This window comes from Gossypium hirsutum, chromosome D12, assembly GCF_007990345.1.
Source record: "Gossypium hirsutum isolate 1008001.06 chromosome D12, Gossypium_hirsutum_v2.1, whole genome shotgun sequence".
Taxonomy (NCBI): Eukaryota; Viridiplantae; Streptophyta; class Magnoliopsida; order Malvales; family Malvaceae; genus Gossypium; species Gossypium hirsutum.
Genome location: NC_053448.1, coordinates 37,827,844 through 37,899,932, shown reverse-complemented (window position 1 = coordinate 37,899,932; position 72,089 = coordinate 37,827,844). Strand labels below are relative to the sequence as shown.

The 72,089-nt window shown below is 32.8% G+C and overlaps 3 protein-coding genes and 1 pseudogene across 4 annotated transcripts; 3 read left to right on the top strand and 1 right to left on the bottom strand.

Moving 5' to 3' along the window:
- The first annotated feature begins 15,950 nt into the window (after positions 1 to 15,950).
- LOC107945544 (CCR4-NOT transcription complex subunit 1) lies at positions 15,951 to 32,781 on the top strand. The gene is given in 53 exon segments (XM_016879598.2): positions 15,951 to 16,217; positions 16,851 to 17,061; positions 17,064 to 17,147; positions 17,256 to 17,484; positions 17,627 to 17,966; positions 18,043 to 18,156; positions 18,267 to 18,395; positions 18,476 to 18,667; positions 18,767 to 18,961; positions 19,113 to 19,250; positions 19,339 to 19,461; positions 19,559 to 19,679; positions 19,682 to 19,811; positions 20,069 to 20,172; positions 20,545 to 20,639; positions 20,761 to 20,997; positions 21,530 to 21,718; positions 21,793 to 21,874; positions 21,983 to 22,050; positions 22,153 to 22,298; positions 22,393 to 22,501; positions 22,586 to 22,732; positions 22,892 to 22,939; positions 23,017 to 23,145; positions 23,270 to 23,509; positions 23,595 to 23,735; positions 23,824 to 23,909; positions 23,998 to 24,103; positions 24,510 to 24,605; positions 24,702 to 24,854; positions 25,270 to 25,443; positions 25,551 to 25,765; positions 25,855 to 25,990; positions 26,072 to 26,197; positions 26,571 to 26,615; positions 26,804 to 26,881; positions 26,979 to 27,095; positions 27,172 to 27,298; positions 27,372 to 27,472; positions 27,565 to 27,702; positions 27,785 to 27,868; positions 28,590 to 28,736; positions 28,835 to 28,966; positions 29,063 to 29,110; positions 29,194 to 29,340; positions 29,410 to 29,471; positions 30,317 to 30,470; positions 30,560 to 30,751; positions 30,830 to 30,934; positions 31,080 to 31,217; positions 31,355 to 31,591; positions 31,686 to 31,787; positions 32,463 to 32,781. Coding segments are annotated over 53 exon segments (7,236 nt in total). The 5' UTR covers positions 15,951 to 16,118; the 3' UTR covers positions 32,613 to 32,781.
- Positions 32,782 to 32,990: 209 nt separating this feature from the next.
- On the bottom strand, positions 32,991 to 34,931 carry LOC107945546 (F-box protein At5g07670-like; annotated as a pseudogene).
- A 1,801-nt stretch (positions 34,932 to 36,732) lies between these two features.
- On the top strand, positions 36,733 to 40,268 carry LOC107945543 (transcription factor UNE10). 2 transcript variants are annotated; one of them, XM_016879597.2, is made up of 5 exons: positions 36,733 to 37,076; positions 37,174 to 37,834; positions 37,995 to 38,090; positions 38,299 to 38,364; positions 39,556 to 40,268. In XM_016879597.2, the coding sequence occupies exons 1-5, from the start codon at positions 36,970 to 36,972 to the stop codon at positions 39,964 to 39,966; spliced, it is 1,341 nt and encodes a 446-aa protein (XP_016735086.1). In that variant the 5' UTR covers positions 36,733 to 36,969; the 3' UTR covers positions 39,967 to 40,268. The 2 variants fall into 2 exon arrangements, with proteins under 2 accessions (XP_016735086.1, XP_040962562.1); XM_041106628.1 differs by lacking the exon at positions 38,299 to 38,364 and having other exon boundaries at positions 36,735 to 37,076.
- Positions 40,269 to 52,611: 12,343 nt separating this feature from the next.
- On the top strand, positions 52,612 to 54,636 carry LOC107945542 (cyclin-U2-1). Its single transcript, XM_016879596.2, has 2 exons — positions 52,612 to 53,197; positions 53,870 to 54,636. Exons 1-2 carry the CDS (start codon positions 52,764 to 52,766, stop codon positions 54,135 to 54,137), a joined length of 702 nt encoding a protein of 233 aa, XP_016735085.1. The 5' UTR covers positions 52,612 to 52,763; the 3' UTR covers positions 54,138 to 54,636.
- Positions 54,637 to 72,089: the final 17,453 nt, after the last annotated feature.

Here is a 72,089-nt window from a genome sequence, read left to right as displayed (position 1 = left end):
AATTTCTATATATTAAATTTATTATTATCTCTTTTACAATTATATAATAACATATTTAATATAAATTAAAAAAACTAATTAATCTAAACCTTAAACCTTAATTCGACCCTTGAAACCCTAAATCCCTAACTCTTAACCCATAACCCCTAATTCTTAATCCCTAAACCTTAAATCCTAACACTTAAACTATAATCCCTAAATTCATATATAATCCCTAAACCTTAAAATAGTAACTCCTAAACTTGCCTTAAATCTTAAATTAACCATATACTGTAAACCATATCAACCCTAAACTATAATAATAATTAATTAATTATTTTAAAATTAATACTATCTTATCTTTTTCAATTATATATGAAATTATTTAATATATAAATTAAAAAAATATTTAAAAATAAATTAAAAAATAATTAATCTAAACCCAAAACCCTAACTTGACCCATGAACTCATAAACCCTAAATCCCTAACTCTTAACCCCTAAACCCCTAACCACTAACCCCTAAACCTTAAATCTCAACCCTTAAACCATAATCCCTAATCCATAATCCTTAAATCCATACTCCATAAACCTTAAAACAGTAACTCCTAAACCGGCCTTAAATCTTAAATTAATCATATACCTAAAAAACTTTAAAATTATTTTAAATGATGGTATTTTAATTGTTCCATGTGTTCTATTTTCAAATTATTTCTACGTGTTATTATTTTTTCTGAATATTTTAAATATTCAATTAGAAATAAATTGAATTTTATTTAATTAATATAAATAAACCAAGTAAGATAAAATGTTTTTAGCGGCGCTTTTCCAAAAACGCCGCTAATGCTCATTTTTAGCGGTATTTTTTTAAAAACGCCACTAATGCTCAATCTTTAGTGGCGATTTCCAGAAAGCGCCGCTAATGCTTAATTTTTACCGGCGTTTTTTGTCCAAATGCCGCTAAAAGTGCCACTAAAAGCCTGTTTTGGTGTAGTGAACAAAGTCAAGCTCGATGCTATTTCACTCTTCGTCTGGACATACAAAATTTTGCAGGTTCTGAACAACAGTAGTAGCAGAATGTTGATGTAAAACCAAAATCAACATGAACCAAGTTCAAAGACCTTAGCCCTTTTCAGTTCAACTGTCCTGCTATAATTCCATACCAAGAACTAGAACATAAATTCATCCAAATAGACCAATGAACTAAACTGAAAAACAAACAAGATTGTGATAAACCCCAACATAAATAATCCAGCTACTGAAATAATGGTAATAACAAATAGGTAAATTCAATATAAAAAAAACAAGAATGAGTTGCCTATAGTTCTTCATCAGCAAGCACTAAAACAGTAATTAATCCAATAAGAAAAGGCATCGAAATTGCTGAAATTGATAGTGTAATAGTAGAAAAAGAATCTTACATTGAAATAAAAAAAAGAACAGAAAATCAATAGCTAAAGCCAAACAACTAGATTTCACAAAATTGAGAAAAAACCCAGTAGAATTTATCAATAACTCAACAATCCAAGAGCTAACAAGAGGGAAAAATTAATCAACTTATGCTTACTAAAAAAACCCTAGAGAAAACCATTATTCAATCAAGAAGATAGGGAAGCCATATTCCCATGAGGAAAAAAAATGAGGAGGATACCTGTTGATTGAAACTTGGATTGGAAATTAATTTAAGAATTCCCAGTGAAATTTTAAAAAGAACTAAAAAATTAAAAAATAACGTGATTCTATTTCAGAAACATTAGATGCCAATTTTTAACGATAGTTACATGATTCAACTAATTTGATGAATCAAGTCTTAAACTTTCTAAAACCTGAAACTAATGCATGATTCAATTTCTAGAAATGCTGAATCTTTCATCATAGACATTAAAACATAAAAGGGAAAACACATTGAAAGAAAAATGTTAGGGCAGACAATGTTTACCTTGATTGAATTGGAGAGGTTTTCTTGACGGTTTATTTGGAAATACTTGTTGGGATTTGAAGAACAGAAGTCTGTTTTTGGACTTCCCTACTCACTGCATTTGAAGAATAGAAGGGTGCGTTTGGTTCGATAAAAAAGGGTGCGTTTGGTTCAAATGAAAGTGAAACAGGAGCGGTGGAGGTCACTTTGCTGGCCTATTTAATGTTGGGAGGGAGAGTTTTGGAGGTGGATTTCGGCTTGGGAAGATGAGGGCAAAACAGGGCATAGAAATTCTAAGAATGCTAAACGGGAGCTAAACTGAACAAAGGGCAAGGAATAGAAATCGGTGAGTAAGGAGGAATACATACGTAACCGATTCAGCGCGCAATGGGCATTACAGCGAACCAAACGCCGGAATAGGTGGGGCCCACCGATTCGGCGCGTAATGCTAAACCCATTACATCGAACCAAACAAGCTATAAGAGTTTGATTGTGTTGGTATTATCTATCAATCGAATTCTAATTCAATTGTAGAACCATCAAAGCTCATTTATATTATAAAGCAACAAATATTATTTTGAGGATATTTGTGTCTTTTTATATTTTATAAATCGAGAAAAATACACGCACATAATTGGAATCATGGTGTTTGAATCAAAGATATCATAATCCTTACTAACTTAACTTAATCATTTCAACTAAAGCCATGGTTAGTTTCTATATCAATTTTTAATAAATTTATTCCATAAAATTTTCACCCACATTGTATATGTGCTATAATCTAGTAAAATTTATGTCAATATATACAATGATTTAATTTTTAAATCAATAAACTTAGAGTTAAACTGAATTACAAATTAGCAAAAATATCGATGATAATTCCCATCTAACGGTTCAAAAATCAAAACCATTAAGATAAGAAAGATATTTAAATTTCAATTCGCATCTAAAATGAGAATCAAACAATATCCTCATATGTTGGTTGGTTTTATTTCCTTATATCTTTTTGAAGATTTCTTAGCACCCATATACAAGATGATGATCGAGTAATATATTTGATCAAACAATGATACTTTTTAAGCATTTTGGTGTGATCAAATTTACCATGATTGAAAAGATATGGTATCTATTAACTTTGATTTTCAAATGTTTAGATATAACAAAATAAATTTCAAGATTCCTTTTATTAAATTTGTAAAAATCACTTCAAACATTCTTAAGCTATTTTTAAGCGATAAAACGCAAAAACAAAGTGTCAAATTAACTAATAAAATTTTACAAAATGTTTTAAAGCTTTTTCATGTCATTGAAAATGTTTATAAACATTTTTAACTAAGTTTGGAGCAAAATATTGAAACAGATGAGAGCATCATCGAAACATACCTGGTTGTACTGTTACATGCTGGGTTGTCTTGGTCCATACCCTGGAGTTATATTGCAACAATGAAGTCAATATGCCCCTTAAACTTTCTTGAAGAATTGTATCAAAACATAACTTAGAGATATCAGAGCACCTCTGGTTGTATCGGGTACATGACCTTTTCTTCTGATACATCTGCCCTTCAACGATTATATTTTTAAAGAAATGTACTATTATACAAGGCCATGTATTGGTACTGTTGGATTTGGTGCCTTAAGTGTAACATTTTCATGAATATACACTTGTATTTTTTTTGAACAGGTTGGTTAATAAAATAGATTCATTAATTAAATTAATATACTTTGTATAAAATTGTCCCCAAATGGTTTTTGCACACAAAGCAAAATGAAAGCAAATGTTGCTCATTGGTTGTCTAATGTTTAACTAATTCTAAGCGGTATTACGTGGTCGAATCGTAATGCGAAAAGACAATTTGTATTAGTAGACGAACCTAAACATGTCCATAGTCTAATCGAAAATGAGCAAACCGATTGAAATGTTAATATGTCGTCTATCAAGTCTAATTGGATAAATGTATTGTCTTGGGCATCGGAGCGGATGTCTCCTAGAAGATAGAGACATAGATGTGACGGACTGGACTGACAGTACATCGGATAGGACCCAAGCAGAGTAAATCCTGAACCCGTTTATAGATTTATTCACTTGTGACGTTCATAGTGTGGTATACCAATCATGAGTGGATGACAGACTATGTATGTAAGACTCGTACACTTTGATGTAAGTAAAAGCTTGAGTCCAAATATATAAGAAACTAAATTGGGTGCGCGACTTATACAGTATGTAACATCATTCATAATAGTGGAATTCATAGCCCAAAACATGGGTAAATGATTTCCTTTCATTGGCATCACATAGTTGATGAAAGTAAACGTGACCACAAGCCATCCGTCTTTGTGATGAATGACTTGATCACTATTTGATAGTGATTGACTTTTCATGAAGGAAGATGTAATGGTCACCATGAGACAAAATGAAATCATATTGGGAGAACAAATATTATCCTAAAGAGATTAATGATATACTATGAGGGTAAACACTTGTGACAAGATTATTGGACGAGCACTGAGTAGTTGCTTTCGTAATGGTATGTCGTTAGGGAGAGCTCAGTCACGATACTATAATGGAATGACTTCACGACTAAATGAGTTTATAATTAATAAGCGAAAAGTCAAAATTTAATTATAAATCACTTGAGCCCTAATTACATATGTTCAATCGGTCCTTCTGCTAGCTCGTTGAAACCATAAATGAATTGCGTGTTTGAATAGAAATGATTGGAATGAATAGGAATGGTTATGGTTTTTTCCGAAATAGATAAATGGAATTCATTTGCAATTCTATATGGATTACTTAAAAATGATTAGAAGAATAAGTTTATGTTTTTTAGCTGTTTTAAATCCCAAAAATGAAAATAAATCATTCACTCACAGTGAACATGTTAAGTTGTGAAATATTAAATATATTTTCTCAAAATTTTACCATGGGTAAAATCGTCAAAATTTTACTAGAGTTAAAATATGGATGAGGAAATTGTTTAATATAGAATATTGAAGTTTATTTTGGAAAATAAAAAAATATGTATTGGATTGGATTAAATTATAAAGTGTTGGCTTAAAAGTCTAAAAAGCACATCTAATTGGGTCAAATACAATGAGAGGCCCGAATTTCCATCATAATACATATGAGGGGAAACACACCCTATTAGCCTCTCTCTCTCCCTAGTTGGACTAGGAAGTTTTTCTATTTGAAATAAACCTCTAAAATTCAACAATGGTTCTATCTTTTCTTCTTATAAATAGATGACACTGGTAGAACTCGTAACTGCCCGACAATCACGGGTGTCGAAAAGTGCATTTCTAAGACTCTATTACCGTAAATTAGACTCATAAATAAAATATTTACGAAGTTAGTTCTGTAGTTAATTAGGTTTTGGTTAGGTAAATTTGCATGAATTAAGAGTAATTAGGTATAAGGACTGAATTGCATAAAGGATGAAAGGTGAATTATAAATTAAAGAAAAAATTAAAAGGACTAAAGAAGCAATTTTACCATAGTTTATAAATGAGGCAGCATAAGGGTAAAATTATTATAAAATTCTAAGTTAAAATATATATTATAATATGTTACTTAATATTTAAGTAAATATATATAACATAATAAAGTAAATATAATAAAACAAAACAAATAAGTAAACGAATAAAGAAAGAAAGAAACAAAATGAAAAAGAAAGGAAAGAAAGAAAAGAAAGAAAAGAAAAAAAAGAAAGAAAGAAAGGAGAAAGAAAAGGCTAGGGTTTCAAAGTTTCCAAGTTCAATTGGTTAGTCAATATAGTCTATTTTTCTTGTAATTTTTATGTTTTTGGAATTCCAGTGTTAAATACCACCCGACCTATGTCGAAATTTTAGCAATTATTGAGTTTTTAAATATTTTTAATGTTGAATAATTTTAGTATTAGAGACTAAATTGATAGAATTTTAAGTTATGAATGAAAAAGGATTAAATTGTAGAATAAATTGTAAATTTTGAGTAATAGGGACTAAATTGTGAAAAATTCAAAATTTAGGGATTTAAGTGAAAATAGGGAGTTAAATTTAGTTTAAAGTGAAATTTGTATAAAAATATAGATTAATTGTGAAGAAATAAAGTTAGTCTCGGTTTAGGGACTAAATTGAAAATTAGGAAAATATTGAGTCAAAAATTGAAATATTCGATATGAAATTGAATTGTGTTATATTGATGAATTTTAATTGTTTTAATTCCATAGCTAATGTCGTACCAGAATCCTCGACTAAAAAGGGGAAAGATAAAGTCGACATCAAATAGCTCAAAATTTCTGGTTTGTATTTCTATAATCTGAAACTAATTATTAATTGTTGTATTTTTTATTTAATACATATGGTAAGTGTTGAGGTGAGGATTCAGCACTTTGACATTGAATTGATTTAAAAGTTGATTGAATGGATTGAATTGATATATATATTATGAATATATTGATTATTTTAATTGAAATGAATATTAATGTGAATTTTAAATATTGGATATTTGTTGCATTTAGAAAGTGAATTGAAACCCTATTAACTATATCGGGCGGAGTCGGATATAGATGGCATATCATAGGATTGGAAGAGTTCAGGGATTTCTTCGACTTCGAGTTGATGAGGCATTGGGTGCCAATTTACTTCTGTTTAACCGATGAGACACTGGCTGTCAATTTACTGCTTCAGATTTATTTGATGAGACACTGGGTGTCAATTTACTACTTCGAATTATCCGATGAGACACTAGGTGCCAAATTGGTATGTTGGTTGAATCCGTGTATCCGTTCGAGTCCGAGTCGTGTTAATAGGGGTAAATAAATAATAAAGTTCTATAAATTGATATTAAAATGGCATGGTATGAGAAATGGAAGTGATAGAGTGAATTGAAAATAGAATGTGAAATATGTTGGCAATACATGGAATATATAAGTTATATACTCAGGAATTGAGTATGGTATGAAATGATGTATTCATGAATTGAGTATTGCATGACTGATGTCATTGTACGAATAAATATGGTTTGATATGTGAATAACCATTTATATAACAATTGTGTGAATTAGGATATTGTTTAATAAATGAAAAATGATAGTTATGATACTAGACATTAATATGCCATTATAATTTAATTGTGCCTATTATATTATATTGTCTTTAAATATTCAGATTATAAAAATACCACCGAGTTTTTACTCAGCGTATGGTTTTGTTTTCAGTGCGCAGATTAGGTACAGTGATTTTGAAAAGTTGTAATTGAAGTTGTGAGCATCCATCTCATCACATCTCCAAGTGCCAAAAATGTATGTTTCAAAATTCTGAATAGAATAACATGTACTTAGGAAGATCAAGTGTGTTTCAAATAGTAGGTACTAAAATATAAGTTATGAAAACTCTATTTTTTTTAATGTTCAAATATATTAGAGATTGGTCAAAATCACTTTGGCACCAAATGTAATATCCATATATCAGGTTCCTTGGGTCGAACCGGGTATAAGGGTGTTAAAGAGCTATTTACATAACTTTGAGATATTGTTACTTTGCCGAAAAATTGAGAGAATTTATTCTTAATTGTTACATATATTTTTTTCAAAATAACAATTCTACCGGTTTCTATTAAGAAAAGAGAATTTTTGTTTTCACCCCAAAAAAAGGAGAGAAAACTTTTTATGGTTCTATATTTCAATTCAATTGGTTCGAGCCCACACTCGAAATAGTTCATGGTACAAGAATAGCGGAGAAGATCGTTTGGTTGAAAGCCATAAACAACGAACATCCGCTAAGCCAAAAACACAGTTATGAATTTGGTTAGGGTTTATTGTTATAAATATTACAAATTGGGTCAGTTTTCAAATTTTTAATTTTTCGTTGTGCAAAAAACACCATTTTCAAACCAGATTTTTTCCAACAGGAACATGGTATCTATATACTGCAATAAGTATGCAAATTGTATGTTACAACAACACCAAACATCTAAAAATAGTTAGAGGGTATAAATACAAGTAAAAAAACAATCAAAGACTTAAGAGACAAATATCCAAGCATCAAAATTAAGGGAAAAACTTCAAATTCTTTATTTTTTTCAATTTTCTCTTGTACGTAGTCTAAAAGTTCATATTGTAACATTTTTTATCACTCTTATTTCATTTCTTTGAGAGCTTAACTTTGTAAACACAAAAACTAAAAAAGGTTCTAATTTAGCCATAAAAATTAGGGGGATAAGTTCTATTTAGGCGTTAAGAAAGATATAGTATTATAAAGATTATACCTTTTTCTTGAAAGGTATCAACTCTCACAATAAATTGAAGAATCCTTGGTTGAAGTATACCAAGGTAGCGAAGGTAGGGAATTGGGGCCAAACCACTATAAAATCGATTATGAAAGCTTTCCTTCTCTTTCCTCATCATTTAGAAAGTTTTAAAAGTTTTAAAATACAAATTCACCCATTCTTTTGATATTTTCAGGCCTAACAATATCTATAGAAGTTCAAGTACCCGATTTCTCTTTTTAGTTTCATTATTTATCAGAGATATTCGGGTGCAATTTTAGTGGTGTGATTCGATTAAATTAGCTAGAAGATTACCATCATACTAAAGCATATATATTGAAGGATTGTTATGAGTATTATGTACGATTTAGTGAGAGTGCTTAGTTGTTCATCAGAGGAACTTGCATTAGGTTCAATTTGATTGTAAATAAATTGTTTTCATATTTAGTTTGTAACAAAGTTTGAAAAGGAAAGTATTGGTGTGAGAGTGATATTGGTTGAATTATATGAATGCAATTGCAACTTGATAAGTGAGTTGAACTTAAATAACTACTTGCACTGTTCATTCATAGTGAATTACTCTTTAGGTAAGGCCTCGTAGACGTTGAAAATGGTTTCAAACTGAGTAATCAGTTCTCACATGCATTTATTGTTAACTTTTCTTTTCAAGATGTTACTTTATTTGCAACTTAACATACAATGACAAGCAACTCAACACTATTAGGACTACTTGATGAATTCAATTCAATTCAAGTTTTTTTTTTACTTTGTTGCTCTTAAGAGGATACCCATTCTTGGAATTATTAGGGTTTAGCCAAACAAATTAGGGTGATTTCTTTTGCTCATATCCTCACGAATTATTTTTCTTTGGTTCTATAATTTTTTATTAGGTGTCCTATTTTACTATCTTTATCCATTAATGATATGTTTTAATACGATTTACTAACAATGTATGAATTTACATATTGTCGGTACATCATGTACAAACAATGTGAAAATATTTTTCAACATTTATAAAGAATTAAATAACAATGTTGTTATGGTGCTTGAAACATAAAAGAATGTTGATTGGTGTAAATACAATAGATGGAAAATAAAAGTTAAATAAAACTTTATGATATAAGCATGTGTATATGTATCTGCATATCCATACCACGTCACAATCATGGGAGAATCCAATTGATTTCTAGGCCTAATATCTTATCTTATATACGACTTTTATAGGTTATCATCATTCATGAATTGATCACACATTTTTCTTTTGAATTTTTTAGAAAATTTTAATTAGAGCTCCTCAAATTTTTGAAAATTCTCATTATACCTTTTTATTTTCTTTGAATTTTTAATTAAGCTCACTAAAACGTTTGAAAATTCTCATTAATCTCACAAAAACTTTAAAATTTTCAATTAGACCCCCAATTTTTTAAAAACTCTCATTAAACTCCTAAAATATTTGAAAATTTTACTAGACCCCTCAAAACTCAATTCCAAGATCTGTAATTGTGTTTACATGAAGAAAAATTAATGATATGAATTAATATAGGAAAAAAGGTTGAAATCAACCATACATTATATATATGAACAAATGAATTGGGACAAATGTCATCTTCATGCCATGTGCATGTGGACAAAAGTTAAAGCATATAAATAAAGTACAAAACTTGACTGTTTATATTTTATAATGCAATGTGAAGTAGGTGAGGGATGAAATTGAATTTTTTGTTGTTGTTTTGATATGTAGTTAATCACCTATTTTTCAAGTGCCATTTCAATCAAATTTATGGCATCCGATTTTATGTAATACAAGGCCAATTTGAGGTCATTGTGCTTCAGACGTCCCATTAGTATAAGGACCTGATCAAATTTATCTGTGTACTATTAAAAGAATCAAATAAAACCAAATTGAAATAGAAGTGACATTTACTGTTTTAAAAAAAATCATTTACTGCTTAATAGAGTTAATATTTTTAAAGTTTTTATGATTATATAAATGAAATCTTTTGTTTGGAATTGAACTCCTATTGAAAAAAAACTTTTAAGACGTTTTTGTATAGTAAATGTCAACTTTATTATAATTTGAACTTATTTTATTCTTTTTACTAGTATATGAACTAAATTGATCTAGTTAATAATAGAAATACTAATGTGATCCCATCCTTACGCAACTTATTAGGGTTCCAAGTTGAATAATAAAAGGACTAATCTGATCCAAATTGTAGCACCCCTAATCCATATCCGTCACTGGAACAGGGTTACAGAGCATTACCATAATATATAGATCAAATACAGACATTTCATATTATTTAACATTCATGTCAGGAATTATTTATAAAGTCCATTATATGAGCCCTCGAGGCCCAAAACATACATTAGAAATAAGTCGGGACTAAATCGGGTACTCAGAGAATTTTTCGCAAAATCTCAAAAATTTTCCAAGGTGCAGGGGACACACACTCGTGTGGTCAGGCCGTGTGGCTCACATTGCCAAGTGACACCCCGTGTTTCAGGTCGTGTGGGCATTCGAAATAGGGCACACGGTCGTGTCCTAGCTCGTGTTCGTACTCATGTAACTCTCTAACTTGGGTCACATGGGCAAGTCACACGCCCGTGTGCTAGGCAGTGTTAAGTACAAGGGTCACACGGTCAAGCCACAAGCTCGTGTGCCAGGCCGTGTGAAAAATCTTGAGCATTTTGTTTTGAATTTTAAAGATGCATGGGACACACGACCAAGACACACGCCCGTGTCTCCGCCCGTATGGATGAAATAAGACCATTTACAAGCCATATTTCTCACCCAAACTTGCCTTTCACCTATATAAACACTTAAATATATTCTCAAGCCAATACAAGACATTCAAAACCAACCAAGATCAAGTCTTTTATATGATATAATACCTCATATAACCAAGTGTACAAACTTACCAAAACAACCATACATACATATAGACATATTCTACCAAATTTATACTATCTCAAACCAATCCTCAACATGCATATATGATTTCCATCATTTATCCATTTCAAACACACATCAACATATTAATGCCACTTTTTACATATCAAAACATACCAATTATAAGCCATACCAATGGCTAATTTCAACCAAACACATACATGCCATTCTTGACCACTTTTAGCCTATACATGCCATTATAACCTAAAATTTAATTTACTAATTATATCGAAACGAGCTAATGGATAGTGTGAGATATCTTCGCCAAGCTTCCAACCCGACGAGCTTCCGAAGTACTATAAAATGGAGAAAATAGAATAGAGTAAGCATTTTAATGCTTAATAAGTTCGTATAACGGGAAATTATCTTACCATTTATTTATATTTAAAGTAAGTATGCAAAAATTCATCCAAAGAAATTTGGCAATTTTCCTAAACACATACAACTTCAAAAAACATGTTAGTCATGTACTTCATGTGAATATTAAGAAACAAGGATAGCATCATGTAAAAATTTCATATACATATACTTTCCACATCATATATTCATATAACATGTATATTTCCATAATAATTCATCTCAAGTTCAAATTATCCCATGTCGGAACTTTGCCTGTTGCATTTATTTAAAATACCGATGGACACACGGGTAGTACACACGAAGTGTACTATTCTATAATTTGTCAATTCATATTCGGGAGTGCTCATTAGAGTACATAATTGGGAAGCCTTCTCTCGAGCCATATAACAGGAAGCTCATGTGAGCCATGTAACGGGAAGTTTATCCGGGTTGAATAACGGGAAGCTCATAAGAGCCAGAATTAGGAAGCTCATGCGAACCAATAACGGGTAGCTTCGAAGAGCCATTAATCGAGAAGCTCCAGAGAGCCATTAATCAGGAAGCTCACAAAGAACCTTTAATCGAGAAACTCACGAAGAGCCATATATCGAGACGCTCATAAGAGCTGTGGTATGTCTACAACACACGCAGAATCATAACAGATCGGGATACTCCGAAGAGTTATTAACGAAAAGCTCGTAGGAACCATATAACGGGAAGCTCGAGAGGGCTAATAACGCGACACTCTTTCGAACTGTGGTGTGTTCGCAACATATGCAAGACCACAACCAATACAGGAAATCTTGTATCCATCGAATTTCATCTATTCAAATGGGACTTAACGTTTATCGGGCTTTGTCGGATAAGTAATCAATTTCATATCAATAACAATTACACAATTCACATACACAACATTCAATTCAAACATATAAATATACAATTTAGTTACACGAACTTACCTTGACAAGTGTTTGTGTACGTAAAATCTACTAATCCGACACTTTTTCTTTTCCACGATCTAACTTCATATTTGAGTTATCCAGATCTATAAGAATGGATTTAACATCAATTTAATACAATTCATACTCAATACAATGCAATTCATATCTTAGGAATTTTGCCCCTATACTTTTAATTAATTTCGATTTCGTCCCTAAGTTCAGCAAATAAAATTCATGCAATTTAATCCTTATTCCAAGCCTAGCCATTTTTACATATAACAATAACAGTCCATGTATTTCATAAAATTTAGAATTTTTCCATGAATTTTGCAACTTTTCAATTTACTCCCTAAATCACAATTTCATCAAAATTCACTTTACAAAAGTTGTTTATCTATCAACAACCCTTCACTTTCTACCATAAATTTCATAATTCATACATACGCATCCATGACAAAACCCTAGTACTTTGATAACTTTACAAATTAATCCCCGAGATAGTTAAATTAAGCTATTACGATCTCGAAAATATAAAAATTACTAAAAATCGGATTTGAATGCTCACCTAATTGAGCCAAATAAGCTTGCTACCTTCAAGCTCTTCTAAGTAGGGTTTCCATGTAAAAATAATTTGGGAAAGATGATAATATGATAATATGATGATATTTTCATTATTTTATCATTTATCATCTTCTATTATTTTAGTTTCCAATTTCACCCTTTTCTTTTTCTAATTTTCCATTGATGTCTAGTCATACTTATCTACTAACTCTTCTTAATGACCTATTTGCCATATAAGGACCTTAAATTTTAAATTTCATAGCTATTTGATACTTATGCTACTAGAATTCAATTTTTGCATTTTACGCAATTTGGTCATTTCCATCTAATTAAACATGAAATTGGTAAATTTTTCTTAAATTTTTTTTATACAATATTCCTATCATGCGGTAGACCATAAAATAGTTTTAAAATAATTTTTCTTACGAACTCGGATTTGTGATCTTGAAACCACTGTTCTGATTTCACTAAAAACATGATGTTATATAAATTGTTTAGGCAGTAAGTAAACACTTATTTACAGTTTGATTCATGTAGTTTAAATATACTAAAATCCAAATTTGAGCAAACATTTAACATCCAAATTAAGTCTCAAAGTTTGGAAACTAATTTAGAACCTAAACCATAATTTTACAAACGTATGATGCAATTAACCCTAAATTAGAAAGCTTGCACCTAAATTATATCCAAGTTTGTATCTTACTATATTGTGGAGAAAGAAGTTGCATTTTAAAAATAGGTGAGAGTTTTATTCGAATACCACCCTGGTCCGTAAAGACGACGCCAGGAGGGGCAGGCAAGGCCCTAGCCTCCAAAAGGATAAATTATTATTTTGGTCCTTTGAAGTTTTTAAAATTATAAATTAGTTTAATACTAAAAATACGCTTTGGCCCCGAAGATAAAAAATTTCTAGTTTAATTCCTTTAAAATTCTAAAATAACAAATATATACAAAGATGAAATTGTACTTTGATCTCTTTCAAATTTTATAATTTATTTTTGACCCCAAAAGTAAACTTCTAGTTTTATCTCTGTCTATCCAAACAAAATTAATCTTAGGCCGTAAAACAGATAAAAATACTTATAATCACATATATATAAAAGAAGTCATGTTTTAAAGTATAATGGATCGGAAGCCCACTTAACATAAATTAGACAACAAAATTTATGAAAATGAAAACCAAAGGTGGATACGCATCAATGTCAAAGTTGAACATCACATCTATTGGGCTCCAATATCATAAGGCCGAAAAGCAAGGCAACCCCACATAAAATCCCCTTCTAATATGCCATTTTCCCCCTTCCTTTTCACACACCCTATTGTATTGCATTACATTGCCTATGGTAATTTTAGGGGGTTTTATTCCATACACTTTAGGGATACATAACTAGACCCCAAAACACCATTATTATGGACCCTAGAGAGAGCCACCTTGATGTACCATTTTGCAATAAATATAAGCTTGCTTCTTTTGGTGGTCTTATCTCAATCACCAATGTTTCAACATGAAAAAAATATTTCAATGTACGTAAGGTCCTCCATCCACTTGCCATTACATGTGATGGTGTGAATCACAATAGATAATTATGGGACTCACTAGATTTAATTGAACGAAACCTTGGGTCCGACGTAGATTCTAATTACGTTCTTTGTAAATCCATGCGCATTAATTATTATTATAACCTACCAAAATTGTCTATAAATTATCATAACTGCTTTGTATCTATTATTAAAAAAAAAACTATCTTGTCCCACCTTACATCCATTTAAATTTTTTCCCTCTAATTTTGGAACAAATCAATTCAAAATCTATTGTATAAGTTGAGTTTTGTTATCAAAATGAGGATCCCAAGTGTGAAAAATCTTAATTGGCACTGCCCAAAGCCGAAGGTAGAAGTAGGCGAAATGGGCCTAAGTCGCACATTCATGGCAATCAAAGACGGACCCAAAAGCTATTGGGAATATAGTGTTTTAGGCGCAGCAGGCTTGACTAAAAGCCCATTCATTGCTTGCTTCATTGCAACATTTAATTTTTGATTTTGGTAATTTTTCTCAATTTAACCTGTGAGTTTGTACTCCGTTAAAGTGTGATAATGTGAGATTATGAGATTATGCTAAGTCTTAACATAAAACTTTTAAAATTTTTATATAAAATCTAAAAAATACCAAAAAAATTGTAAAGAATTTTAAAAAAATAATTTCAAGTGATGATGTGTCACAATTTCATAGTATAACGTCATCATACTTTAACAGAATCCAAATTTATGGATCAAATTGAAAAAAAACTACCAAATTCTAAGACTAATATGGATGAAAAATAGTTTAAGGACCAATGAGTAAAAAATTTTTAGTTTAGCGGCTAAATGTTATTTTATTGCTTCATCTAATATTTTTAGAAGCTTCATTGCTTCATTGAAAGTAATATTTAGTCCTTAAATTTGGTAAATTTTTTTATAATGGTCTATAAACTTTTTTTGGGTAGCATTAGTATTAGAATTTGATAGTTTTTCTCACTTTAGTCTTTAATCTTGAATTTGACAAGGTACGATAATGTGGTACTCGGACATTGTGCACATAATCACCTGATTTTTTTAAAAATTATTATTTTTATAGTTACTTTGTAATTTTTAGATTTTATATATAATTTTAAAAATAAAGTATATGATGAAGTAGCGTAATAACAAAGTATCATGTAGAAGTTTAATTCGCTTAGTTTTGCCCCTTTGAATATTTGAGGCTATCGCTTTACGTGTGATTTGCTTTGATCGGGATTTGGGATCCCCTTGATCCTCAGAATTAGACTTATGCTGGTGCTTATTCACATTGAACATCGGGATAGGACCAAAGTGAAAAAGGTTACTACGTTCAAGGAGAATATTTTTAGAAAAAAAAAAGTACATAGATCCAATCGAGAGAAGTTAACAAAGTTTAGGGACTAAATTTGTTATTTTCTTAAAGTTTCTTATAGAAGCGTGACCCGCATGTCACTTTGCACAAAATCATTTGTACTCTTCGTACACACACACTCTCTCTCAGACGTTCAGCGCTCGCTTTTTTTCTATTTCTCGACGGTTCTCTCAATATCCCTAATCTTCAAAGCCCATCATATCCCTAATCCATTCCCCTTTTATCTTCTTACTAGCGTTTACCATCGAAAAACACTCGCGATCTATCTTCACTCACCATGCTCGAGCTTTCCTCCACACTCTCAAGCCACGTTCGGTTCTTGCTGCAGTCCTTGACCGAAGCCAACGCTGACTCTGTTTTTCGAGAACTCTGCCAGGTTTTTTATTTTTGGTCTTTCGCTATCTAATTTTCCTTACGAATGCCAATTCGATGGTTTTTTAGGTTACATTTGTATTGATTCGTATGGACTTAAAGAAAACCCTAGAATTATGCAAAACTTGACGTTAGATTTAATGTATTTGTTTAATAGAATTAGATTGAGTTACTTAAAGAAAACCCTAGAATTCGCTTGAACACGTTGTAACTCTTTTCTTTACTCGATTAGTTAGCTTGGTGCCGTTTGAGCTATAAGAATCCATATATATATGTGTATTACTGAAATGTAGTGGGTGTTAGGATTTCTGTTGATTTTCTTGAAGAAAAATCCCTAGACTGTTGCCAATATAATTTGTAGCTAATAATTTTGTAAATTGATTCGGAGTTTCACAAGTAAATTTAGATTTAAAAGTTTATGAGCTAGAAGATGTACTCTTAGGCTAGCAAGTCATGTTAGCTAGTTTCTAGTTGCGCAGCTTATCTAGAAATGAAGTGTGAATTTACGAAGAGCTATATGCTCTTGTGGTGGGGTGTGAAAAGTGATATCTCGCTGGTTGAGATGGGGGCTTTTATGGGATTCTTTTCTATTTAATGCAATATTCTGGATAACATTTGGTCTGTTGATTCTTGATAGTTCATTGAATATGGAATTGAAGGAAGCACTCTGGTGCTGCAAACCTGTTTGGATTGCTTGAGTTCTCACAAAACAGATTCAAAGAATTTGCAATCTGAACAAGTTGTAGCCTCAATTTTTAGACATGCTATGGACAAGCCAAACTTTTGTACTGTCTTCTGTCAGTCCCTAAGAAGTATGGATATCAGCGAGAATTTCCTGGAGAATTTCTCAAAACACTGCAGTTATCTCTGTCTGAAAAAATTGCTGTTGGTCTTGCTTTATCTGATTCTGAAAATCCAGAGACAAGAATGTGTGGTAAGTTGCGTTGTTTTCTTAAATGGATGTACTCTTGATTTATTTTAGTTTTCTTTTTTTGACATGGTTGATCAGCATGATGAAATTGAAGCTTTTGCACCTTTCTAGGGAAGAATTTCTGTATGGCTCAGATTGAGGAATTGCAGTCTAATCCTGCCTGTCCTGATTCTTCCATGCAAATTCAGAATATGGTTATGTTCCTCCAGTGCTCCAGCGCTTTTTCCAAGCATGTAGATTCCTTTATGCAGATGTTATCTCTAGTTCAAGCCAAAGATGTTGCGCAGTTTGTTTTAACTCCAATACTTTCAGATGAATTGCGCGAGGCTAATTTCTTAAGGTGCTAATTTCTTAAGGTTCCTTTTCTCATTTGAACATGCGGTTAATCTTGAGAGCTTTTTTATTGTGTTGTTCTTTTTTTTTTTTTTTAAATTTCATCATGTTGTGATAACTCATTTTTATTCCCTTTCTTCTCTCTGCAGGAATATAGATTTCTTCGATGAATCTGAGGAAAATGATTTTGATGCTCTTTTAGCAGAAATGGAGAAGGAAATGAGCATGGGGGATATCATTAAGGAACTAGGTTATGGATGCACCACTGATGCTGCACATTGCAAAGAGATTTTATCTCTTTATTTACCTCTGACTGAGGTGACTATATCTAGGATACTTGGTGCAATTACCCGTACCTATGTTGGTCTAGAGGACAACCAAATTGCATTTTCAACATTTAGCCTGGCCCTTGGTTGCGGGAATTCATTGGATTTGCCTCCATTGAGCTCATGGAACGTTGATGTTCTTATAAAAACTATAAAGCAACTCGTAAGTTATACTCTTTTTTTTGCTTTCATATTGTCTTTTTCATTCTAAATTAAATCTATTTTCTTTATATTTGTAGGCACCCAATACCAACTGGGTTCAAGTTATTGAACACCTGGATCACGAGGGGTTCTACATTCCTAATGAGACAGCATTCACTTTTTTCATGTCTGTGTATCAACATTCGTGCCAGGTATTATTGATTTCATTTAACGTGTCTGAAGTTGGTTCCGTGTTCTTTTTCTTTAGGTTTTTTTAATCATTATTTTTCATCTGTGTAATTTTTCTGTGGAACTTGTGCAGGAACCCTTCCCTCTCCATGCTGTCTGTGGGTCCGTGTGGAAGAATATTGAAGGTCAGCTATCTTTTCTAAAATATGCTGTAGAAGCACCGCCAGAAGTATTTACCTTTGCCCATTCAGTGAGGCAGCTGGTAAGAGCTATGCAAATTTAGTCTTTCCTTCTCTTCTTCTTGTCACAGTATTGCTGTAAGAATAATAATCAATCTTGCAGGACTACGCGGAGGCAGTGCATGGACATAAGCTTCAGATTGGAAATGGAAATCATGCCTGGTTGTGTCTGGACCTCTTAGATGTGCTGTGTCAACTAGCTGAAAGAGGTCACGCCAGTTTTGTTCGATCAATGCTCGATTATTCCTTAAAACACTGCCCTGAAATCCTGCTTATTGGGATGGCTCATGTTAATGTACATGTTCACCATATCACATATGTGATAATGCCGTATGATGTTTCTTTTTTGCATATTTAACTTTTGGGGTAATAAATTTGCATCTATTGTTTGCAGACGGCGTATAATCTCCTGCAGCATGATGTGACTTCTTCAGTTTTTCTAATGATAATTAAAAATGCTGTGGGTGCTGGTACAATACTTCAACTTTGGCATGTGAACCCAAAAGTTGTCTTACGTGGATTTGTAGAAGTACAGAATACTGAGCCTGACAGCATGATTAGAATTTTGGATATCTGTCAAGAATTAAATGTAAGTTTGGATTTTCTTTGATGTTTCTTTCCTTTTGCATTAGATTGTGATTTTGTATTTTATTGATTAGAAAAAAAAGTTGCTTCAGGATTTATTTGCATGTTATATCTGTTTTCTATTTCAGTAATTTCTCTTGTTGTTATTGTTGCAGATTCTATCATCAGTGTTGGAGATGATGCCTTTTCCTTCTGCCATCAGATTAGCAGTCCTTGCTTCCAGGAAGGAGGTTATAGATTTTGAGAAGTGGTTGAGTAGTAATCTGAATATGTATAAAGATGTTTTCTTTGAGGTAATATTGAGTCCTCCAGTATCCTATTCTACTGAAGTTAATTTGGTCAAAAGAATGTTTTAGCTAACATGCATGGTCCAATTTTCAGGAGTGCCTAAAGTTCTTGAAGGAGATACAATTTGGTGGATCACAAGAGTTTTCTGCCAAACCCTTCCATCATACTACTGCTGTTTTAAATCTTTATTTGGAAGCTAGTACCACTTTTTTCAAGGTTCTGCTGCTAGTAGCTGGTTATTCTTGTGATCCAAACATTTAATATGTTTTAATCTGGACACTAACTGCTTTCCCTTTGTATGTTTCCTGTGCAGATCCTTAAAGCTAATAGTGGCTCCATAACCTCTACTCAGCTTCTTGAGGAAATGGAAAGGTTGCATGTGACAATTATGGATTCTACTTCAAAGCTGCAAAATGGTGGGACAACAGTTTCTTCCCCTCTGATGGATATGGAGATGAAATTGAGGCAGAAGCAAATTCTTACTTCCATCAAATGTTTTCTGGTCAGTTGACCATTGATGCAATGGTTGAAATGCTTGCACGGTTCAAGGAATCTTCTGTGAAAAGGTATTTTGTTGCTTCAGTACCATTCTTAGATTTTCCTTCCATCAAATATGCTCGATGTGGATATTCTTAATTGGTTTTGTAACTGTTTGAATTTCCATGTATCTGGTTGATTTTTTAAATATTTCATAGGAGGAGCTTGATCTTTTTTCTTCACATTATATATCTTCTATTAGATATTTCATCATTTTAAACTTGAATTTTACTGGAAATTTCATGTTTGAGACATGACAGTTTGATGGGCTATTTAATTCTGGCAGGGAGCAATCGATATTTGAGTGCATGATTGCGAATTTGTTTGAAGAATACCGATTTTTTCACAAGTATCCTGAAAGACAGCTCAAGATCGCCGCAGTTCTCTTTGGTGAGTTGTTATACCATATACTCCCAGTATACCAATTTGTATCCTAGTGTTAACTTAAGGCTGATAGTGTAGCTATTTATTACATATGTGTAGGACTTTGTGTCCACTTGAGTTACATTGCTGTTGTACTTTTCTAATTCTATAATGATCAATCTGGATAAATGTGTTAAAAAATATGTGTAGCATATGGAATACTAGTAATTTGGTGGGTCATATTTGCTGTCCTTTTAGAACTTTAGTTGTCTAGGATGAACTCGTCATTTTATTTGTTATGTCATGGCTATGGGTGATTTTCAGGCCCTTTTATCAATCACCCATTTGAGACACCCTCTTTCTTTTTAAACTTGTGTCATGCTTTTGGACATTTTTCAGGCTCTGTTATCAAGCAGCAACTTGTAACTCATCTCACCCTTGGAATTGCCTTGCGTGGTGTTCTAGATGCATTGCGTAAACCTGCAGATTCAAAAGTTAGTGTCTTTTCTTACCAATAGTCTTTTCATCTTTCTCATTGTTGGGTTTGCGCAAAAATGTGTAAAGGAATTCTTCAATTGGAGGTACTATGAAATGTTGACCTATCTGCGTGTACAGATGTTTTTGTTTGGAACTAAAGCCTTGGAGCAGTTCGTGGATCGTCTGATTGAGTGGCCGCAGTATTGCAACCATATTTTACAGATTTCTCACATGCGTGCCACTCACTCGGAGCTTGTTGCTTTTATTGAACGAGCTCTTGCAAGGATTTCATCAGGGCATTTGGAGTCAACTGGGAGCAACAACCTTTCTGTTCATCACCAAGTTTCCTCTCAGGTGACCCCAGGAAACGGGGAGGTAAATCCTGTTGTTAGTTTGTCTTGTATGATATGATATAAGTTCATGAATTTATTGTCACGAAATAAATATTAACTTGACCCAAATATATAAATATAACCATGTTTTGATGCACATGAATGATAACCGATTTGGTTTCCAGCTAAGAGTTCAGTTGATTATGATAAGAGTGATATGATATTATGATGGCGTCATTCAGGAGTTGAGCTGTTAAACAAGTTATCCTTTCTTCTTTGAAGCCTGCATCAATGATCTTTCTCTTTATATCCTTGCCTATAAATGTCAAAATCAAAATACATGCTTCAGATTTGGTGCCATCAAAATAAAAACAAAAGAAAAGTACAATCCATTTGGCTGGAGAATCATAAGAGATAGATAATCTGTACTTTGCTGGTGATCAGATCAAAATCATGTTATGGTTTTCCAGCGATAGAGTTATTCTTGATTTCTGTGTGTGTATATATATATATAGGAGTTAGGCAATCTGAGTTATAGTTATCTTGTTTTCTAATATTCTGAGTCATCATTGCAGTTGAATAGCTCTAGCATCATTCAATCTGGGCCACAACTTTCATCTCCGCTGCGGCTTCCAAGACATGATAGTTCTCTTGATGACCGTAACAAAGCCTCTGCTGCATCATCGAATGATGTGAAACCACTTCTACCTTCTGTAGGGCAGCCTTCAGTTGCTTCCCTAAGTGATGCTTCTAGCATTCAGAAAGTATGTCTGGTGACTTTTTTGTGATGCATGTGGAATTTTCTTCTCTAGAACTAATATTATTACTAAAATTGCAGCCGCAAAATGCAGTAACTAGTGCATCTATGCTGTCTGCATCCCCCGGTTTTGTTCGTCCTTCTCGTGGAGTCACTTCTACTAGTAATGTTTTTCCATAGCTTCATTGGGGTTGTTTTATTTAAAGTTTTCCATAAAGCTTTAACATCTTTACAAGCTTACACAACAATCCTTTTTCCCTTCTAAACATAGGATTTGGCTCTGCTCTGAACATTGAAACGCTAGTTGCTGCTGCTGAGAGAAGAGAGACACCCATAGAGGTATTTAATGAACCTTAATTGAATTTTGCCAATTTTGCTTTATTGAAACTGTCACCTTACTTTGGAACACATTCATTTTATCTCATTCTTTTATATTTGCAGGCTCCGACATCTGATATCCAGGACAAGATATCATTCATAATCAATAATATTTCAGTTGCAAATATTGAAGCCAAAGGGAAAGAGTTCACTGAAATATTGAAGGAGCAGTATTATCCCTGGTTTGCCCAGTACATGGTTATGAAAAGGTTGAACTTTGATGCTCTTCTTTTACACCGTTCAACTTTCAATAGTGTTTTCATTTTTCTGTACCATTAAACTAAATCATGTTTTTTATTGCAGAGCTAGCATTGAACCAAATTTTCATGATTTGTATTTGAAGTTCCTTGACAAAGTTAACTCAAAGGCTTTGAATAAGGAGATTATCCAAGCTACATATGAGAACTGCAAGGTTTCTGTTGCTTAAGTGAAATTGCCATGCATATTAATTTGACCAAATTGAAGACTAAAGTTTTTAACCCATATATTGTTTTAGGTCTTGTTGGGATCTGAGCTTATAAAATCAAGCTCTGAAGAGCGGTCATTGCTAAAAAATTTGGGTAGTTGGCTTGGAAAGTTAACAATTGGCCGGAATCAAGTTTTGAGAGCTCGTGAAATAGATCCCAAATCTCTGATTATAGAGGTATTTGTTTCTTATTTAGTTGATTATTTGCCATGACACATCACTCATTTATTTGTCCAGCAAAGACTATCTAATCTAGTCTTGGTTCATCAGTTACTTTGAGTTCATCTTCCTCTTTTTCCTTTCTTGGTTCTCTTTCCTCATTTTTGCTGTTTCCAGGCATATGAGAAGGGATTGATGATTGCAGTTATCCCATTTACTTCAAAGGTATGATTATTTCTATAATTAACTTGTTTCTTTCTGCCAAGCTTAAGTTGAATTCACAAATCTGTTACATTTTGCAGATTCTTGAGCCATGCCAAAGTAGTCTGGCATATCAACCTCCTAATCCATGGACCATGGGCATTTTGGCATTACTAGCTGAGATTTATTCAATGCCAAACTTGAAAATGAATCTCAAGTTTGACATAGAGGTATTTGGATATGTTTTAAGCATGCATGTGAAGACAAGGCTTTTTTCTCATTATTGTAGCTTGCCTCACAGAAGCTTGGAAACTTTTAATGTATCCGCTCATTGTGCTGTTTTTGGTGATTTAGGTTCTATTCAAGAACCTTGGTGTGGATATGAAGGACATAACACCGACTTCTCTCCTCAAGGATCGTAAAAGAGAACTTGAAGGGAATCCTGATTTTTCTAATAAAGATGTTGGAGCATCTCAACCCCAGATGGTTCCAGAAGCTAAAACAGGAATAATTTCTCCACTTAATCATGTTGACATACCTCTCGAGGTTGCCAGTCCACCTAATCCTGGTGGCCACACACATTTGTTATCTCAGGTTTGCATTTTTATCAATTGTTTTCCAATGCTTGTAGCAGTTCATTAAGTGTGTTTTAATATGTTATTTCTTGGAGCTGTTCTAGTATGCTGGTCCCTTGCGTCTTTCTTCTGGTGCGTTGGTGGAGGATGAAAAACTAGCAGCTTTAGGCTTGTCTGATCAGCTTCCTTCTGCGCAAGGGCTATTTCAAGCCTCTCCTTCACAGTCGCCTTTTTCTGTTAGTCAGGTTTGTCATTTTTGTTTACATTCTTCAAGATTCCAAGAATTATAAACTTTTTGTTTATTCAGATTGTTGGTCCTTGTCTTCTTTGCAGCTTTCGACGCCAATACCAAACATCGGAACTCATGTTATTATCAATCAGAAACTAAGTGCTCTAGGCTTGCACTTGCATTTTCAGAGGTTCGATGCCATTGCAGTATTGTTTCCTGCCTCTTGTACACATTGCTTGGTGCATCTGGTGTTCAACTCTGTATATAATGTGTTGCAGGGTGGTTCCAATTGCAATGGACAGAGCTATTAAAGAGATTGTAGCTGGTATTGTTCAGCGCAGTGTTTCCATAGCAACTCAAACAACAAAGGAGCTTGTTTTAAAGGTCTGAAAAATCTTCTCAATACTGCTTTAGATCCAACTAATTTTAACTTGATTCAGTTCATTTCGTTTGGGCAATAATTGGACTTACCAGTTGTTTTTTCTCCTTACTAACTTTTTCTTTGTTACTACTTTTCTGTATTTTCTAGTATTGATCCTATTAGAGTTCAATTTTGATTCTCCTGTTCGTTTCTTTATAGCTTATGATTCTTCTCAGAATGGTTAGATAGCTTTTTCTTTCAAGTTTCTGTTCATATGGTTTAGTATCATCCCCTACTATTTATCGGGAAACATAGGTGTCTTCCTGAAAACATCTGGGAATCATCTTGGAATGGTTAAAACCACCTTTTTGAATAAGATATCCAATCAATATTCTTGGTCTAATATCACTTTAATTCATTACAATTTAGGATTATGCTATGGAATCAGATGAGACACGGATTTATAATGCAGCACACCTGATGGTAGCAAGTTTGGCTGGAAGTCTGGCACATGTAACATGCAAGGTTTTATCTCCCATCAACTTTTTAAGTTACTGTTTCTATATTCCATACCTTCTCCATTTCATCACATGTTTTTAATCTCACTTTGTGGTGTTCTAGGAACCTCTACGTGGCTCTATATCAAGTCAGCTGAGAAGTTCACTTCAGGGGTTGAATGTTGGGAGTGATCTTCTTGAACAAGCTGTTCAGCTTGTTACAAATGATAACCTTGATCTTGGCTGTGCGGTCATTGAACAAGCTGCTACTGATAAGGTCTGTTTATTCCTTTTACCCTAGAGTATTTTGTGCATATATTTTCATTGAGCAAAGTGTTACAGATAGGCTTGATCTGGTTCTCATGGATTGGATCTTAAGTTTGTTTTTCTGTTCTTTATAAACCTCATGGATATAGGTCATAAGTACGGTGCTTTAGTGACTCTAATTACCAAAAAAATGATTCTCATGCAAGACTTAAAATTGGACATCCTCTGATGTACTATTATATTTAGATTTGGGTTTCAAGGCTTCCTTCTTCTCAGTAACGCATGTTCATATTGGAGTTTTGCCTGAGTGGAGGTGTTCTTTTGCACTAAGACAGGCTTTGGAAAAAGCATGTAGTGAATGGTTTGACTAATCTTCTATGCTTCCTAGTTCTAACTTATATCCTTTTCCCCCTTGAATTATATAGGCAATACAAACCATTGATGGAGAAATAGCTAATCAACTTGCTTTAAGAAGAAAGCATAGGGATCCTGCATTTTTTGATCCAAGCATGTATGGACAAGGTTCTATGGGTGTGGTGCCTGAGGCTCTTCGACCTAAACCAGGTCACTTGACTGTGTCTCAGCAGCGAGTTTATGAGGTAGTCATATGTTTAACTTTTTGCACAAAGATTGCTTTGGTTTTGAGAAACCAGGGCTCTGAGAGTAAGCTACTTACCCTTTCTGTTTTTCCTGTTTTATCTTTTAGGACTTTGTTCGGCTTCCTTGGCAAAACCAATCTGGCCAGACAACGCATACTATGTCTGCCGGTCCTTCAACTTCACCTGGTGATACTGGCCTAACGGGCACATTTGGTTCTACATCTGGGCAAGTTACCCCTGGTTACACATCTGGCCCAGGAAACTTGGGACAAGCAGATGTTGCTTCTGAGGCGATTGAAACTACATCAGCATCCCTATTGAGGTGTTATATTTTAAATGCGACTCTCTTTGATTTTTTTGCCTCCTGGTTTCCTTCCTTGCTGGTTTATCGGAAATTCTTTTTTGTTTCAGTATTCCCTCGATTCATATTGGCTCAGGAACTGGTCTTACACAGCAGACTACCGAAAATGATCCCCTGAATGCTTCATTCCCTTCAACAACTGCAGCTCCCGAGTTACTTTCAGTTGAAACAACTGATGCTGTAAAAGTGAGAAATGTTATATGGATGAACTTTTGCACTGGTAGACTCGTGCCTTTTTACTGACACATGCTGCAAACTTGTTTGTAGGAATTTGGACCTACATCACAGTCGTTACCTTCACCTGCTGCTACTGAGCGTCTAGGAAGTAGCATCTCAGAGACTTCATTGAGCACAAGGGATGCATTGGATAAATATCAGATTGTTGCTCAGAAGGTTGAATATAACTCCTGTTCTTCTTTCCTCTTTTCCCTATTTAATCTGTTGTCTGTTGGTGTTTGTGAGAATTTTGCCAGATCAGTGTGAGTCTAGTGTCTGACCAGAAGAAGAGGGTTGTATATGTCATGGTGTAGTAGATGCCACATTATAATTTTCTGCACCCTTTTTTTATATACCTTTTCACATTACTCAATTGTTGTTGGATGCATCATATAATCAACAGGAGATGTAGTTTCTCACTAGAGAGTTAGGGAGGAGATCGCTCAGTTATAGAGTTGTGATTCCTCTTACTACCTTAGTTTGACTTTTTATCTTTTAAACACTGAAATCTTGCGAAAACATGTTTTCACTCTTTGTCAAATGTTTTCAGTTGGAAAATTTGGTGACAAGTGATGGTAGAGAAGCTGACATTCAGGTATTCTTGACCTTCTACTTTTATGTATTGCTGCTAAGATATCATGTACCTGCCCTTGATGAGTTTGTTTCTTCCGCTTTCATTATGCTCCTTGGCATGTTTTTTTAAGGAACAAAATTTCTTTTTTGTTTTGTTAAATTATTTGAACAAAGATTTATTATTTTATTTTTGGCATTTTCCTATTTTAGGGAGTGATCTCTGAGGTACCTGAAATCATACTCAGATGTGTTAGTCGGGACGAGGCTGCACTGGCTGTGGCTCAAAAGGTGTTCTAACAATTGTGGTGCTAAGCTTTTATTTGTTGTTTTTCTATTGTTCTGAAATCATTCTCATCCTTGATTCTGTTTCATAATATTTATACAGGTTTTCAAAGGCTTATATGAGAATGCATCAAACAGTCTTCATGTCAGTGCTCACCTTGCTATTCTGGCTGCTGTGCGAGATGTTTGCAAGCTCGCTGTTAAGGAGCTTACTAGTTGGGTATGCTCTGTTCCACATTCTCTATGCCTGGAACTATCTTCATCATCTTTGGTGATTGGTCATTCTTCTCTTACAGGTGATATATTCAGAAGATGAGCGGAAGTTCAACAAAGATATCACTGTTGGCCTTATTCGAAGTGAATTGCTGAACCTTGCAGAGTACAATGTTCATATGGCAAAATATATTGACGGGGGAAGGAATAGTATGTATATATCAATTTCACTTTTACAGCTAATCATGCATTCGGTAAATCAGCTAACCAAATTAAATTTCAGAAGCTGCAATGGAATTTGCGGTGTCCCTTCTTCAAACTTTGGTCTCTGATGAATCCAGAGTCATCTCAGAACTCCATAATCTTGTTGATGCTCTGGCAAAGGTTGGTCTCTCCCTCCCTTTCTTGTCTTCTTCTTCTTTAACTTATTCCCTTGATTTTGTTGTCATGGACTCTTAACTGTCTTGAACATGCAGGTTGCTTCAAAACCTGGAGCTCCTGAATCATTGCAACAGTTGATTGAGATGATCAGAAATCCATCTGCTAGTATGGCTGCATTATCCAGTGCCACTGTTGCAAAGGAGGATAAGGCCAAACAATCTAGAGACAAAAAGGTCACTGGCTCATCGTTTTATTGCTTTTTCTTTTTTTTTTTTGTATAATGAATTCTGGCCTGAAATCTTTCTTTTGAAGCAGGGACCCAGCCACGCACCAGCTAACAGGGAAGATAACAGTAGTATGGAGGCTCTAGAACCAGATCCTGCAGGCTTCAAGGAGCAGGTGACTATTTGTTTTAAGTTCCAAGAAGTCATTGGTAGGATACTTTGTGCATGTTATAGATTTTGCTACCAATCTACTATGGAGAAAAATATCATATCGGTTGGATTGAAAAGTTTAGGAGGATCAAGGATGTTAAGGGTATTCTACAAACCGGTGTCACAACTATAAACCTAGAGTAGTCGTATCTTTGAACGAAAAAGCCTATTAAAAAGCTCATATAATTGGATTCTCTGCAGAGTGGTAGTCTGTTGTATCTTTTTCCTAGACTAACCATCTCAAAACAAAAGAAAGCAATCTTTGGCCCATGTTTTGCCACAGTGGCAAATATGTATTATTCTAACTCAAAATATGGTCTGATAATGTATCACAATTGCAGTAATCATCATCTTTGATTCTATAGATATTAAAATTTTTTAATGGGATACATTCATTTATGCTTTACACAACTCCTTGCTTCCTGTTGCATATGTGCCTATTTATTTGGCTTTTTTTCTCCTCATCTTGATTCGACATGCAAATCTGCTTATTCACCACCTTGTTGAAGTGCTGATGCATGTATTCCTTCTGAGCCTGCACTATTCTCTGTGTCTTTTCTCTCCATCTCACTCCTTTTTTTCTGTGCCCACCATCTCTTCCACCTCTCGTTTCTCCTGCATGATTAGGAAAAGTGAGGATGGTATGTAATTCTTATGTGTTAAATTTGTTTTAAAAAATTTCGTAGGTCTCCATGTTGTTTGCAGAATGGTATCAGATTTGTGAGCTTCCTGGTGCAAATGATGGACCTTGTAATCATTACATCCTACAATTGTATCAAAATGGACTGCTCAAAGGGGATGATATGACAGAACGCTTTTTCCGTATTATCACGGTGAGACTCCTCCCTCCCCACTTTCTCTCTGTTGCCTCATTTAAATTCACCTGCGTAACTAAGAAGACTCAACTCATTTTGTTTTTCCTTCATGTTAGGAACTTTCTGTTGCACATTGCCTATCTTCTGAGGTAATGAGTTCTGGGGCATTGCAATCAGCTCAACAGGCGCAGACTCTTTCTTTCCTTGCCATTGATATTTATGCAAAACTTGTGCTAGCAATCCTCAAGGTTTCTTTATTTCCTTTGTTCATCATGTTAATATTTGTAAATCTAACCTTGTAAATGCTTTTAACCTTTTTTTTCCTTTTTTGGCAACTACTCTAGTATTGCCCAGTGGAACAGGGATCAAGTAAACTCTTTCTTATGTCCAAGGTGACTGTTATTTATCTTCTATTTCTATCTGGTTCATTCTTGTTTTCCAGGAGTGTTTAACTGTATTTATGGTGGCTTAACAGATTTTGACCGTGACTCTGAGGTTTATACAAAAAGATGCCGAGGATAAGAAAGCATCTTTTAATCCGAGACCATATTTCAGATTATTTATCAACTGGCTGTTAGATCTTGGTTCCTTGGACCCTGTCACTGATGGTGCTAATTTTCAGGTATGATTTATTTGCATATAGCTGAGGTCTTGGCCATCAAATTGCTAATTCTTGTTGAGCTTATTGCAGATTTTGACGGCCTTTGCCAACGCATTTCATGCTCTCCAGCCCCTTAAAGTTCCTTCCTTCTGGTAAGAATTGTCAGCTAAGTTTTCAATAGATTTAAAGGTGGCAAAATGAGCCCGAACCTAAACACATGCTTTAAAAAACCCAAACTCAAAACTCGTTCAAATCCAAATTGACCTAAAAGTCAAGCTCAAACCTAAAATGACTTAGATTAGTCTTTTCCTTTTTCAAATAGACCAATTGCTTAGTTTTATTTCATACGGGTATATGTATTTATGTAGGATAATATATATAAAAATGAATTTACATGTTGAATGTTAAAGTTCGTCGGACCAAACTTGACTGAAGTAGTTTGAACTTCAACTGGTCCCAATTCAAGAAGGCCTGAACTGCAATGAGCTGAACCTAGAATGGTTTGACTTGAGCTTGCGCAATTGTTTAAAATTTTAGAATGTGGTCTCTTGGAAAGCATCACGTGTTATGCAATTTTCAGTCTCAAGTAAAGTTTCCTTGTGAAGGATTTATTTATTTTGGATAGTATTATTATTTTGATTTAAGTCCTGAACTGGGGGGGGGTGCTTGGAATGAATTGGCTTACCTTATGCTGTGGTTTATGATAAATGGATGTTTTGGGTTAAAATTATCTGGTAGCTATGTTTTGGAGTGTAAAATAGCTGCTCCAGCAAATGTACATGACTGCTCTGTTACTGTGTAATACTGTAACGCTGCTTTTTATTAATGTTTTATGGAGCATTTGAATGAAGGTTATCTTGAGAACTTTGCATTTGGTAAGATTAAGTTAGAAAAACATTTACTTGTTGAGAATCAATATTTGGCTGGCATATTTACAATCATTGAAGATGCTAATCATTAGTCCTTCACTTATGGTCATTGCTTTGTGCTTTTATAGCTTTGCATGGCTAGAGCTTGTCAGTCATAGGACTTTCATGCCGAAATTGCTCACTGGGAATTCTCAGAAGGGTTGGCCCTATATCCAACGTTTGCTGGTGGACTTGCTTCAGTTCCTGGAGCCGTTTTTGAGGAATGCGGAGCTTGGAGTTCCGGTTTCTCTCTGTCTAAAGACTGATTTTATTATTTGTTCCAATACGAATTATGCTACTTAAACTTATTCTCTCTTGTACCATTTGTATAGGTTCATTTTCTGTATAAAGGCACACTAAGGGTGCTGCTGGTTCTGCTTCATGACTTCCCGGAGTTCCTGTGTGATTATCATTTTACCTTTTGTGATGTGATTCCCCCGAGCTGCATACAAATGCGAAATATCATCCTTAGTGCTTTTCCACGCAACATGAGGCTACCAGATCCATCTACTCCCAACTTAAAGGTGTCAATTTATCTTATTAGTCCTTTTTCTCAGATTGTTTATTCATGAAAATTAATTCTTCAATAATTTGTTCTGCAGATTGATTTGCTTCCAGAAATCAGAGAATCACCTCGCATCTTATCCGAGGTTGATGCTGCTCTTAAAGCAAAACAGATGAAGGCTGATGTGGATGAGTATCTCAAGGTATTCAAATCATTATTTGCTTAAACCTACTCTTTATCTAACATTTTCAGATGTTGGAATTGGAGTTTTTCCATATTACTTCTCTCTGGAAATTCAGTATTCTTGTCAGCGATCCGTTAATGTAATCCTCTTAAATTATTTGCAGACAAGGCCACAAGGAGGATGCTCATTTCTAACTGAATTGAAACAAAGACTGCTCCTTTCACCAAGTGAGGCAGCATCTGCTGGCACCCGTTATAATGTACCGTTAATCAACTCTCTGGTGCTTTACGTTGGAATGCAGGTATTCTACAGTTTCTTCTACTTTTCTGGTGTTCAGATTCACCTTTTTTAGTTTTTTAAGATTATGGGGAAAAAATTAGAATGACTGAAAATATGTCATTTAGCATTTATTTGATTCTTGTGGCAAACTGCAATTAGGCCATCCAACAACTGCAGTCAAGGGTACCTCATGCACAGGCAACAGCAAACACTGTTCCGATGTCTGTGTTCTTGGTTAGTGCTGCCTTGGATATCTTCCAGAGTCTAATAGGGGACCTTGATACGGAGGGGCGTTATCTTTTCCTTAATGCAATTGCTAATCAATTGCGATATCCAAACAGTCATACACATTACTTCTCCTTCATCTTGCTATACTCGTTTGCTGAAGCAAATCAGGTGAAAATTTCTGTTTTGATTGTATTACATTATGATGTATCTCCCCCACTTCTCATTTTGAAATTTGTTGTGAATAAACATCTGTTTTGTACAGGAAATTATCCAAGAGCAAATTACAAGAGTTCTGTTGGAACGGCTAATTGTTAATAAACCACATCCATGGGGTCTCCTCATTACCTTCATTGAGCTCATAAAGGTAAAATTATTTGGGCCTTTTCTTGTATGAATCATCTTTCGGTAAAAATACCATGGATGCCCTTGTGCTAGGAGTCGGATTGTATTTTGCCTTTCTTACTAAAAAAATGAGTAATTTAGTCATTGTAAGTTAGACCAAAGAGTAAAATGGTCCTTTTTTTGTTAAAAATTCATCTATTTCTACTGTTAAAAGTTGATGTGAACCAGACAGTTACACGTCACGTGTACCTTATGGTGTCATACAGCGACCAGTTTTCAGTAGAGATGGATGGAACTTTTAACAAAAGGATCAATTTGCTCTTTGATCTAAACGTGTTTAGACTATTTTGCCCATTTTTTGAGTAGAAGGGTAAAAATGCAATCCGACTCCCTAGTGTGAGCTTTCTAATATAAGTTTTCCATCAGTTCCAACTATATAAACATTATTTAATTGCATAAATTATTACAACTTTTGTAATGTTGTGTAATTACACAATTACGTAAAACGTTACTCAGTTATACAATTTATTATAATGATCTAATTACATAAATTATTACAAATCTCATAGTGTTTTGTGTAAACACGAATCAAACAAAATATTACGACTTTAATATTTTGTGTAAACATTAGGGCTGAAGGAAAGCTAAGAAGCTCAATTTCAAAATTTTGCTAATGCTTATATTTATTGTAATTCAGAATCCAAGATACAATTTTTGGAATCGATCATTCATAAGGTGTGCACCTGAGATTGAGAAACTGTTTGAATCGGTTGCAAGATCATGTGGAGGTCTCAAACCTGTGGATGAGGGTATGGTTTCTGGTTGGGTATCTGAAACTGCACATTAAAGGTTCTATTTTTATTGTTTATGTCATGTCATGTAATGTAATAGGGAAAAAAAAATTCTACATTGTTATTACATCTGTGTATCATGTCTTATTGTTGTTTGAACTTTGCAGAAGTTTATTTGAGGGTTGTAAATGAACCTAGTTTGAATGAATGGATTTTGTTCGTGTATTTTTAAGTTTGGTTGGGTTTGTTTATTTAAAATTATAAGTTAAATGATGGTATCCGTGAACATATAATTTGTTCATAAATAAGAGACAACACAGATATATAATAAGTCTAATAGTTATAAATATTTAATTGAAACCGTTTAATTATTAAGAAACAAGAAGAATCAGATTTCACAAGTCAATCTGTTAGATATACAATCTGAAGTCTGATGCGATAATCATTTATAAAATTCAACCGTATATGAAGAGAGCTGTAAAGAGTGTATATAATGATTACCCCTTGTGTTTACATCAACTACGATAATCTAACGCTACAACCCCACTAAAATACAATAACAACGAAGTCGAATGTTTTCTCCATTACTAGTCCGACAAAGTTAATACAAATTAAAATGATGAAGTAAAGATGAGTCATCAATCTTTAGACCTCTGGAAGAATCTCCCACCTTTCTTTCCCATTCCCGTCCCTACCAGATTTGACAACAGCAGAGATCGGGAATCCGGTCTCCATTTCAACTCTTTAAGCATTGAAAACAAGGTTGCAAGTTCCGGTGTCACTTCCGTATCCTTAATGTTATTACATGACATTACTCTTAATTGTTGAAGCTCTTTCCAAGAAAGTAGTACCGATTCTAAACCTTTTATCGTCACCAACGAGCATCCTTCCACAGAAAGAAGCTTCACTCTCCTATCAAAAGACGATGAAAATCGCAAGTTAGAACTTGAAGCAAAGCTACTTGTGTTCAACGCATAATCAGACATAGGTATAATAATAGACTCTGTAGGGCCAATGACATTCTCTGTCTGACACGTACTTGTATCGGAACATATGTTTTAAAGGCACACCATGAACATATATCCCCTTCTTCAACTACTCAACTTGCCAGAAAATTTAAGATCAAATCAACCGTCACAGCCTAAATTTTCTACCATGTAACTGCAATAATAAGACTGGTTAATTTTTACCTCATAACTCGGTTAACACTTACGCCATTCTTGAATAAGATCACCAATTTCTTAACAATATACATGCTGAATTAACGCTACATCAATGCAGTATTAGGACTTTGGCACCTAGTAGAATATATATGCGATACCGAATATATATATAACGCTTATGGAAAAAATTAAAAGCTTCGTACCTACAAATACTTGCAAGGCTAAACACATCATCATCCAAACCCCAACAATTCCGAAAATCAATAGCTCGAATATTCTCGCATACCAAAAACAATGCTTTAACACTTTGCTTATCCCGGATGTGACACTGTTGCAAATGCAACTCTTCGAGTGTCAAACAAGTCCCCAAATGTTCGTCTGCTCCCGGACTCGTATCAGTATTTTTACAAGACTTGAGCTTCAAAGTCTTCAAATTCGAGCAGTATGAAAGCCCAGCTAACCATCCACCATCCATCCTATGATCATAAAAGCTTAATTCTTCAAGCATTTGACAGCATTGTCCAATTGCTTTAACCCCATCATAGCTCCCTTCACATCCACAAAGCTCAAGCTTAACTAACCTTTTACAGCCTTGAGCTAATAACGTTAACCCGATATCCGATATGGTCGAATCATAAAACCCATTAACCGAACCGATCAATTTCATCACTTGTAAGATTTTAATCCCGGAAATACCTTTCAAAGCTAAATCACCACAACAATGTAGCTCAAGTTCTTGCAAAGTATAAACCGTGCCGCAATTTGCCTTAACCCTTCTTCACTTGCTCCAATCACTACTAATCGGCGTAAATTCGGGTACTTTTCGGCTACCATTGCAAGCCCTGTATCAACCACATGCAACGGCAGAAGTGCCGTTTTTCCGAGAAATCCGGCAAAGGCAAAACTAGTATCCACATAAACCGACACCGTTTTATGCGTCAGTAATACGCCGGAATCTTTTGGCATCTGAATACAAGAACCAACGAGGTCTAAATCGGTCAAATTAGGGAACCGATTAAAAACCCGACCCGATGAAATAAAGGACCAATCTTTAACCTTAAGGGATTGAACTAACCGGCCGGTAAGGTACAGCCAACGCTTGCAGACCAAGGAATTTGAAACATGCTGTGAAACAGGAAGCTTCGAGAATATTCCGAGTAGTACGACGTCGGAGAGGAGAGAACAGTAGTCAAGGAAATGACTGAAAAGACGTTAAATCAGGCTCCGACGGCGGCGAAATTGACGGCGTACGGCTGAACTATTGCTGCATATTGCAAATAACATGCTTTAAAGCTTGTTCTTTGACCCAAATGTCTGGTAAGCTTAAAGCTTTAGGCTTCCACTGGGATTTTAGCGATGGCGGTGGTTCCAAGTTTAAATAATCCTGGTCTGAATTAGGGTTAGGGTTTGTATTTGGGGATTTCGGTGATTGTGACATTTTTGTAAATTCTGGTTTTTGTTTTGTCTTTATAAAACCCAAAAAATATAAAACAAGTAATTTGTCTTATTAGCAGTTAATTAGTTTAATCTGCTTTGTCTTAACATTGTCTTATTGTGAAGTAAATTTTAATTTTTTACTCCTCACAAATTGTTTTTTAATAAAAATATTAAATAAAACATTAAAATTTTAAATATAGTAAGTATTTTATATTTTTTAATATATTTATAATTTTTAAATTATTTATTGATACACATATGAGATATGTCGACATTATTAATATTTTTGTCAACATCTTGGAAAATAACAACAGTCAAATTGATAAAAAAGTTTATAAAGATCGGGGTTAAAATTTGAAAAAGTTAAAGTAATTAAAATTTTGATAATCCGAATTAAAAAAAATAAATTATGTTTCTTTAATGATTTATTTTGATTTTTTTTTTTAAATATTGTCGGTGTGATTTAGTTACAATTAACAGCTTTCACTTTATATTGTTGGATACGATTTTGTTTTTGTCTCATTTTAGTATTAGAGATTAGTTTTAAAATAAGCAATCATTTAATGAAACAAAAGAAAGTCTATGAGCTTTTTGCAAGGAAAGAAAACATTGAAAATAACAAAAAAAAATGAATTAGATTTTATTATCTCAATTTGGTATTTAAAACATCAAATGCATCAATTTGAAAAGCCTCAAATGTTCCCATTTTAAATATTAATACTAAATAATTTTTGGAAAAAGAAGCATCGAATCATTGGTTTCTTTGTTTTTGTGTTAAATCAAAATTTAGTAATCATTGCTGTGCGTTTATGTGTAACATGTCATCTTTGTTTCTAATATAAACATTTATTTGTCATGTCTGTCTGCATATTTATTTACTTTTAATAAAAATAAAATAAAATCATTTGAGAAATTATATGGGTTTCGTAGGTCCAACTAAAAGCATTTAGCTTTAGTGAATGTGGGCTACTATATTGATTATTCTAATTTCATTTTAATGAAGTTTATGGGCCTAAGACAAAGCCCATTGTGGACTTTTTTCAACTTTACCAGCCCATACAACTTCCATTCAAAATTCCTTTCTCTTGATACAAATAAAGACTACTTTTATATGTGTTGCATTTCTAGAAAATAAATTTATATTCGAGTTTTAGAGATGATATTGCTAGAAAAAGTAATTCCAAACCTCAAAACGATTCCGAAATAGAAGATAGCTTAATTGCAAAACAAAAGGTGATGGGCCTCGAAAAATCCGTGTAGTTATTGTTTTGGTATGACTAATGTGTAGGTTTATAAAAACATATAATGTCGTCCTTTATGTATATCCCCTGCACCATAATTCCATTGGATGTTTAATTTTGGACTCTTTTCCTGCGGTTGTGTCTCAATAGACTTGTTGTTAGCATCATCAATTTGTACCCTATTAATTCTTTTGATACTTAAAAGTTGTGTTTTTCAGTGCTTTCTAACATGTTGTCCTTTTACGTCTCTTTTCCTACAAGGGAGGGGAAAAATTGAAAAAGGATAACGATGGTTTTATACGTTATAATGGTATCATTCATAATAATTATATGTTCAAGATTGGTGTTGTGCTTATTATTTTCAAACATTTTAACTATTTTACCATATATGGACCAGAATCCCTTCTCTTTCTCTCTCATCAATTCATTTTGATTCTTATCTCCACAATCATAAAGACTAGGGGGGTGGGGTACACCATTTATTTCTCAGTACCCACTATATTATATGAATCCCTTCTCAAATCCCATTAAGACTTGAAAATCTTTCAAGCAAAACGGATTTTTGTTAAAAAATGAGTCAGTGTGTTCCGAGTTGGGAACTGGATGACAACAATCCACTCACCACTCGCCATCACTCGTTCCGCTTCAACTCAAATTCCACTGCCCCTGATGTTCCCATGTACACAAAAGAGAAAAACCCTTCGTTTTTATTTACATAACGTCTAAGTTAATTTACTAGTTTTGATTGACGTTGGTGCTTGATTTTGTTTTTGCAGGTTAGATTATGAAGTAGCTGAATTAACATGGGAAAATGGGCAACTAGCCATGCACAGCTTAGGTCCACCGCGTGTGGTGGCTAAACAACTAAACGCCACCACTTGGGATAAACCAAGAGCCAGTGGCGGTGGCGGTGGCACTTTAGAGTCTATAGTGAACCAGGCTACTTGTTTTCCATATGGTAGTAAGGATTCTGTCGGTGTTGGTGGGGATGAATTGGTATGGTTGGACCACCACCGTGTTTCGGCGGCGGCGTCGTCTTCATCAGCCACCATGGCTATGGATGCTTTAGTTCCTTGTTCAGAAGACAAGACCACCACCGCACACGTGTTGGAATCTATGCCGGGTCTTGGTGGTGGTGGAACTTGTATGATGGGATGTTCCACTAGGGTAGGATCCTGTAGTGGGACGGTTAATACACAAGACGATGTCACAAGGAAACGCGAAAAGGCGGTGGGTGCACAAGTAGCACCACCGGAATGGGAACAAAGCGCAAGTGCCAGTGCCACGTTCGGAAGAGACAGTCACCGGAACGTGACCGTCGATACGTACGACAAAGATTTTGGTGTTGGATTCACTTCTATTTCACATGGTTCCATTGAAAACACGAAGACTGCAACAGATAATGATCATGATTCAGCCTCTCACAGTAAACCTCAGGCAAAGTCCTATTCAATTATTTTCTTGTCTTACAAAAACACATTATGGGGACATGTCTGTTGTCTCATAGAACTCCATAATCAATAAATATGATTATTTATTATTGCATGTGCATGTAATTTGATTTTTCTTTTTTCATTTCAAATTTGGTGTGTTAAAGGAGGAGACAGGTGAGGAAGACAAAAAGGAAACTATGAAATCTTCCATTTCAACAAAAAGGAGCAGAGCTGCAGCTATCCATAACCAATCTGAACGTGTAAGTCTATTCTTTGCCAATCCTGAAATAGATTAAATTTAATAAATAAAAATCAGAGTCAATGATTGGATTCGATATTTAGGCTAGTTGCCGAAGTGTGAGTGCTCAGTAAGAAAAAGCATATATAAAAAAGTAACTTCACTTTTCTAAATATGCTCAATAAATATTATTTTTTTAATTTATCCTTTTTTTTTTTGGATTTTCTCAGAAAAGAAGAGATAAGATAAATCAAAGGATGAAAACATTACAGAAATTGGTACCTAATTCAAGCAAGGTATGTTTTTTTTATTATTTTCAATAGATTTAAGTTTTTTAATAAACAATATTAAACATTTTAGGAAATAGACAAGTTGTATTGATAAATAAAAATCCATGCAGTTCAATTAAAAACCCCGCAAACACTGCCTATGCTCAAAAGAAGCTTGACTACTGTACATATATTCTCTACTTACAAAATACAGACTTTATCCTATAATTTCCTCTTTTTTTTTGTATTTTTAATTTTCTTTTAAATATAAAAATTAGAGAAAATAAAAGGAAGAACAAGAAAAAGGCTGACCAATCAAATAATATACTTTTATTAGTGTTATTTTGGATGTCTGCTTACACTTCACTGTCACCCAATAATTTTGTGGGGTCTTTTTTTCATTTTTCTATTATTATATTATATTATATTTACATTTTTTTGTGGTCTACAAACAAGTATTTTAGGAAAATGGAAAAAAATCTTCATAATTTTTAGATTCTTTTTGGGTTCCTTTCATGGATTATTGATAATAATTCTTTCTATTTGTAAGTTATTCCGGTATCATATTTTTATTTAATCACGATTTTTAGTCTTTGATTTTTGATACAATGCTTAGAACTATCCGTAATCCTTCCCCAATCTTTAAATAAGAGGATAATGCGCTTCAGCGCATTCGAATCTACGTTCTCTTGCACTGATAATAATGTCAATACCAACTGAGTTAAGACTCAATCGACAAGCTTATCCTTCTCTTAGATGGTATGTATATATAAATATTTTATAGAACAAATTATTTAATATGGGTAATTTAAATATATATATAAATCCCATGAATAAAAAATATCCTACATTTACTTCACATGATTAGGAGATCTATTTTTAGACATAGAACAACATATTAAATGTATGTGGTCCAAACCCCCCCCCCCCAAATATATATATTACCTACAAATTGCTTGTTGGAATTTCGGGACTGTTGCAAATGATCCCAAGCCACATTTGCCAAAGGGGAACAACTTGACAGAGGGTTACGTTGATAGGTGTGGCGACAATCACCTGCTACCACATAAATACCCTTTCATGGTAGGCCCCTTATTTGGTCCTCGACATGTCTGAAAATCTGTCATTTGCCTTTGAAAAACAGCTAACTAATGACACAAGACTTGGTCATGCCTGCAATGCATTGATATAATCTTAATGTTTATTACCATTTTACAGACAGACAAAGCTTCAATGTTAGATGAAGTGATTGAATACTTAAAACAATTACAAGCACAAGTCCAAATGATGAATAGGATGAACTTACCATCGATGATGTTGCAACAACAACTTCAAATGTCGATGATGGCACCGATGGGAATGGGTATGAGTGTTATGGACATGAACTTCATGGGCCGACCAAACATCATTGGTATCTCACCTGTTTTGTCTAATCCTTTCATGACAATGAATACACCTTGGGATGGTTCTAACAACAATGATCGGTTACAACAAGCTGCTTCAATGACAGACCCTTTATCTACATTCCTTGCTTGTCAATCACAACCGATGACTATGGATGCTTATAGTAGAATGGCCGCTATGTATCAACAAATGCAACAACCGCCAGCTTCTAGTTCAAAGAGTTAAGCTTTCAATGTGCCTTTATTTATACACAAAAAGAAAAAGAAAAAAACAACAACATGAACTCGGATTATAATTCTTTAGTTTCAAGTGGTTGGTTATATGTTTTTTATTTTATTTTATTACAAAGCTTTGTTTTGTTTGCAAATTATTGTCTTTGAATTTGTAATATTATTAAATGGTTCTCCCATGAGCTACCAAGAGGGTTTCTCAAGCTTTTCCCTTTCCTCAAAACTTGTATTTAGTGTAAAATATGACAAAATATGAATTTTCAAGGTTTCAATAAATTAATTTAAAAATTCAACCAATCAATATCTTACTTTTAATATTGTAATTTAATGCATATCCAATCAACATCTAAATTATTATCTAAATTTTCGATGCTTAGTAATGCCACACAAATTAATGTTTGACACTTCAAATTTTGATTTTTGTAGTTTATAAAATGGGAAAATTATTTTTTACAACTCATAATTCTTTTTTAATCCTTAAATAGGAGAAAAAACACGTTTAAGTACGTTTGAGTCCATGTGTTCCAAATTACTATAATAACAACAATGCTAATTATGCTAAAATTCAATCAAATTTTTGTTACTTTGTAGCATATAAATTGTCAAGCTGTTTATTTTTACTAAATCCTTGAATGCATATAAAGTTACAAGTTTTAAGTCAACTATTAATGACAAGGTTTGAGAGTGTTATTCAATTGGACCAACTTTTCGATTTTTATAAAATACACTATCCAAATTTTGATAAATTAAAATGAAAAAACTAATTCCTCAATTTCAATAACGTAAAGATATGAAATTCCTAATTAGATTGTCCTATTGATTGATACATGTTTTCCTACTCAATATACATACATATTTGATAAAAGTACCATAGAGCCTCTATACTAGGAGTTAGATTGCATTTTTCCTTCCTTTATTAAAAAATTGGGCAAATTAGTCACTGTATGTTAGATCAAAGAGCAAACTATTTTTTTATTAAAAATTTCATCCATTTCTACTATTAAAAATTGATGTGACTTAACCATAAAGTTACACGGGGTGTCCCACCTGTGGCTCATTCTGATGTACATAGACTAGAGGTGCTCATGGGCCGGGCGGCCTATGGGAGGGTTTGGGTAAAAATATAGGCCCAAAATATGGGCTTGGGTAAAAAAATAAGGCCCGATTAAAAAACGGGCCGGGCCTCGGGCACCACTTTTTTGGCCCAGGCCCGGCCCGGCCCAGCCGGAATACAATAATTTTTTTTAAATTTTAAAATACTTTTAAAATAATTTTTTTAAATTTTTTAAATTTTAAAATATTTTTAAAATACTTTTAATTTTTTTAATTTTAAAATATTTTTAAAATAAATATTTTTATTTTTGTTTTAATTTTTAAAATAAATTTTTGGTATTTATTTAAAAAACGGGCCGGGCCCGGGCTTATGAATTTTTTCCCGGGCCGAGCCTGGGCAAAATTCTAGGCCCATATTTCGGGCCGGGCCAAATTTTTTTTCCGGGCCCGGCCTGAACCTGGCCCGGCCCAGCCCATGAGCACCTCTAACATAGACCAATTTTTAATAGTAGAAATGAATGAAATTTTTAACAGAAGCACCAAATTGCTCTTTGATTTAATGTATAGAGACTAATTTGCTCATTTTTTTAATAGAAGGGGCAAAATACAATTTGATTCTTAGTACAAGGGCCTCCATGATACTTTTACCTACATATTTATAGTTTGACAATGATTACATGAAAATTCAAAGTGGACTTGTTTGAAATAAACAATATATTTATGAGCCTTATAGGGAAATTTTATCAAAGCAGATGAAAGCAATTGGTTGTTTCGTTGCAGCCAAATGTGGAAAGAGACCTCAAAGGGGCTTTCACGTTTAAGCTATTTGCAGCAGCATCCTTAATTGAATGTGAAAGGGCAGGTGCAGCCACATTGTATTTAATGAAAAGATATATATAAAAGAGTGTATGATTGGAGAACGAAACGCTTGGACGATGAGATGGCCACATGCTTTTATGTACACAATCTAAACCACCTTAAATAATTATGGTTTTGTTTTTGTTGCCTATCAACTCTGATTTATGAAATGATAATGAAAGGAACGATAAATGTTTCAACAATAATTTTTTTTGCAAGTTAGCTTGAATTTGACGTGGAGCATAACTAAAATGCGTTGATAATATTATTTTATCAATAAGTAATTAGTGCAGTGGTTGTATATTACTTTCTTAAGGGGAGATGCAAATTTTGAAGACGGCATTGTTGACAGGGATAATCTCGAACTTCAAACATAAATCATAAAATGAATATGAATGATACCCAAAAAATTCTAATACGCATATGCTTACTGCATGAACAATTGTCTATGTTCTAGGATTGTAAATGCTTGTTTTTTGTTACTAACACTTCTATTGGCAGTCAATGGTGGAGTCAGGATATTAATCTTGGGAAGGCCGAGCTAAAATTAGACGTGTTACGTAAAATTTTTTTTCTATTCCAATTTTTACAAGGAGAAGAGATGAGGAAAGTAGTGTGAGTGCCAAGAATGGGGATTGCTCTTTTCATACTCCAATTTTTTCTCCTTGAATTTGGTTTTTTCAAAAAGATTTTTCCTTTATTTTTATCAAGAATAATTTTTTAATATTTTTTAATACTATAAAAATATTGGAGGAGCCTACTTCTATATTTGGGAGGGGTATAGTATGTATATAAAGAGGAAAATTGAAAGATCTTAGATCTCAGGGAGGTCATGACCCCCCTGGGTCTCTTGGTGGCTCCACCACTGTTGGCAATAGGCCTAGGAAGTATAATTCCTTGCAAGGTGTCTCCTTTTTAACAACGCCCCCACTCCATAATGTGAAAAGCTCCCTGGTAGTTTGGTACTTCATATTACTTAATTAAAAGTGGAGGAAGACATACAACTAAACAAAGGTTGTAGAACTAACATGGGAAAGTTGGCAAGGTTCTTAGGTTGCTCCATTGTTGAGATATCTTGGAGGTTCAAAATGCGGACATTGTTAAGAAGTATACTTCTTAACCTTTTCATGAAATACAAGTGCTTTTCCTCTTGGGTAAATAGAGAGTACACTTGTATTTGATCATACAAGTAACACTTTGTTTACCAAAAATGATACGTGAGTGTAACTTTCGCCTGGTATTTGTAATTGCCCTCTTTCTTAGAAATACATTCACTGATTTCTTTCAATCCCATTATCTAGTACTTTAGCATGTCCCACTTTTTTCTATAACCATCCGTTAATAACTTCCTTCTAGGGCTTAAAAATAGAGGCTTGAACATTTCATTTGGGATTTTTTGATATTTTGGCAAACTTAAGCATACTCTAAATTCTCTATAATTTTCTCTAAACAATCACAACAACTACAGTAGCTTTTACTTTTCTTAGTTACCTATTGCTTCCATCACCACAACCACACTTGTTTTTTGATTCTGCTCAAATCTTTCTCTCCACCGTATCTTTGTGAACTCTCCTCACTTTAACAAAAGAATCCTCTATAGGTACAAACATGTTAAAATTTTGATCAAATATATTTTAAATATGCTCCATGTTAGGCTTGAGCTAACGTTTAATACCCAAGCTGATGATTAAGGAAAAGACCTGATTGATATAATATTGATACTTTAAAAGTTCAATTGGAACGTTTTGAAGTTTGGAGACTAATTTAGAATGTCTGATGCAATTAAACCCTTTTAGTTTGATAAATGTTGTTTAGACTTGGGCCAGACTAAAATTGAGAAACCATATGGGCTTTATTATTGAAATTGAAGGGTCGGTAGGCCTTAAAATAGAAAGATTATATATCCTTTTCTGAGTGACTCTGATTCCCTTAGGCCTTTGCCATATAAATCCATTGAAAAGTAGAACACAGTGAAGGGAAAAAAGAAAAAGGGGACATAGATGGCATGGGAATCAAATGCTATTCAATGAAATTTTAGCACCTTGAACTTTGAAAGCCAAAGAACATCAAGTATCCACTAATAATTTTCTCCTATTTGGGGAATATAAGTTGTTACTTTCTTAATCTTATGCCCGTATTTGGTTTCTAATTCCAACTTGGTCCCAACTTCATGGATCTTCCTTAGGCTAATTGATGGAAAATTGGCAAGGCAAAAAACCAAAGCATTTCAGCCAAGTTAATGGGGGTGGGGTTGCATTTGTTTGATGCAATAATTCAAGACCACCCGATGGAGCAAGTGGTTAAAGTTCTTAGTCGGCGCCCAAATGTCAAAGTTCAAGTCCTGCCAATCACATTCCCCAATAGGTCAAATTGCAAACTTGGGCTTGTAAAGTTAAAGAGTTGGATCCAATACCAGGAGCCAATTGAAAGCTTTGTTATAATTCTCAGCAGATGCCATTGGACCATTTTTGTTTTAGCATAAATGACTTTTCTTTTTTTGTAGAGTTGGTCATCATCAAAATGGCTTTATTGAATTTGGATTTTAGCATATTGGCTTTTGTTCCTTAAATCATCCAAAAGGAATCTCGTCATCGGAAGATCACATTCAACGAAGCCTATTGATAAATGTCAATTTTTTGGTGTTACACAAGCACTGACCTCAGCTCTTTGGTAATTACAATACATACACCTTTTTGGAATTATCTGATTTAAAAAAATTTATGTTAAATTCAAACATTTGTTATCAAACATTTGAATATTAGAATGACCCGTGCTTAAATTAGCAAAAGATCAATAATGATGTTATCAATTTAAAACTTTTTAACACATACTATTCAAATTTAATAGATAATTATTAATTTTGTTGTCGGGCATTAATTTTTTATGGGATTATGCTACATGTTTATCTCTTTGGGTTAGATAAATATTCAACTTTGCACTTCAACTTGGCATTGATACCCCATTTATTGTGAACATGTGATGCCCCCATTTGGACTAAGGTTAATGTGATGCTATATTTTGTTGTGCAAAACCCCCAAAATTCCAATATACTAATGTGATATTTGTATTTAACAAAAGTTGCATATCTTGGTATTTAAAAGTAATGAAATTAATTTTTTGGTGTTTAATTTGAACTTCGAGGTTTATTTGATTAATTGCTGATATTATCAGGTTTGGATTTTGATGGTTTTGTTAATAAAATGAATTTAGTGTCAATTGCGAATTTGCTTAATTTGTTAAATATAGTTTGAAGGTTTTGTTTAATTAGAGATTAACTTTCATCAAAGTAACCTTAAAACTCGAATTAAATATTAGAAAGTTAACACTGTTACTTTTAGATACCAGAATGTATAGCTTTTGCAAAATACAAAAAAAACATTATATTAGAAAAAAAATGCTAAACTCAAGTACGAAGTGTCAATTGATCAACATTGTTGTTTTGGGGTTTAGAAATGTTTTTGAAAAATGTAATTTTGTTAATTTCAGGTGTAAGGCCCAATATTTGCTCGGCCCGTGCACAAATAAAAAACAAATAAAATGACAGTCCAAATTACAAAAAATTTCACCAAGCCCAATTTGCCTAGACCCTAACCCAAACCTAAACCCGATTCTAAGCCCAGAGCATAAGCAGAAACCCTAGCAGTTTCTGAAACAGCCCCAGCCGCCGCAACAAAGCCAGGCTTCCTCCTTGCGCGTGTTGCGCCCGCGCACGTGTAGCGCCTCCGCGCCAAATCCACGTGAACCTCCACTGTCCCGTACGCCCGTACCTGCATACAAACAACAAGCAAAAACAAGCAGAAATCGACAGCAAAAAGGGAAAAAAGAAAAAGAGCCAAAATCCATTTTTTCCTTTTCTAATTTTTATTTTATTTTCGGATATAAAAGCCATTTTTCAGCGTTTGTAAGACGACACGGAGAATATCAATAGAAACAAAAAAAAAAGATTGAAAAGAAAAAGGTGATTTGTTCTCTGATTTGGTTTTTCTTCATTTTTCTTTGTTGCTTCTGTTCTCATTTCATTTAAGTAAAAAAGGAGAATAAAAGAAAGAGATCGGGGAGGGAGAGTTACCTTGAGGCCGATCCTGTTTCTCTCCGTCGTCATCGGAGTAGGGGCTGGGATCGGAGACCGTTCGGATGCTCTCAGAACGCAGAACGGCGCGTAGGCAGGATAGTTTTTTTAGGTTTTGATTTTGAACTGAAACTGATTAGGTTTTTTTTAGTTTATAGGCGGACAACAAACGGCGCCGTTTAATGGCCAGTGACCCGTGCGGTGACCCGATCCAGGGAAGGATCCGCGCACTTTGGGCGTTTGGTCTATTTGCGCATTTGGTCCTCCTTCCTTCGTGGCGTTTTCATATCAGTTTTTTTCTTTATTTATGAATTTCACGTTTGATTTTGCTTTTGTTTCATTTTGGCCCAGGTTGTACGCTGCGTTTTGGAGGGATGAGATTATTTCCCATTTAGTCCCCCAAGCCATCCGTGTGCTACATTTGGCCCCCTTTGCCTTATTTTATTTTCATTTATTCCTTTCAATTCCATCTTTATTTTAATTTAATCCATACTTGTTTAATTTAATACACTTGATTTTCATTTTGTTTAAAATTTATTATTCTGTTTTAAATATATATACACATATTTAATTTTACATCTAGCATTATTTTATGTTTAAATTTAGTATATTTTAAATTTATTACAATATTATTTTAATATTATAGCATATTATTGTTCTAAACATATCATTAACATTATTTTAAATTTATCATGTACAATCTTATGCATTCTTGTTCCAATTTCAATATAATTTATACACTTTTTACATTTTTATTTTATAATACATTTTTAACTACACTTATATAGTTCTTTGCTTTAAGATTTATACAATAATATTCTTACTTAATATTTTTTCTATACATATATATAATTTGTGTTAAATTATTTATATATATATATACATAATATATTATCAATTTCATATTATTACATATCCTTTCATATATTTTTATATATAAATAATTTATTCCTTTCAAACCCTATTTTGTCATATATTTTATTTATTTCAACTCTCTTATATATTGTAATTTATTTATATTAAGTTTTCCACTCCATCTATTACTTATTTTAAAATGTGTATATCATTCTTTTCTATTTTGAATATTTCAAGTTTGCAAATATATTATTCATTTTAATTCTTTATTCATATACGTATAACCTATTATTGACGATTTCAAATATTTTATTTTTTCTCATTGTTTTTGTTTTTGTTAGATGATTCCCTAATTACCTTTTAATTCATTTACCTTTCTAATATGAATATTAATATTGGCTTAATGTGCGGTATGATTGCTTTTATGCTTATTGTATAACTTATTCGCATGAATTGGTTCTTTGTAACTCATTAGTATTGATTTTAGTTTGTAAATTAGCTTTTCCCGATGTACAATGTTATTTCGTTATTCATTCAAAAGATTACAAGTGTCAAAGTTATTTCATACAAAGTTTTCAAAAATAACGCGACATTCGGAATTTGGGATCATCGTAAAGATTGAGTCCTAACTCACTGGATTCCAATCTTCCTCATTGAATCTAAGAAACCGAGTATCCTTTTAAATTAAAACATAAGTAAAAAGCTCATTCTCGGGAATTCGACACGTTGTGTCCTAACGCATTGGATATGGCATGTTGTTTTCTCGAGACGAGGATTTTTCTGACAAATGAAAATAAAGGCAATATTCGATATTTAGAAATTTTGTGAAATTGCACCCTAACTTATTGGGTTTTGATTTTCTCATTTGACCCGAATAATCAAATATCATTCTCAAATGCGTGGGTTTTTAAGGTTAAAAGATAAACTTAATTTTGAAGATTAAAAATGTTGCACCCTAACTCACTGGGTGTAACATTTTATTTCTTTGAAATAAGAGTGTTTTATTATTCAATTTATTCAAGTTAAAAGGATTATATTTTAAAATCTTTTCAAAATTTTGACATTAAGACATTAAACAATCAATTCGGTACCAATTTTGGGCGTCACGAGGGTGCTAACCTTTCCTCGTGCTTAACCGACTCCCGAACCTGTTTTCTCAAATTTCGCAGACCAAAATCATCTTTAAGGTGAGCCGATCACACCTCAATAAATGATCGGTGGTGGCTCCAATTTTCATTTTCAAAGTCGATTCCCATCGTTTTAAAAAAAAAAACTTAAAAGTGGTTTTCGACATCAAGTATTTGACATTATTGTGATTGAAATTAAAATGTTCATATTAGATATGATATTGAAAAGTAAAGCATTCATATACTATAACAAGTGTTATTATTTCGATAATAACAATTACTATTATATTTAATTAATTTATATTGTATAAGGATAGTAATAATATCTAACAAGCAACTTTTTCCCATTTTTTATTTTGCGGCAAAATCAACTATTTAAAAGATTGTATGGGTTTTAAAGTCTCACCACATGCTGATGTCATTTGTGAGTTTTAGTCTAGTTAGTTGATTTCATCTGAATTTTTTAATTCTTTATTTATTTGTACTGTAATAATTTAATTCTACATGTTCGAATATGTTTATGCCTAACTGTACTATAATGGTTTGATTTTACTGATTTAAGATATCTATGTGTTTGTACTTTGATTGCATAGTTAGTGTAATAGGTGCCATAATTTTGAATCAAGATATGATATCTCTTTCAAAAGAAAAATCAAGATATGATACCAGCAAAAGTTGTGGATCACATGAAAGAATGGGGATTGATTTGCAAATTGTGTGGCCCGGCTGTGATTTTGGAGCCTGAATTTTGATGGGAGTTGGGCCTATCTCAACTGTTTGGTTCAATAATGGGGTGGTTAAGTATAACTGTCGGTTCAAACTGTAAATGAAGAAATTTCACATTTTATTTCATAGAGATAACAAAGAATGTGGTAATTGTGATTCTACTGTTTTTATGTGTGTTTTACTTTCATCAATCTAATTGTTTTAGTATAGATTATTTTGATTTTTAATATATACTGGTTTGATTTAGAGAGGTAATAGAATAGGGTGAGAGTGGATGTTGCTAAATCTAGCTGGCACGCTCTGCTTTACCACCCACTTCGTTCCACTATCAATATAATATCTTGAAACCATTATCAATTTCATGGACATTGGATGTATCCATTTTTGCCTACCCCAACTCGATCCATTTCTATTTAATTTACCTTTTTAAACATAAAATAAGGATAAAATGATGATTTCATATAGTGGAGTAGGATGGAGCGAGATAAGTGATTATCATAACCGCTTCAAACCAATTATCCAAAAGAAAAAATCCACATGCATCCACTTTTTTTTTTTTTGTAAATCCACTCCATTTGAAGTAGAATGGTTTGAAATTCATTGGACGGTTCAAATTTTACTATCCCTAATTTTATTTTATTTTTATTGTTGATTGAATATGGATTTGTGATTGTACTATGATTATATTGTGTTTGTATTTATAAACTGTAATTGAATCTCAAGCAAATCTAGTTAATAGTTTGCATAATTTTATATGAAAAATGATAGGATTTCTTATATCAAATTTGGCTAAATAGCTTGAACTTGTTTCCATCCAACTTAAATTTTATAAGGGTGTAATTTAAAAAAAAAGGTAAATTATACCCTTAGTCACTAAATTATGAGTAAGTTTTTGTTTTGTTCACTTAATTAAAAAATGTATAATTTGGTCACTGAATTATTCGAAAGTTTCAATTTAATTCATTGAACTATTCAAAAGTTTTTATTTATTAAGTTATTGAGTTTGGGTTGTTAAGTTTTTTTTTGAAAGTTTCGCTAGCGAGCTCCAATCGACTTAGATCCAAGTTGATCTGATGATCAGTGTCGGAGATCGGAGGAAAAAATTGTTTGAATGGTTCGCAGATTCGTGATGTCGAAAGTTGTTTTATGAAAAAAAACTGAATTGTAGAAGAGAAAGAGAAAGTGAGCTTTTGATTGATGCAGTCAATGGAAACAGAAAAAGACATAACATCGATTTAATAATCTAATGACTTAAAATGAAAACTATCGAATAATTTAATGACAAAATTGTAATTTTTTTAATTTTAATTTAATAAAAAACCCACCATTCTTGACAATTGTCATTCCTATCATGTTCTAATATATATATATTGAATTGCAATCTTATTATAGGTTCTGATAATATCTACTCTTTTTGACACAATGCCTAGAAGTACCTATAGCCCCTCCTCAACCCATAAATATGAGGATAATACGCTTCAGCGCACTCAAACCCACGTCCTCTTGCATTGGCAACAATACCCATACCAATCGAGCTAAGACTCAATCGACTGAATTGCAGTATTTTTTAGTATTAAAAAAATAACATAAAAATATAAACTAATATAATTAGCCACAACCTCAAATTTCGGTAAGATTTTTCTCAAGTGGACCATGATCTTTAACACAAGATCCCCTTCAAATATTTAATGTTTGCAAATTTTTATTTGGTTCATAATGAAAACTCAACTTGACCCTATTTGCAAGACTGGATAATCATTTTGTTCCATTACTTTATTTAATTTTTTTTATGATCCCACTTGATGCTTAGAATCTAATCAATAGAGATTAATCATAATCATAATTTTAGGGTTTGGCCACTTGCATAATTATACAATATACTTTCTTTTATATGAAACATCAGTTGGTAGGATTTCCCAATGCAATGCAAATCGATTTGTTTCATTGTGTCATTCGAGTAACATGCAAATATATATCAGCTCAGCAAGAAGAAAGAAGTATGAATTGTAAAAGGTTCATATTGGATTTCGAATAAATTTGAAGTGTAAAGCTTTTTTAGTGTTTAGTGTTTTTCTTTTGTTATATAAGACTTGAATTCCATACTTTATTTAGAAAATTTTAAGCTCTTTTTAATACTTAAAAGCTATTTAAAGCTGTGGAAAAATTAAGGTCAAATTCATTTACTAGTCCCAATAGTTTAATTTTAATCTTGACCCAAACTGTTTAGATAAATTATGTTATTAGTTTTGTATTATGTATACGGTTGTAGAGTAGTTCATGTTTTTCAATTAGGTCACTGTTAATCTCATACTTTTCGAAATTTAAAATTTAAAATTTCAATCTTAACACAAATAAAACTGTTAAATTGTTAACCTATTTTTTAGTGAGTAATACGTAAAAATAATAAATAATATATTATTATATATGTGATAATATATTTAACTGAAGAAGAAATTAGCTCGTGGTACAACTACATGTAGAAAACCAAGATTTGATGACTTGGAGGAGTCAATAAGTAGATACAGCACGTGTAACGGGAAAGCACTACACTTGGACTCTTGTTTTTTTTAGATTTCACAGCACACCAAATCTAGATGCCAGTTTAAGCACATCAAAAAAATTATTCACGGTTTTTAATTTTTATTTTTTTGATATAATGCCAAGAATTATTCATAGATTTTCTTCAATTCTTAAATAAGAGGATAATAAGCTTCAGCGCAATTAAATCTATATTCTGTTATCTTGACAAAAATATTAATACCAACTAAATTAAGACTATTTAAATTGACCGAACCAAAACTAGTTTCACCCATCGGATTGACATAGCTAATGATGCCAATCTAATCTTGTGGGTCCAAACTTCCAAAGCCTTAGGACCAGGGAAAAGGGAAAAAACTAGTCGGCTCTTTTCACTCATGCTCTTGAACCCAAACTGTCGGCGAGCTCTATTCATTTCACCAATGAGGGATTAAATGGATAAATATACAGAAACTGGGTGATTTTTTAAAGATGTTGAAAGCTTAGCTGGGTTTGTCTGTCCTGTGGTTTTACAAAGTGGAAGCATTCAAATCTTAAAAAAAAAGAAGAGATAAATTGTATCGAGGGTCACTAAACTATTAATAAGTTTATATTTTGGTCACTTAACTTCAGAAAGTTACAAAATTGTTATTGAACTATTTTAAAGTTTTTATTTAACTCACTGGGTTAAGTTCTTTTTAAAAAGTCCAGCTAGTGAACTCTAGCGTCGATTTAATTATCAGTAAAGTGGATTAGTACTCATCAATGAGTAGAAGAAAATACCTTAGATCCAAGTCGATTTGACAATCAATATTAAAGATTGGAGAAAAAAATTATTTGGATTTTAATTCACAAATTTGTCATGTTTAAAGGTATTTCAAGAAAAAAAAATTGAACGGTAGAAGAGAAGAGGAAGGAGAGCTTTTGATTGGTACAGGCGGAGTAAATAGAGAAAGCCATACAGATAGGGGGAGAGCATTCAGTTTTTTTAGTTGGTTAGGTTGATTTTTTTATTAAACCGACTTAACCAACCATAATCTATAAAAACAACCCGACTAAATTAAATTTAAAAAATTGACATAACCAAATTGACTTTAGGTCGATCAGTTAACCGACTTTAATTATTAGGCTAGGTTATTGGACTTAAACAATTTAAAAAATATTAAATTAAGTTGGTTTTTTTTTTGATTGGGTCAATTTGAAAATTTAAAAATCGATAATTGATCGAAATAATCGAACCCATAATACAAAAACACACCAAACTAAAATAGATTAAACCGATTAGATCGATTTAGTCGATTTTAACCTAAAATTGCTCTCTCCTACGTACAACATCAATTTTAATAACCTAATAACTTAAATAAAAATTTTCGAATAATTTAATTACTATGTGAAATATAATGTTTGTGTAATTTATCCAAAACAAAGTAATTCTCGTTGTTATCTTTGGCCGGCTTCCACCACCACCAACCTTCCAAATGGTCCGCCCTCAAGAAAACCAATACCCTTTCACAGCTAAATTCACTCTATAAAATCCTCATTAAAACCTCACATTTCTTTTCAATCCTCTCTTCTGTAAAACCCAAAATGGCTACTTCATCATCGTCATCCTCATCTTCCATTGCAATCTCCCCAAGAAAGCTTCGATCCGATCTCTATTCTTATTCCTATAAGAACGATGGGAATAACCCATTGGTGATCACTGTTCTTGCTTCTCTTATTGAGAGAACAATGGTTAGAAACGAAAGGATTGATGCCAAGAACTGTGGACGACGGACATTGAGACAAAGAGATTTTAGGAGCAAAGTTTTCGATTGCCGTGAAGCACCGGACATGACGGTTCAATGCTACCTAGAGAGAATTTTCCGGTATACCAAGGCCGGACCGTCGGTTTATGTTGTGGCATATGTATATATCGATCGGTTTTGTGAGGCAAATCCTGGGTTTCGGATTACTGCTCGGAATGTGCATAGGCTTCTCATTACGACCATGATGGTGGCTTCTAAGTATGTTGAAGACATGTGAGTATTGCTTCCCTCACTCTCTTTACTGATGTGGTTAAAATATGGATCAAGTCCATGTAGTTTTTTATATTTTAAATTTAGTACCTACACTTTCATTTCTAGGAATTTAGCTTCTACTTTTTTTTTTAAATTTCAAAATTCATTTCTAATTGTTAACCCTCTAAAACCGTTCAAATTCTTTTATTAAGTTCACTAATGTGATATATTGAAATAAAAATAATACTTAATTAATAGCTATGTAACAAAAAAAAATGTAACAAATCAGAATTTAACAATTGCAATTTTATATCTGTAAAGTAGAAGGGGTAGTGGACTAAAGTGCAAATGTATAAAAAGTATAGAGACAAGTCCCTCTACTTAACAAATGAAAATTGAAATATTAGCCTAATTAATTAACATAGCTAAATCTTGTTGTTAAATCATTGACCTGAAAAGTCAGCAAATCGACAATTTATCTAAAAGTAATTAGCAAAAATCAACGGATCAACAAACCATATATAACAACAATTAGACTAGCTTCTCAATTTTCAAAATTTTCAAAAAATACAAAGACTAAATTCTGATGAATTAAAGTAGAGAGGTTAATTGCTTAATTTTTGTAAAGTAGTAAGATGAAAATTTCAATTAAACCAACTTTAATGGCCTTAGTTGAACATTTCTGTTGAGCAGGAATTATAGGAATTCATACTTTGCACGAGTGGGTGGATTGACAACAAAAGAATTGAACAAATTGGAGGTTGAATTATTGTTTTGGATGGGTTTCAAGTTGCATGTAAATGTGAGTGTGTTTGAGAGTTATTGTAGTCACTTGGAGAGGGAAGTGAGCATTGGAGGAGGATACCACATTGAAAGGACCATAAGATGTGCTGAGGAAATCAAATCAAGACAAAGAGAAGCCCAAAGGATATACAATCAAATTGCTCGCATTTTGTTATAATCTACATCTTTAAACCCTTTGCAATTAGTTGTTTCTATTTATTTTTTATGTACATAGATGTATAAATATGTTATGGTTTGTAGCGGGGGTTCACATAAAAAGTGTGGAGAGTCGTTGTAATAGGGGAATGCGTGAAGAGGGTTTTCTATAAACAAATCCAAGCTTGGAGCAAGTCCAATTTCATGATGATTTTTTTGTTGTGCTTGATTGTAGGTCCAATTTAAAATGCGGATTGGATTTGAGTTGAATATGATTGTTCCGGGATTGACGAAACTAGAGAGTTGAAATCATTTTAACCAGATAATATTTTAATATCGATTATCAAAATCACATGTGCCGTCGCATTGGAAGTGTCAGTGTAAGGCCAATACAATGGAGTAATATATAACTATGTGGTTTCAACAAATGCAATACTAGTATTGCTATTTTTTTACTGTAGTTCCAATAGATTCAATTATTAGGAGAAACTATTTTAAAGGAGTAAAAATTAAATTTTACATTTTCAGAGTTATTTATAGTTTTACCATTTGTAAAGGGATTATAAAGGAAGCTTTCCATTGGGAGAGGCCTCTACTTACCCATTAGTGTTGCTCGCAATTATTACAATTACTAAATTGATTAACTTAACCGTTCACTCATTCAAACTAATTAATTAACCCACCATCGTGAATTTGGAATCCATACATTTACATAAAGTAGGACTCGAACTTAAGACCATAGACATACCCTTAAATATGCATAGGTCTAATTATGATTTTAGCTCATCTACTATATTAAAATTTAGAATTTGATCTTTCTACTTTAATTTAGTGTAATTTAGTCCATTTACTTATGTAATGTTATTAGTAGATCCAAATTGATAATACCATTAATTTTTTCTATTAAAATGATGATAGATTGTTTTAGATTATCTTAAGCGTTTAAGTGATATGTAAATTTATTATGGTTTTTACTGAATTTACGTACTACATTGAATAATTTAACAATTAACTCATTCAAATTGACTAAAGCCATAATTAAACCAATATACGAATAAAAAAGAGAGGAAAAGTTTGAGGCATTACATTCATATTGTTGAGCTTTGTGCTTTTGTCGGGTTAATGAGAAAGTTAATTTTCACATTGACGATGTTTTTTTCGACATAATTAATCAATCAAAGGAATAAAGATTGATGATTAAAGTATAATCAATCATCAAAAGATTTTTTATGCAAATTGCAATAGGTTGCATGTCCAACACCATATCACCACATGTTACATGTTATGTAAATACCTTGGTAAATTTAAAATTTAATCTATATGCTTATAATTTTTTCGACTAAGATTTTGATCATCCTTCATTTCTTAAGAGTATTGACCCATGGAGACCACTTCTTGCAGGTTGTTTCATAAGGGTTGGGGAAGGCAGAATGTTTTGGGTTCAGTTCAGATTCGAATGAGTTTTCAAAATCTGCAGGAATTGTGGGAGAAAAGGGCACACGTTCCCTAGTTGTGGAGTTGACAACATAGAGATCGAAAGAGATTTGAATAACCGAATGGATGATTGGGGGGCTGATCAGGGACCGAGTGAGGAAATTCCAGAACAAGTAGATCTAGGTTTTTGGGAACATGATGCTAACCAATCTGATAATGATGAAGTGCAGGAGGTGGATCCTTGGGAGTCTGAGGATGATAACACGGATTTTCTGAACTTGGGTTTACTTGGAGATGCATTAGGAGAACAACCAAGCCCAACAAGTGTGTTACCAGAATATAGAAATGAATAGTGTTGGTGTTAAGAAAAAAGAAAGAAAGCAAAACAAAGAATTAGCACTATAACGAGGGTGTTCTATATTTCATATTCTTCGAGCTTTACAATATATATGAGTTTCTTTATAAGACAACTCAACGAATTCTACTAATACAATCTTGAAGCTTGAAATACATTTTTTTACGCAAATAAATTAATCAAATATGTCGATCATTATCTAAACACATCAAAAAAATCTACCAACTGAAATCGGTTTTAGATCCAAACCTTACCCTTATTGAGTGGGCTTATATTAAATTGTTTGTTAATCAATATTAGAATGAGCTTGTTGGTTTGAGTGGTAAAAGTTGGCATACTGGAGGTCCTATGTTTGAACCCTTGCGTGAGCGTGAATGTTAATTTTTGCTCAGTTGTGTGATAGAGTTTCGGTGGAGTTGGAATTCTGAGGTAGTTGAGATTGAGTTGTTAGTGGGGAGTTGGGGTTTATCTAATTTGTATTTTATTTTTATTTTTTCTCTTTTTAAATTTTTCTCCGTCTTTGGATTTTTTTCCCTCTCTTTTTCTTTGTCTTCCACCTTCGGTTTTCATTGCTTTCCTCTAATCTCTGTTGAAATTTCTCGTTCAACCATCGCTACTGCATTCCTGGTTCTTTATTCGGCTGGTCAGTAAAATTTTACAGTTCTTTAACTTTGGGTTTGGGTTTAGCAATGTTAGATTGTGGTGATTAAGTGATGAATTCTGTGATTAGGAGAAGGTTGTGAGGCAAAAAATTTCACTTCAACGGCTTGATTCGAGGTTGTGGTCATCTTTGTAAGCGGTAAGTCAGTTTTTGCGTAATTGGATAAATCGTGTTAGACTCGTAAATTGGTTGCTTAAAGGTGTTGGGTATTCTGTTTTAGGTGTTGGTGGTGTCGGAAGTGGTTTCGCTGCGAAAATGAACCAGGTGTGTACTCCTAACGCGAAAAATCGAGTTTTGACGAAAGCTGAAAGTGCTGTTTGTCGATGCCACACGGGCATATGCCTGGCCGTGTGGTTGGCCATGTACGAGAAACGACCGTGTGTTTGATGAAGGTGTGGTCGTGCGCAGGACACGACTGTGCGATGGTGTGGGTGTGGTTGTGTGGGACACAAGGGCATGCCACACGGGCGCGTGTGTTTTGGGTCAAGCCGTGTGGGCTACACGGGCAAGGCCAATCTGGGTGCGTGGGCCCACACGGGCAAACCACATGGCATGTAAGTCCATAATTCTGAAAATGTCTCTAGGGTTGCACGGGTCGCTCCGATCGACTGTGGGCCTACCATAAGGTCAGTAAGGGCTAACCAAACCCTATTTTGTGCGCTGTGATATTTTGATAGACTAATCTGAGTAGGACGCTAAACGCATGTCTGATTATACTGTTTAAGTATGTATGTTACATGTATACAAACATGTTAAGCATGTTAAATCTGTTAAATCTGTATCTGTATTCTGTATTTATGATTGGGATGGGAATCGTATATATGGAGGAAGTGATCTGTATGGTGACACCTCGCCTATATTCTGGCAGCTTGACTGCATATTATCTGTAATGTGTTTTATCGACACTATATGATGTGTAGGGATGTGTGAGTGTTTTTAACCCCACATGGTGTGATGGGATGGTCAGAGATGGTGTGTAGAGGATGGGGGTAGGATTCTATATATCTATTCTGCTTAACCGATTCTGTTATCTGTATCTATAATGGACTTAGTCCGAATTGGTATCTGATTGTATATGAGATTTCTGTGTATATTGCGTGCCTATTTCTGTTGGGTTACACACTGAGTTTACGTAAGCTCACATCTGTTTATTTGTTCTGTTCAGGTAATCCATAGACTTAAGCGAATCGGTGTGGCGGAGTCTCACGGTGACCACAAGTTTGTGAATTGACTTTAAATAATGGTTTTTATTTAATTAAGGATTATTTTTATAGGGTTCTGTAATTAATGGACTCTTCAAACTGTTTGGTTTATTTTGGATTTTTCGTTTTGACTTTTTATTTGCGACTGTAGACTAAAGCATGATTTTTACTAAAATGGTTTTTCTAAAATACGAACTGGATTTTCAAAATATAATGATTTCTAAGACTTCCGCTGTAAATTAAGTTTTGGCAAATGAATTAAATAGATAACGCTTTTAGTAATAGTTATAAACAAATATGAGATATAAAACTTGGTTGATTTAACAAGCAACCTTAAAAAGCTTTATCGAAATAACACTATTTTCAAACCTTTCTTTGTAACATCTCTAGATTTGGCCATAATGTCTAAGCCGAGTTTAGGGTGTTACACCTTTAGCACATGCACAAGAAGGCCTACAATGTGAGATGTTGAACCGGTAAAACAACTGTAACGAGCTCTCCCTCTAATTCAAGCTGAAGGAGAAGAAGTCAAGAGGAAAACTGTGAGGACTCTGCAAACAAAAGGTAGACTAAAGCATATGATAGTAGAAATACTTCTGAAACCAGTAACATACCAAAGCTTCTAGGTAACCTAAAAGTTGCAGGAAAGTCGAAGACCGAGGTTTGGTGATGACAATAAAAAAAAGGAAAATCAAAGAACAGATGGTGGAACTGAAGTGCAACCCATGGATTAGGAAAAAGGAAGGAAAATTTTATAGAAAAATATGTCATGGTACAACTGATTGCGAGACACCTAGGAATTTAAGAAGCTGGTATAACGGAACAAGGTGAAAATGGTGATAAGGAAGAAGAAGATAATGGGCTCCAGGAGGTTGTCCCAAAGCCCCATTTTTGTTTTATTATGGAAATGAAAAAGCCAATCAATTTCATAAAGAATCTAGGTAAAAAATAAGGTTATAATAATTGTGTAGGAATTTTAGCTGTGGGAAAAAAAAGGGGTAATTGTGTTTTGTGGGAGGATTGCTTGAATGTTTACCCTATCTTTATTAATAAAACTTATGTTTTGTATGATGATGAGGGTAAAGTTTTTTGGGTTACCTATTCTTATGGGCACCCAGTACTATAAAAAAGATAAGAAGTCTGAGACCAAATAAAAAATTTTCAAATCAGATTAGTGATGGAAAATGGATCATTTTTGTTGATTTTAATCAAGTAATTCATGAAGGGGAGAAATTATCACTAACATACATAAGAACTCAAGGGCATGAAAGATTCAAAGACTGCCTAAACTTTTGCAAGCTATTCGAAATCCTATGTGTTGGCCAAAGATACACCTGAACAAACAACAGAACAGGCCATGAAGCTATATGGGAAGGATTGGATAAAACCTATTGCAATACTCAGTGGCTTGACTTTCATCCTCAAGTGCAAGTACTCAACCTCCCAATAATTGAATTGGATCATGGGATGATGATTATCAGTACAAACAAGATAAATTGTTTTGCTCGACGGCCATATTGTTTCGAAGCTATGTGGGTTCAAGATCTAAGTTGCAAGAGTATCATCAAGCAAGCATGGACGGATGAGATTCAAGGTAACCTTGCATTTGTAGTTAAGGCAAAATTAAAGGTTACAAGAGATGCTTTAAAATGCTGGAATAAAGTAAGCATTATTGAAAAAAAGAACACATTGATAAAGTATCTTGAGTATGCCCAAAACCATTTAGAGAGGATTAGATGTCAATTCGACAGGAAAAAATAAGCCTTTTGGAGGCAAGAATCCTATATTTGTGGATAACTGCTATATTTTCTTCAAAGTGAATTGGGAAACTTGCCACAATATCAAAAAGATCCTTAAAGACATGTGTGAATTCTCTTGAATAAAGTTATTGTCCATCCAATGTTCAAAAGAATGTTAAAGTTACAAATGAAATAGGGAGATTGTTTTGTTCCTATGAAAAGTTCTAAGTGATTTTTTACCATGTAAGGTGGAAATTCGTAGAAGAATTGAACAAGTGGATGTTGAATGTCTAATGTGTAATGAAGCATATGAGACGAATGACCACCTTTTTCTCCAATGTCCTTATGCAAAAGCAGTGTGGTTGGGTTTTTAAATTGGACTAAGAAGTTATAATTTGGGAACCATGTCAGTTAGAGAATGGATTTTTTAATGTCTTAGACAAACCAATAAATCTGAGGCAGACATTTTAAGAATTACTGGATGTATTCTTTGCTCAATTTGGACTTAATGTAATAAGGTATGCTTTGAGAAATCTAAACCCAATGTAGTGGCTACTATCCAACAAGCAAGGGATGTATATTGGCTATCGTCTGTAGCCTTCAAGGATGAATTGGAGAAAGGAAGCTTATGCACCAAAGACAAGGAAGATGGACAAAACTTGAATGGCTTCAACCTTGTTATTGAATGGAGAAAGAACAAGTCTATCATGGATGTAGGGTTCCTACTCGAGGAAAACAATAGAAGACAAATTTAGAAGGAAGCATGACAATTCCTTGTGAAAATTCAATGGCGGCTAAACTGATTGGATTGAGAACGACACTAGCAAAACTCACATAGTCTTGACTAAAAGAATGCAACATCTGGTGTAGTGATAAACATATCCTCGAATCAAAGAACATCCAAGTGCATTAGACAAAACAACTTGTTCTAAAAGATATTCAGAAAATGAAAATTGGTTTTATACGCTTAACAATAGAGATGGGGTGGCATAAAGGAGGTGAATGGGCAAGAGTAGCAGCTCTTAATAAATTAGAGGAAAGTAAAGTTTGAAATACCACATGCAGATCCGATTATGAGTCGAATCATTTGTCCAAGCTCAAAGTTCCATTCAAAAACTGAAAAGATTTGAACAAAATTATAAGCTCAAAAATGGATTTAAACAAAAAAAAATTGTTATAAAATAATTAAATAAAAGAACACTTAAAGTAAATAGAGAATTTTCTCGTCTCCTCTTTTCATTTATAAAAGAGCCATATATAAGCCATTGACATTCAATGCAACATAATTGAATGAAGCTTATTTAATAGCTTCATTAACACGTACATTAAGCATATTTAATAATGAATGGGGGTTTTAACTCATTACTTTCATAAATGTTTAAAGGTTATATATATCCATTAAATGTATTTATAACACTCCCCTTTGGATGTCTTTTAAATGAAAGTGTGTCTCATTAAAACCTTTATTAGGAAAAACCCTGTGGATAAAAACCTAATGAAGGAAAAAGAGTACACAATCTCCTGTTACAAGTTGCCTCGTTAAAAACCTTTACCAGGAAAACCTAGTGGGACAAAACCTTGGTTAAAGGAAAAGAGTACAACGTGTTTTAGACTCCCCCTAATGTCAACATCACATTATGTCTTTGAGTCGACGCATTCAAATCTTGTTTCGTAGTCTTTCAAATGTTGAAGTTGGCCATGCCTTGGTAAAAAGATCTACTAAATTATCACTAGAATGAATTTGTTGAACTTCTATGTCACATTTCTTCTCAAGATCATGGGTGAAGAATAATTTTGGTGAAATATGTTTCGTTCTGTCACCTTTGATATAACCATCCTTTAATTGAGCTATACATGCTGCATTATCTTCGTATAAGATAGTTGACATATTTTCCTGTAAAGGCAAATTACATATCTTTTGGATATCTTGGGTTAATAACCTTAGCCAAACACACTCTCGACTTGCCTTATGCATTGCAATTATTTCAGCATGATCTGAAGAGGTAGCAGTTAATGTCTGCTTTGTCAAACGCCATGATATGGTAGTACCTCCACATGTAAATAAATATCTTGTTTGAAATCGACCTATATGTGGATCCGATAAATATCCAGCATCAGTATAACTAACTAATAGGGATTTTGAATCATTTGAATAAAATAACCCCATATCAATGGTCCCTCTGAGATATCTAAATACATGTTTAATTTCATTCCAATGTCTACGTGTTGGAGAATAACTAAATCTGCTAACAAGTTTACAACAAAAGCTATATCAGGTATTGTATTGTTTGTAAGATACATCAATACTCCTATGGCACTTAGATATGGTACTTCAGGACCAATAAACTCTTTATTATTCTCACAAGGACGAAATTGATCTTTATTTACATCTAACGATCGTACCACCATCGGGGTACTCAATAGATGTGCTTTATCCATATAAAATTTCTTTAAGACTTTTTTCGTATAAGTTGATTGATGGACATGAATTCCATCTTTTAAATGCTCGATCTGCAGGCTAAGAAAAAAACTTTATTTTTCCAAGATCTTTCATCTCAAATTATTTCTTTAAATAATTTACTGCATTTTGAAGCTCTTCAGGAGTTCCAATAATATTTAGATCATCAACACAAAAAGCAATTACACAAAGTTTGATCCATACCTTTTTATAAAAACACATGGGAAGATTGAGTCATTTTTATAATCTTCTTTTAACAAATATTCACTAAGATGATTGTACCACATGCGTCTAGATTGTTTTAATCCATATAAACTTTTCTTTAATCTGATTGAGCAATTTTCTTAGGAAGCTCTATATCCTTCAGGGATTTTAAATCCTTCTGGGATTTTAAATCATTCTGGGATTTTCATATAAAATTCACTATCAAGTGTACCATACAAATAGGCTATAACAATATCCATTAGACGCATGTCAAGTTTTTCATGTACTACCAAACTAATAAGGTATCTAAACGTGATTGCATCCACCACAGGAGAATATGTCTATTCATAATCAATGCCAGACCTTTTGCGAAAATCCTTGTGTTACAAGTTGTGCTTTATATGTTATGACTTCATTTTTCTCATTTCGTTTTCGCACAAATATCCATTTATACCCTACTAGCTTTACATATTTAGATGTTTGGCCTATAGGTCCAAAAACCTCACGTTTAGAATGTGAATTTAATTCTACTTGAATTGTGTCTTTCTATTTTGACCAGTCTTTTCTATTTCTACATTCTTCAATAGATTTATACTCAGGATCCTCATTTTCTTTTGCTATTTCAGTAGCAACATTATAAGCAAAATTGTTGTCAACAACTATATTTTTTTGGTTCCATCTTTTTCCTGAAGTAACATAACTTATTGAGATTTCTTCGTTATCACCATTTTTAGGTACTTGAACCTCTTCTGGGGTTTTTTGATTAGTTATATATTTGGCCTCTTCTTGGGCACTTGCCTCCACAATATTACCATATTGAATAATTACTCATTTCCTTTTACGAGGCTTTTTATCTTTGGAACCGATTGGCCTTCCATGATTCAGGCTTGGATTACTTTCTTTTGCACTAACAATTTGCCCTATTGGGATATCAATTCATATTGGAGTATTTTCAACTGGTATGTGAGATTATGTAATTCTCTTTAGGTCAGTAAATGAATCTAGCAGTTGATTGGCAATGTTTTGCAAATGTATGATCTTTTGAACTTCTTGTGCACATTGACTTGTACGAGGATCTAATTGAGATAATGATGATTCATTCCATGTAATTTCTTTTACCAGTTGTATTTTCTCTCCACCTAATGTTGGGAATGTTGTTTCATCAAAATGACAATCAATAAATCATGCAGTAAATAAATCTCCAATTAATGGTTCAACATATTTAATTATAGAAGGAGATTCATAACCAACATATATTCCCAACCTCCTTTGAGGACCCATCTTTGTGCGTTGTGGTGGAGCAACTGGAACATATACTACACATCCAAAAATTCTAAGATGGGAAATATTTGGCTCCTGACCAAAAGCCAATTGTAATGGGGAGTACTTATTATAACTTGTTGGCCTTAAGCGCACAATTGCTACTGCATGCAAATTAAATAGTATATCCCCAAGATGTAACAGAGATTTTTTTTCTCATAAGCAATGGCTGAGCTATTAGTTGGAGGCGTTTGATAAATGATTCAACTAAACCGTTTTGAGTGTGAACATGAGTTACAGGATGTTCAACTTTTATCCCAATTGACATACAATAATCATTAAAAGCTTGGGATGTAAACTCACCAGCATTATCAAGAAAAATAGTTTCGATTGCATAATCTAGAAATTGTGCTCTTAATCAAATTATTTGAGCAAGTAGTCTCACAAACATCAAGTTGTGAGTCGATAATAAACACACATGTGGCCACCTACTAGTTTCATCTATTAATAACATAAAATATCTGAACGGTCCATATGGTGGATGAATGGGCCCACATATATCACCTTGAATACGTTCCAAATATGTGGGAGATTCTATCCCAACTTTAGCTGGTTATGGTCTAATAATCAAGTTTTCTTGAGAACAAGCAACACAAGATAAATCCTTGAATTTAAAAATCTTTTGGTTCTTTAATGGGTGTCCATTTGAATTCTCTATGATTCTTCGTATCATAATAGATCCAGGATGGCCTAATTGGTCATGCCAAATAGTAAAAGTATGTGGTTCTACAAAATTTTAGTTTGTAGTAGCATGTGACTCAATTACACTAATATGTGTATAATATAAACCTGATGAAAAAGCAGGTAGTCTTTTCAAAACATATTTCTTTCCACATTCAACATTTGTAATATATAGATATTCAATATTTTTCTTATTCATAGTCTCAATATGATATCCATTAAGACGAATATCTTTAAAACTCAATAAATTCATTTGAGACTTAATGGAATATAAAACATCATCAATGTCAAATTTTGTACCTTTAGGTAATAATATAATAGCTCTTCCAGAGCCTTCAATAAGTTTTGAACTACCTGATATTGTATTAACATGGGCATTACTCATTGTCAAATGAGAAAAATATTTTTTATCTTTGAGTATCATATGTGTTGTAGCACTATCTGCAAGATACATGTCTCCACTGATTTTGGGTCCATCGAAATTTTGTTGAATATTCATATTCTTCATAAAAACAAACAACATATAATATGAGAAACATTGCAAATATTTATTAAATATAGAAATTATTCTTTATGCAAAAAAATAAAACATACTTAAAACAACATAAAAATGTCAAAATAACATCAATTTTTCTAATGATTCTCAAAGAAATCTGTTACATCTAGGTGAGTTATACTATTAAGGTCATTAAATTTATCACCCTCGTAGGCATGGTCAGTTTTAATATTGTAGTGAATATCTTCATCTTTTGCCTCCATTTCATCATTTTGGGATATTAAACTTGTCTCCATATGCTTTCCCTTCTTTTTAATGGATGCTTGATAAAGTTTCACTACATGCTCAGACGTATGACAGGTACGTGACCAATGTCCCTTCATACTACAACGGTAGCATATATTCTCAACAATCTTTGAAGGATTATTTTGACCACTTCTTTCTTGTCTTTCATTGTTATTCTTTTTCTGGTGGTTAGAAGTATCATTGTTATGACCACCATGATAATGATTACTAGTACGTCATTGACCACGTCCACCACTACGTCCACGACCACGGCCGTCACCTTTATATTTTCTATTTTCATAATTATTGTGTATTGCTACATTCACTTCAGGGAATGGTGCAGAACTAGTGGGACGAATTCCATGATTTTTCATCAACAGCTCATTATTTTGTTCAGCTACCAAAATGCATGAAATCAATTCAGAATACATTTTAAAACCTTTTTCACAGTATTGCTGCTGCAGGAGCACATTAGTAGCATGAAATGTTGAAAATGTTTTCTCTAACAAGTCCTCATCAATTATGTTTTCTCCACATAATTTTAGTTGAGAATTAATTTTGAAAAGTTCTGAATTGTATTCACTTATAGTCTTAAAATTTTGCAACCGTAAGTGCATCCAATCATAATGAGCTTTAGGGAGTATCACTATTTTCTGATGATCAAATCATTCTTTCAAATTTTTCCATAGCTTAAGAGGGTATTTCACAGTGAGATATTCCACTTTTAATCCTTCATGTAGATGATGACAAATGAAAATAATTGCTTTTGCCTTGTCTTGATTAGATGCTTCTTTATTTGCTAATATAGTATTTCCTAAACCTTTAGCATCTAGGTGAATTTCAACATCTAACACCCATGACAAATAATTCTTGCCTGATATGTCTAAGGCCGCAAATTCAAGTTTGACAAGATTTGACATTATAATCACTTGAATCAAAATAAAAAAAAATATTAGTAAAATAATAATCATTCTCAATCGTAAAATAATTCAATTATATATACCAAAATTGCTAAATAATAATATGTATGTCAAATATTGACATACAGAGGAATAGTCATTATTTGACATACAGAGGAATAGTCATAATAATAACTTAACACAAATTATATTAACTAAAATTTCTTTTAATAAAAAAAACATGTATATATAATTATCATTATTAGATTTGAGTTGTAAAAATAAATGTGCAAATATTACCCAAAGCAAATATTTCTTCTAGAAAATAAAATAAAAGAATTATGAAAATACGTATACCGTATATAGTTTAACAGGAGTTATACGGGTAAATTATATAAAGTCGAAATGACGTGAACTTCACTATGAACTCGTAGAAGCTCGTGCTGATAACGTGTAATAAAATAATTAAATAAAAGAACACTTAAAGTAAATAGAGAATTTTCTCGTCTCCTCTTTTCATTTATAAAAGAGTTATATATAAACCATTGGCATTCAATGCAACATAAATGAATGAAGCTTATTTAATAGCTTCATTAACACGTACATTAAGCATCTTTAATAATGAACAGGGGGTTTAACTCATTATTTTCATAAATGTTTAAAGGCTATAGACATCCATTTAATGTATTTACAACAAAAATCTATTTTCTAACTGAGCCTCAAGTATGATTTTTTTAACCTAAACCCGACTCAACTTGAATATATTCTTTTGCTACTATTTCATTAATCTCAATTTACACGTATTAAGCAAATTTGGGATATTTTCTTAAGGGTGAAGGAAAAGTAACCGAATATATGCTTTCATTATCTAAAGATAAAATTTAGTGCATAAATTTATCAATCCACTGCTTATAAAGCCTCCTCAAATATCATTCGACTATTTTTTTTTAAATCTATAAATAATTTAAAAATCATAAATTTAATTTTAATATTTATATTTTTGTTAATTTAGTTTTTATTTTTTAAGTTAAATTTGATTATCAACATTTCAAAAAAGGACATTATTTTTTAATGGAATAATAGCTAAAACGTCAACTTTTAAAAAATAACAGAGCGTATAACAATCTAGTATGATTTTTAAATTATTTGTTGATGTAATATATAAAATAAATACTGTCATGTAACTATGAATTACTTGTAGACTGCTATGTGAATTTATCAAGCCAATATTGTTAAAGAAATAATGTTTTAGTTAATATTTTCATTTTAAAAAAACGATCTAACTTTATTTAAAAAGTCAATGATTAAAATTAACTTTAAAAAATAGAATAAATATAAAATTAACAAAAAATATAAATATTAATAAATAAATTTATCATTATATTTTTAAGAAAGTATAAAAAGAATTTTTTTTTTTAGTTTTGATGATTGAAATTATGAGCTGCCCATTCAACATTAAATGCGTATATATATATGTATATAATTTTCATATATGGGATGTTTTTGACCAACCTTCTTCAAAAAATTATATATATAAGTTTGTTCTATTTTAAGACCATTTTGGTCATCTAAATAAAATGGTAAAAATAGTAACATAACCAAAACGACGAGTTATCGTAATGAAACTGATTATATTGTACGCTCAAAAAATTGAGTGATAAATTAAGATGATTTATCTTAAAAAATTGAAATTAGAGGCTAAAATTTTTAACTTATTGCATGCTATGGCGTTTGAATGAAATTAAACGATATTTGGATTAATGATTATCTTCGTCTCCAAATTTAGTATACATATTTTATTTTAAAGATGTTATAAATAAACTCGAGCCCATATATATATATATTCTTGTAGTGACAATAATACTTCTACTAATCTGAAAGAATTTGAAACGATTAACTAATTGATGGGATGAATGATATATTTTTATACTATGATTACTGCGATCCACATGCTGAGACATGACCGCTTCGAGGTATGCTAGCAAGTTTTATGCACAAATAGACAAAGAAGATGTTATTGGTCTTTCTATTTTTGTATTCTTTTTATTATTAAATATTAATTTATGAGATATTTAAGTTTGTGTGTCTTGTAAATCACCTTCGGCAGATTTAAATTTAATACTAATAGTTCATCAATCGGAAATTCTGGGAAAACAAATGCAGAAACTATTTATCCATATATTTCAAAAGTTACTAATGTTAAGGTTCAACTTTAGACTTTAAGAGATGGCTTTAGTTAAGGAACAAAATATTATATATTCATCTAGATATTGAAGAGCATTTTATGATCATCGATAGTTTCTAATATTTATTTAGCCTATTTGATTGTTGAGTGTACGATGTTCCTCTGCAATATGACATTTAAGTCGCTCAAACATGTCTTTTAGGAAGGAAATAAATGTGCCAACGCACTAGCTCGAATTGGTAGCAACTTCCAGTTTGACTTGTTTGTTAAAAATGTAAAACTCTCATATAACTTGTTAGAACTGTATCTGATACAAAGTTTAATAAATTAGGATTTATCATGTCAAATTATTAAAAATAAATTAAGAACAAAGCTAAATGCAGAAGCATACCTGAACCCATCAAAATCTTGAGATATTGAAATATTGTGGTTTTGATCTTCCAAATAAACAAACAAGTAATTTAAAGAAGGTCTCTCTTTTTTTGACATGGGATGTCAAAAAAGTTACGTATGTGTAATTTGGGGACCATAACCTTAATTTATAACTTTTTCACATTAACCAAAATTTTTGATCAACCCATCATCAATTAGAAATTAGTTACTAGAGTATCAACACATATTTGACTCATACTTTATTTAACAATTGAAGAGTAATAAGCCTTAACCAAATTAAACCAATTTTAATTTTGACTAATATTTTATAATAGTAAATGATAAGTGCTAAAAGTAATATGTTTTACTCTCATTCTTAATGCGTTTTTGGGTGATTATTCGATGTTAATTGTGAATTTTATGCTCCTAATCCTTTAAATTCACATTTTTATACTTATGAGAGTATTTGAGAGCAAAATGAGTGAAAAACGAGTGAAAATCGAAAAATTGGAGCAAGTTACAGGGACCACACGGACTGGCCCATTCTACACGGCCACAACAGAAAAACGCAATTTTTAGGGTTTTTCGGGCATTTTGAGACCTATATATGACACAAATAAAAAAATAAGAGTGAGCCATCATAGAATATTGAAGAAAACAACTCGAAAAACACCATTGAAGCCGACTCTGAAGCAAATTTCCATCAAGATTGAAGATCTCCTTTTGATTTCTTTGAAATTTATTATGAGTTTCTTTATTTCTTGTGGTTATACTATCCTTGAGATGTTTTGATTTGTTATCATGAACTAATTTTTCAAATACCTAGGGAGATGAACCCTAGGATGGATTCTGTTATTTGATTTCTATTTTTATGCAATAAATACTTGGATCTTGTTCTCAATTTTGTGTGCTTAATTCTTGGTTTAATATTTCTAGATTATTAATCCATGTTTAATGTGCTTAAATCAGAGGAGGAATAGACCTTGTTTAAGAGTAGATCTAGGATAACTGAGTGGAGTTGCATGCAATCCTAGAAATAGGACGACATAAATCTACCATATTAGAGTCAAATCTAATAGGTGGTCCATAGATCGAGTTAAAGCGATAATAGGGTTTTAATTAGAAAGAAAATTCAATTAATCAACTTAGAGTCAGTTGCTCTTACTCTCAAAAGGGATATTAGCATAATTTAGGGATTTCTACAGATCAAGATACTAAGTGAAGAAATTGTTTGATTCAGATTGATAATGATAGATGAAATCTAGGTGGATTCTTCAAATGTATTGTTTTGCTTCTTGGTTGTTAATCGTTTGTATTCCTGATTTGTTCTTTGTTGTGTTCTTTAGTTAATTAATTTAGTTAATTTTAGTTTTAATCAATCTCTCCAATTTGTCGGTTAAATAATAGAAAGACAATAATTACTTGTACTTTTAGTCCTCATGGGAACGATATCTTTGCTCACTGTAGCTATACTATTAATTGATAGGTGCCTTGCCTTAGTTAGATTTTTAGTTAGTTTACATCTACATCAAGTTTTTGACACCGTTGCCGGGGACTAAAATATTAGGAAAACTTTATTTCTATTAATTTAACAATTTTTTATTTTAATTTTAATATTTTTGTTTTTAATTTAATTATTGCATTTTAATTTTTCTCTTGTTTGATTCTTACAGGTGCCCTTAAAGCAAAGTCATGGTGAGCATTTAAAAATGAAGAACCAATTCAAAGTTGAGGACAAAGTGCTGCTAGAAAAGTCATATCCATGAATATTCCCTTCAGAGTTTAAGTCAAGAGGGTCAAACTCATTTGTGGTACAAAATGTATTTGCATATGGAACCATTGAGGTAATGCACATTGATTACAACACATTCAAGTAAACAGTTTTCGTCTCAAACTTTATTTTGGTGGTAATACTGACAACGAGAAAGGATCTTCGACTCCAAGATCCACCTTAGCCATTAGCTTGAAAAGGGAAGTTGAGCTTAGACTCTAAATAATGGCTTATCGGGAGGCAACCCGAGTGTTTTTATTTTATTTATTTATTTTACTTTATTGTTATTTAAAAAAACAAAAAAATTAGTACATTTATTTCTATTATTTTTATTTAAAAAATAAAAAAATTAATAAAAGGTGATTCCACACGGCCTGTCCACTTGGTTGTGTAGCTCATATGGCCATGTACTTTTTTTTCCTCTTTAAAGCTATTTTTTTTCTTGTCCTTTTATTCCTTTGTTCCTCCCTCCACTAAGCCCTATTTTTATTTTTTATTTATTTTTTTATTTTTGGATTTATATCTTTTATTTTATTATGCATTTTTTATAAAGCTTTTTCAATTGCTTTTTCTAGTTTGTAATCTCTTTATCTTATTTATTTTTGTCTATTTTCTTATTAGTTTGCTTGGAAACATGTACTTCATTTAGAATCGCCTACGATTTTAGTTTTCACTAATCCGACGAATTCATCCAAATTCAGGGCAGTTTCAGTTCTCTCTCTCCCTTATGATATTTTGCTTATCCTGTTTCTATCTGTTTGTACATTGAGGACAAAGTACATCGTAAGTGTGGGGAGGTTACTTATATGCTTATGTGATATAATCCCTGAATTATTTTTTGTATTTTAGTAATTTTCTCACACCTACCATTAATTTGGAGTTTTTATTGATTGAGAGAGTCAAGCATGATAAGTTATTTTTTTCCAAAAATTATTATTTTAGGTTGTCTCCCAGAATTGAAGCATTATCTTGAAATTTTAAATTTGCAAGTTTAACATCAAAACCATAAATTTTTTTGCGAGCCTTTGAGCCTATAGAGCATGAATTTTTTGTGCTCATTTTATTTTTGGTTGTGAGTATGTCAACTTGATTTGCTAGTCTAGAACTTGCTTCGGTTATACATGTCGAGACCACATTATTGATTTGATATACTAAGATAATAGAGACACTTAGGATTTAACCCGTTTAACCTTTAAACAACTTACCTGTTGTATTATCCCATAATAAACCCCATTGATCCTAACACTTTTTTTTTCTAACTCGTTAATGTTAACCCATAACTCATATCTATGTTGTAAAATTACCTTTTTTATTGACTCTTTTTTTGTCGAGATTTGATTTGATTAGTTGCCTAACTATGTTTCATTATTTGAATTGCTAAATTTTATTTTGTTTTAAAAAAAATCAATCAAAAAAAAAAGGGGAAAATATATATATCAAAGAAAAAAAATTGATTGAGCTTGAATAATTAGTTTCATATTTTGTTGAAAAGTTCGTTTCTATTTGTGAGTATTCTTATTGATGTAGATTCTTTTAATTCAACAACTGATTTGTTTTTTTTTCTAGTTTGGTAACTTATCAACTCGATTATGACCAATTTTTCTGACCTTTTCCATACACTTAACCTAAGCCCCATGACAATCCTGTAAAGGCCTCTTGATTGGTGTGTCATCTCATTCTATAGTGGTGGAGATTTGACTTTCAAGCAAGCCCCTGGTAATGACATTTCTCGTTTGACTATTGAGTGCATATTACTTGAACCTTAAACACTTTGAGTGCTTTGAGTAAATCTTTAGTAAAGATGTTATTTCTTATTGAGGTTGAATTTCAAGTAATTATTTAGATATGGGAGATGCCTAATGTTTTTAAAGCTTAAAAATTCTCTACTTGAATTGCTTGTACTGTTTAGTGT

Bases quoted from the DNA above. Each gene is read 5' to 3' on its own strand.
- LOC107945542 (XM_016879596.2), top strand. From the start codon at position 52,764: ATGGCTACTTCATCATCGTCATCCTCATCTTCCATTGCAATCTCCCCA. The intron at 53,198-53,869 runs GTGAGTATTGCT...TCTGTTGAGCAG, and splicing joins TCTAAGTATGTTGAAGACAT to GAATTATAGGAATTCATACT.
- LOC107945543 (XM_016879597.2), top strand. From the start codon at position 36,970: ATGAGTCAGTGTGTTCCGAGTTGGGAACTGGATGACAACAATCCACTC. The intron at 37,077-37,173 runs GTACACAAAAGA...TTGTTTTTGCAG, and splicing joins ACTGCCCCTGATGTTCCCAT to GTTAGATTATGAAGTAGCTG. The intron at 37,835-37,994 runs GCAAAGTCCTAT...GGTGTGTTAAAG, and splicing joins CCTCTCACAGTAAACCTCAG to GAGGAGACAGGTGAGGAAGA.